We start from the raw sequence: 72,089 nt of genomic DNA on the forward strand, positions 1-72,089 counted from the left end.
CATTAATAAATAGAGTAAGTAAAGAGCTATATGACTTTTTGAGAAACAAATAATTTAGAGGACTTTCCAAGTTGTTTACTAATCAAATAATAGAGACCTAAGGATCTTGAGAATACGAGACAGATGTCAATTTCACACTTTTCCCATGCCTAACCCTCACCAAGTACTTTTAAAAGAAGAACCTAAAACCCCAAAGTGTCTGCATTCTTCCTTGAATGTATATTCCTTGTTTTCCTAAATAAATCTCTGTGCTGCTGAGAGCCATAGCCAAGTAGGACTGACGCATGGCATTTGAAAGGTGACCCTGCTCAGGGATTAGGGTGGCTCCAGGTTTAGGGTGGATCCTGCTGGATTAGGGTGGCTCCAGGTTTAGGGTGGATCCTGCTGCCTCAGGCGCCTGCTCCCTGAGTTCCCGTGGAGTTCTTGTGGGGTTTTGGGAGTATTGGTACACAGAGCCTGATGGAGGGAGTGTATTTTTCCAAGAACGTGGGTGTAGAGTGCTGGTGAGAGTTCCGGAATAAAGAGTTGCTGTTGGAATCTACAAGGCTTTTGTAGTGGCTCGGTGATTTTGTGCCCAAGCAGACTGCTGCACTGTGCCTCTACTGACACATCTTGAAATTCTTTTCTGTTATGTAAATCAAGGACCCCACTTGTCCTAAGTAGAGTTACCCCCTTCTCCAGGAATTCCTTGTTACCTTCCTCTGGTGATATCTTTTCTCTAGTAACAGAGAAGTCTTCCCTGAATCTATACTTTGAATATAGATGCATTTTTTTAATTTATATATGATAGCAGAATGCATTACAATTCTTATTATATATATAAAGCACAATTTTTCATATCTCTGGTTGTATACATAGTATATTCGTACCAATTTGTGCCTTTATACCTGTACTTTGGATAACAATGGTTATCACATTTCACCATCATTAATAACCCCATGCCCCTCCCTTCCCCTCCAACCCCTCTGCCCTATCTAGAATTCATCTATTCCTCCCAGGCTCCCCCTCCCTACTTTGAATATAGACCTACACCTAGGTCATTAGTCTGGGGCCTCTCTTTTCTTGGCCCACCACAGTGTCCAGAGACCCAGTTTGCACTCCATAAATGTGAATTGAGTAAATTAGTGATTAACAGATATCTATTATATCTCACTGTCCTAAGAATTGAGATAAATAAGAAAACCATTCACTAGCTCATAAAATTAACAGTTCACTCTAGGAGACAGAAACAGAAACCATAAATTATAATGCAATAAGAAAAACTTGATGATCATATTAACAGGATACTATTAAAGGAAGAAATTCCAAGTAATACCATTTACGGGATTTAGCATGATTTTACTGTGTTTGAGGAATGTCTTAAAGAATGTTTAAAGTTAACAAAAGGGAAGAAATAGGTGGAGGTTTCTTCTAGGTAGAGGTGATAATAATCAATAATTTTTTTTTAATGTCCAGATCTGATTGGTGAATAGGCAAACATTAGTTAGAAAGATAGTAAGCCATTAGATCATGAAAACATTTATCATGCGATGCTTAAAAACAAACAAACAAAAAAAGGATTTGTGTTCTATTATCCTTAGAATAATTGGGAATAATTAAAAGATGTAAACACAGGGATGTAATCGAATTTGTATCATATAGGTAATTCCCACAGAAATAAGAGCTCTACTAGTTCAAGTCTGAAGAAAGGGAGATTTTTAGAAATGACTCCTCTCCCCACAAATAAATCATGGTCATTTTTTAAAACCAAAATTTTGGCAGAAGAGAAAAAGGGAGTTATACATTGTTCCCCTATAAGGAACATAATTTTTTTTTTTAAATCACTGAGATTTGGGGGATCATTAATACTCATTTTAAACCAACACCTTCAGAAAGCTTCAGAAGTTGGTATGAGAAATTAACTTCATGTGGGAATAATTTGCACATGTTAAAGAAACTGATATCGGAGACCAGAAGAAAGGCCATCAATCCATGTTATGTGTCTAACCAAAAGTTAATAAGACTATTGCTTGGGAGAAGACTATGGTACAATTAATGAGATTGGATATCAGAATGTTAGTTTAATATGTTGATACCTTCTTGTGACATTATGAAAACATAAGAAAGAGAGACACACCTAGAAAAGAACTGGTCAGTTTCCAAATAGGAATGAAAAAGGAAGAGTCCAAAAATTATAAGAAGCAGCACTTTCTAAACTCCCAATAATAAAATATAAAGTTGAGAAATACTTTAAGCTACAAAGAATAAAACTCAAAAACAAGGATAAAATCAAGGGTATGGCTTTCAAATCTATTTTTAACAACTTGAAACTGACTTAGGAGTGCCTCACATGTAAAATCTTCTCAGTTTGAAGAAAAATAACTCATGAAAAGCAGAATAAGTGTCTGGTCCTAACTAAAGCGATAGGTCCCAGTCAGAGCAGCTAAGACTAGGGGGGAAAAAAAAAGAGGCAAAGGTCTTGGAAAGAATTTTTGATGCAGTTGTTGGCACATGGTACTATTGCACAACAACAAAATAAATGAGAACAAAACAAGAACAAGACAAAATACACCAATTAAGAAGAAACCAGGTCCTGGATTAATAGATTTTGTGCCTGCTTGATACTTAGGGTAACCCAGGGACCTCCCATCTTCTGTGTGCAGAAAGCTGACTGCTTAGAAATCGCTCAGCTCAGAAGGTGGCCAAGTAAGTCACTAATGCTCAGTTTCACACAGACAGAACATAAAAATCAGATTTAAGGACCCAGGAGAACACCGGGGAACTAATGAAACAAGGGAATCCTATGGAATTCCTTTAGGGAATGGAATTTAGGCCTAATCAGAAACATTCCTTACCCAGATTAGGGGGCTGTGTCTCACTCTTTCCCTTTGGAAATGGGACTATCTAGTGCAGTTTTTTTTCTTCCTGTTCTGCTGTTTCCTATTATTTGAGGAAAAAAACAGCTAATTTGTCTCTTTTTTTCCCTAATTATAGCCCTTCACCAAGTTAGGATGTACACACTACTGTGTAATTTTTACATAACCATGTGCAGTAATTATCATAGATAGTCCGAGTTGATGCCATGACTGTGTGGAATTTTGAAGATCTTCTCCTACATGTAATAATGAGTGCAGAAGTTTATGAAAGAAAGAAGGATAAACCAAATACTTGGTGATCCAAAAGAGATTATGCTAGAAATTGCGACATTTACTAAATATTTCAGGTTTTCTTTCCTTCCAAGGGCATCCTGGCTTGCTTATGGTTGTGTCAGGCCATAGGACTAGTTCTGGCTAATAAGTGCATAAAAATGATTTATAACTTCTAGACTAGTGACCTATCTGAGCATGTCTTTGTCCTGTAACTCAGCAAAGAGGAATGTGCAAGAAGGCGTTTACTTTATCGTCCTAGGTGCTAAAGTGAAGCAGTGGGTGGAATGGTAGCATGAATGTGAAGAAAACTTTGTTTATCTAAGTTACTAAGCTTTGGAGGTTCTTTGATACTATGGCATGATTTATTCTGTCAATTTAGATAGACACTGGGTCACCAGCATATACAGAGAATATAGTTCTTTCAGTGAATATATTGAAGGAAACCAGCAAATATCTACTTAAGTTAATGAATGATCATACAATTATTCTAATTTTTACTTTAATTAAAGGGTTTAATATTCTCATGTAATTGTGTTTGTTTAAAATTAGAGTTTTTAAAAGCTAACTTTAATTTTGTTTGGTAATTCCTCTTTAGAAATAGAAATTGATCAGTGAATTTTTAAAGTAATATTTGACATGATGTTGTTTGTGTCAATGATATTTTTGTCTTTATTTTTCTTCTTATCTTCATTTTTTAGTGCATCTGATTGGTGGAAACTATAATTCATCTAGAAACTTGGCTTAAAAAGAGATTGGGAAATGTGATCTTTGCTTTCCAGGTCTCCTCAGAACAGGAAAGCACACCACAATGAGACTAAGGCAGCTGCATCCACACTGCTGTGAAAAGGCACAGAGATAAAGAGCACAGTGTTGTCTGAGAACAGGGTGGCTCCAGGTGAGAGGGAAGACAAAGGGGAGAGATGAGAACCAAACCACAGGGATCACATTGTGTGCTACAGGGTTCCATGTTGATCTAGCAGGCAGTGGGGGCCCACTAAAGGACTTCATGGGGTGTAGGGGTATGATATGTTTCAGATATTTTACAAAGATTATGTTTGCATATTTAGTTCTTCCTCTCTTCCAATTATCAACTCTCTTTAACCCTGTTATCTAAGAAGAAACCTTCTGTAGAAGGAATAAAAAAGACTTGCCCTGAGTCTTCTTCAGATATAATATCCATTAAAAGTGCTACATACAATCTCAATCTGGATGTTAATGGTAGCTGTACCCTGATTCAAAATCATAGTTCAACAACTTGAGATTTTATTATTTCCTCTCATTTGTCAGAAAGTGAAGCATCTCAGCTATCTGTAGCTAACCTTTTGCAAACAAAATTGCTGTTTTATTTTGTTTAGATGCGACACTGATTCTGACACCGTAAAGACTAGTTTACAGGAAAAAATGGGTCCCAAGAGGTAGAGTCAAGGATATCCCAATAATGTGCAAATTCTGTATCATATTGTCATGTGTATGCAAGATAAACTGAATGCATTGCAAAACCTACATTTTTGGATTAACTTATTATTTATCATCCAGATATTTAAAATTCAAAGTTGTGATTTGCTTTCTATAAAAATATAAAACTTGCCAGAAACCTCTTTTACATGCCAAATCAATTTGACAATGCATTTAAAAAGCAATTGGTAGAATCTAGACTAAGCCATATGAAGATTTGTTCAGAGGAATGAAATTAAATAGGATGCCATCAACTAATTTGGTTTCTTGGCATATGGAAACTTTGGCTTGGTGCCTTTTGAATTCAAACCCAAACAAAATAAAGTACTTATTTGGTTTTTTTGCTCATAATCATATAAAGAAACAAATTTAAAAATCTAAATTATACAGCATTAGAAAATACAAACACATGTTCCTGGGTCTTGAAGAACATAAAGGACAGTGAGTTTGGGGCAAGTTAGAAAGATTGGGGATATTTGGGAGCTGAACTATGAGGGCGAAGAAAACTGAGCACATGCTGGTGACAAGTGAGCCTGTCTCCTGAAAGGAATGCTCAGTCTCTACCAACTGGTGTCTGGAGAATTCTTATTGTGAATTAACCAAATATGGCACTGCTGAATAAATTCAGAAAAGATGCATTTTCTAGTGTCAGACTTAGAGCTATACTTTGGCTCCAAAAACACAAAAATAAAAATAAAAAAGATGTGCGTTCAATTATTGGCTCTGCCTAGATTATTAGTATATAAGCTTAAACCAGCCAGTACTGAAGATATCATTCTAGACTTCTTTTTTCCCTTTACCACTCCTATTCTTTTCCTCATTCATACTTTGAGGAGGAGCTAGGAAAATTAGGAAGGATGTACTGTTGGCAGAAGCTGGCATATTGAGGATGAACAAATCATCTTTTCTTCTCACAATTAATACCCTAACTGTAGGCACATCTCCTGGATACATGACCTTTTCTCCCTTAGACTGAAATAACCAGGGCTCAGCCAGAGTAGCCTAAGATATTGCACTTCCCTTGTCTCCTCCTCTTAATGCTATCCGTGCGGCAGTGTGGGGCTCTCTGTCCCTTGAACAGTTGCTGACCCCACTGAGCTCAGCCCAGGGTAAAGATTACAAGTCCCTGTTCTGCTCCAAGTATCAGTGATTTAATCAGCCTCTTCAGGTAAAATACAAAACCACAAATTCAGTGACAGAAGGTGGTGATGGTAAGAATATACCCATTGATTTCCTCTTACAAAAATAGTTTCCTTTGGAGAGTGACTTCTTAATTACCCTTTGCCAGTGTCTAGTAGGCCAGTTCCCCATGACAGATTAAATCTACCCCATTCTGTTTCAATACCAAGTGAAAATTTCTGAGTCACTCTGATTATCTTTGTCCTTCTTTCTGCTGTGACCCTTCAGTAGCCCCTGTGGCCTTTCCTTCTGCTCTGTTCACAGGTGCTTCAACTTTCTCTTTCTATCATTTTCCATTATTCTCCCACTCCCTTGTTGTTTTTGATTTTTTTTTTTTCCTAATGGAAAAGATACAGATGTTGTCCACTAATTTCTTTGAAAGTTTGAAAGAACCTATATAGGCCAACTTACTGAATTAATTTCCTTAAATCCAATATTCTACCCTCTTTAGAAAATTGTATTATGAATATTAAAAACCTGAAGTTTGAGAGAAAAGCCCCTCTTTGTTCCCTCTCTCCACCTCATTCTGTCCCTCTTATCCATTTGTACTGACAGAGCGCAAAGCAACCTCATCTTATTTCTGGCTTTGTCCTGAGGTCACTAAACCTTCCTGGGCCTCAGTTTCCTAATTTATAAAGTGAGAAAATTGGCACTTATCTTTTCTGGCCTATCTCTTGGCAGAAGCACTCCATGAATCTATTCAGTCTCTGGAGGTGAAAGAATGTTTCGACTATAGACGTGGTTTATCTCACAAAGTCCCTAGTGGGCCACAGTGTGGAGGTTTTGATATCTACTGGCCTTGATGTGAATCTAAATATTTCTTTTATCGTAGATCGACAGTGGTAAACCAACTGTATGTGAGGTTTGGACTTATGTGAGGTTTGAATTCTTGAAATCGGGGAACTAAATGCCAAATATCTCTTGAATTGTTTCTGATTTTACTCCCCTTTCAAGCAACAGCAGACTCATAGTAAATTTCACATTATTTGACTTGCTCTCACAGTAATTTATCACATTGGGGAAAACTCCATCTCTCCTCAACAAATTAAAGCCAAATTTGATTTAATCATTTTTCCTTTAACAAAAGCTATTAGCATGGCAGGATTAAGAATAAATTGTTGGTTTTGATTATTTGTGTTGAAAAATTTATTGGATTCCTTACCAAATTACTCTTTACATTCTCCTGCCACTCTGGCCCTGATTTGTTTATTAATGATTGAGGTCACTGCCTGATTTATGAACAAAAGCATCTGTCCTACTTAGAATATACTCATGAAAATTCCTGGTATTACTGCCTTGCAATGAAAGCACTGATGGTGATTAGTGTCAAGCAAAACTCTAAATATTTATAGATTTGATTCATAAAAGTACCCAAAGTGAAATTGAGCTGTGTAAGGGCACCAGTTATATTTTTCATAATAGCTTTTATCTGATGCCCAGAATGTAGTTTGAGTGTATTGAATGTTGTAATGGAACTAATGTGGGTATTATCATTGAATAGTCATTGAACACTTGTGTGCCATGTCTTGTTGAAAATCCTACAGGTATGTTAATATATGGAATCTTCACAATAATTCTATAACACATGTATGTTTATCTTAAACCTTCCACTCCGTTGCCTCTGACCAGGATAATAATTCCAGCTATGTCATCGTAACTTGCCATGTGTCAGGGACTCTTCTGATGTTTTACAGATATCACCACACTTCAACTGTCCTGTGAGGGAGGTGCTATTCCCAGTCTTTGGAAAAGGAAGTTGAGGCACAGAAACATTCATTAATTTGAACACATGCAGTGCAGCCAGAATTGGGTGTAGCCAGTTCATCTTCTGGGCCTGTGTTCTTAGGGACTAATTTCTTGAATTCTTAAAATGCAAGTGTTTTATAATTTCCAACTGTGTGCTATCTTTAAACGTAGTTTCCCACATCTGAATGGTTATAAAATACTCTTTTCAGAAGACTGCTGTGAAGATTGTTAAACTAATACTGACACATTAAAGGATTTGGAAAAGCATGGAATAAGCACAAGAGCTTTGTGCACCTTTGGATACAGGAATGCACTGTGTACTCCCTGGTTAGCCACCCTCATGATTATTACTCTACAAGTAGCAGTCAATAAAAGCTTGACATATGAATGAATGCATGTGTCGACAATGACAAGTTCATAACAAGGCCATCACCAACCTCATCCAGGAGGTTTTGCTCATTAAAATATTATTTTGTTTTACCATTAAAGTATTTAGTTATTATGATATGAACGTCTAATGTAATTTGATTTTTGTTTCTTCCTGTGGGACTTAATAACAGATGATTGTATATGTCACAATTATTTCTCGAACTATAAGTCAGACTTCTCTGTTCCTTTTATTTGCTCATCTTTCTGTCCCCATCAACTAAGTTTAGTATAGCCAAGAGACTCAGGCCTCAAGTTTCCTTCTAAAATATAACTATAAGTCTTCTTTAGTCCTATGGCATATATAGCATAAATACCTTGGTAACTCCTCGTATGTTATTGCATAGTTATTGCCTACCTGTCTTCTGAAGCCCAGAGCATATATACAGTTTCAGTTCAGCATCAGCTCAGCACCAGTACTCGGGTGCCTAACAGTCCCTTCACAGTACACTTCCAATGCTGAGTTCTTGATCAAACATGCCTAATTTACTACCTACCACCCTTCCTACCACCCTTCCTACCAGGTGCAGGTGTCTGACACTGGCTCCTTTCACAGTCTACCCCACTTGATAAGTAGCATCTCTGCATATTTAGTTGTTCATTAAAAATGCATAGAAAATTATTATTAATATTATTGTTGTTATTATTATTATTATTTGAAACAGGGATTGGACTCAGGGGTGCTTAACCCCCAAGCCACATCCCAGCCCTTTTTTTATATTTTATATTTTTATATTTTATATATTTTTTTGTATTTTTATATTTTATATTTCATTAGAAACAGATTCTCACTGAGTTGCTTAGGACCTTGCTAAGTTGCTGAGGCCAGATTTGAATTCATAATCCTCCTGCCCCAGCTTCTCAAGTGGCTGGAATTACAGGTGTGTGCCACTGTACCTGGCAGAGAATTATTCTCAATTCCTCTTCTATCTCTCATTTTCAGATTCTGCTGAAAAAATTCTCCTAAACTCACCGTCCTATGTTTCTTAGTTCATCCTCTCCTTCCTCAAGATCCCTACTTCAAAGAAATTCTCCTGGATCACTCTCTCCAAGGCCCTACTTCTCCCATGCCTTCCTTTTCAAGTTTTCTTCTTAGCACTACACCATGGAACAATACTTTATGTATAGTCAACCCTCCATATCCACAGGTTGTGCATCCACAGACTAAGCAAGAGTGGATGGGAAATACTTGGAAATAAAGTCACATCATTACTGACATGTATTTCATACTTTAGGCCTATGATAGGTTCATTTGTAGTGAACAAGTACAGACATTTTTTTTCTTGTCATTATTCCCTAAACAATTACAGAATAAAATTACTTAGCATTTACATTTTATTAGGTATTATAAATAATCTATAGCTGATTTAAAGCATACAAGGGAGGATACACATACACTGTGGTAATTTATATAAAGGATATGTTGATTTATTTAAAGGATGTACAATGCATAGACTATATTAATTTATATAAAGGACTTGAGCATCTGAGAATTTTGGTATCTGCAGGGTGTCCTGGAATGAATCTCTTACAGATATCAAGGGATAAATAAGTATTTTTTCCTATCGTTAATCTTCTACAGCAGATTGTAAACTTTCTGAGGTCAGGGCCTTTGTCTTGTTCATTGCTGTATGTATAATAATTAGAACAGGCAATTGGTATGCATTTGCTAATTTACATAAGTTACTCAAAAGTATTAGGAAATTAATTCACTATCATATTTCCATAGTGATTGCATAAATCATCAGTAAACTAGCTAGTGAAAAAAATGCTCCTGAAGCTTTCTCACTTGCCAGTTTTCTCCTGCCTCAATTCTGATCAGTAATTCCGGTTTCCATCATGGATTTGTTATCTTCCTAATATCCAAATTCTGACTGTTTTCTGATTTCCACTCCATTCATCCATTCACCCCCTGATATCTCCGTGGCTGATAGGAAGCTTATTGGATATGGCCCAGACCCCTTTCCTGACAGGCAGCTCTTGGCAAAATTGCCAGCTCTTCTGCTTAATTTGAATGCTGGTATAGAGTGTCCGGTAAACCTTGTTCTTATTTTTTCTCCATTATTATTTTTAAACATCTTTCGGGCAGAATATACCTGTCATCCTTTATCTGCTTCGTGCCTATTGTTTTTTTGCCTGAAGTTTCTTCTCTAACCAACCTCAGCATCACTGAGAATCAAGAGTGGTTTTCTAGTGCAGCTCTTCAATACTAATATCAGGTGTGTTGACTTAGCCTGGTCCCTTACCCTAGTATCCAGGATGATTGCTTTTATCACTATTTACTACTCATATGACCTGGGGGAAGATCACATGATTTCCATTTTTCTCATCTACAAAATAATGATTAAAAAAACTTGCCTTTCAGAATTATCATAAAGATTAAATTGAAATTGTCATATTAATATTTATAAAGGTCATGGTCTATGAAGTCAAAAAGGCAAAGGTTTAATGCAGGTTTTGCTTCTTATTACCTGCGTGACCAGCTACTATTCACTCCTGTGGCTAAACTACAGATCATCCTGTGGATATTGTGTAAACCGAGTAAGAAAACACACATAGCACCAACTTCACCACTTTAGCTTTCACCCACCATGCCTGCACTGTTGCCATTTCTGACTTTCATTCTAGTCCACTGGGAGTCTCCCGGGCCAGACAACCAGCAAGATCCTTGCCATTTCTCTTGCCAGGTAGCTAGACGTTGCTCATATATCTTCATCCAACATGTTGTATCTTTTTAAAATTCGATTGCCCTGGGCTGCCTCATAACTTAGCAAGAATTTTCTTTGTCCTTAGATCCTTACTTTTGACTGCTTTCACAACACTGAACTTGTATGTCATTGTTCACTCAGTTCATTCTGAAGTTAGCTATGTTTTTTGAACTTCATGATTTTGAATATTCTCCCCACCTCTTTTCCCTAGCCACAGGAAAAGGTCAAGTATCAAGTTCTTTCATGATGCCAGTGAAGTCCAGCACACCATGTGGAAATACTTCTGTGAAGCAAAGTAGTAGCCAGGCATCCAGTAGGTATCCAGGAGGAGTATAAAATAGCTATTTCAGATTTTAATTTTGCTTAACTCATAGTTCCTTTTTGCATTGCTTCATAACATTTTAAAATTGTGCTCACATTGTTTTAGAAATAATTTTTCTCTGGCAATATAAAGAAAACTTTTGGTAAACTTACCACTTTAAATAAGACAGTTAAGACAATTATCTGAGTAATTCATGAGCTAATCCTTTAAAGCATAAGATTGCATTAATTGTATACTTGCTTTCATTGGCACAGGAAGCCAAAAAGAGCAACCCCAAGAAATCATCCCAGGATCCCTACTTTTCACACCTACTTTTTTTCAAATTAATGGGACACTAAGATTGGAACTGTTTAAAAATATGTTACTTGTCAGTTACATACTAACCTTACTATGGTTAGTCTGTAGAAATGGAACTGATAAGTATAAAATATAGTGTTCATACGTGACCACTTTACTTAAAAGCTGGAACTCCTAAAATGTGTTTATCATTCTTGAAGATGGGACTAGAAATCGTTATATTGTATTTATGTCATCAATCATTAAATTATTAATTGTTCCAATTAAACCTAAACTCAACACCCATTTTTGGGGTACAACTTGGAAAAAACAAACCTTGAAAAATCTTTTAAAGTAATATCAAAGTTGCATAAAATTTTCTCAGGATCTATGATTTTGAGATTATAATCTTATTGGTACCATTTACCAAAGGTAAGACAAGAGGATAAATCTCATATGGAATATCGTAGCCATCCTCAGTGCAGAAACTAGATTATATTACAACCTAAAAAATAGATGTGTTTTTCACTATCATCTTCAAACAACGAAATATTGGAACAAAGCAACCTAATTGATTTTTGTTTTGTGGAAAGCATTATGAACATTTAAAAAATACCATTGAATAATGCTTTTACAACTTGGTGCTTGCCTGTGATCCGAGCAACTCTGGAGGATTGCAAGGAGGATTTTAAGTTTGAGGCCAGCATGGGAAACTTTATGAGACCTTATCTCAAAATAAAAACAAAAATAGGTTGGATGCAGCTCAGTGGTAGAGCATCCCTAGGTAAAATCCCCAGATACACCAGAATACTAGCAAACAAAACATTTCTCATGGGAAATGTCAATTATATAGTGGAGAACTCTTCTGAGAAACTACTGTCATTAAATATTGCAATGATAATATCTCATTTTGCAAAGGAGATAATATGTGGAATAAAATACATACAAGTCAAATGAATAAATTAAATTCCTATAATTATAAGAATCTCCCTAAATGTCTTTTTCCTTTGACCATAGCCTTTCTAGTACCACTCCCTTTCATGAATAGATTAGCACTTGTCTTCCTAATGAGGTGTGGATTATTTTGCACTTACATCATTCCTTTCATCTGAACATCTTTAAAGTCTGTTTAATTGCTCCATTTTAGATATGGAGTATCACAACTCTAAAAGTTTCAATGACATGCCTAGGCTCACAGGGACACTCAGTGATATCAGCTGCAGAATCAAGACTGCAAATTTATTGTGTTGTCTAAACACAAGATGCTACTGTCCTTCTGCATAGGCTTGAATTCCATGTACTGTATTTAAAAGGACAAGATGAGCCACTGTGTTTGATAAACTGAGGTGCATATGTGATCCATATTCATTTACAATAATTATTTGGTTGTCAGTGAACTACGACTGTTTACATCTAGCAAAACTAGAGCTATAATGTATGTGAGGGTTAATTAAACTGGAGTCAAGCTCTATTTTATAGTGCTACAGTTCCACTACCATTTAGGATGGACAGAATGTAGGAAAATTATACATAGTATTTTGTTCTGAAGACCCTACTATGTGTACTGGAAATTTCCCGTAATCTTAAATCAATTAAAGAGGACTCAGAACCTAAATGGCAAAGAACTGAGTTTCTCTTTCTGTTCTTAGGCAAAATTTCTATATGCTCATATTATGTCATAACAGTTGCCCTTTGGTGGCAATCTATCATGACCTTAGCTAAATTTTGTTAAGAAGCTAAAATTATTGTTCAAATTTATTAAGAAATCTTTGGATATTAATTTTAAAGGACTAAAAGGAGCTTGATCAAGTGGGTAAAAAAAATAGTGATAATGAAAATAAAGGTCACAAAATTATAAAATCTTAGAAGAGTCCTGGTTTCATTGGATGTCTCTTAAATCCTAGGCCACACATGACTTTGTGTTTCCCACTTCTGTGGAGAGGTTCACAGTAGTATACAAAAGTTAGTGTGCCAACTACTTCCCTCCTGTCATTTATCACTTGCCCACACTTCAATAACTACAATGTGATGCTGGGGCAGAAAAATTGCAACCTATATTTCCCAGATTGCTTTTGTTCTGTTCTTAAGGAACAACTGGGAGATCAAATGCAATAAAGAGAGAAAAAAAAACATTGTTCTTTCTTCTTCTTGTTTCTCCTTTCTCTCTCTCTCTCTCTCTCAATCTCTCTCTCTCTCTCTCTCTCTCTCTCTCTCTCTCTCTCTCAATCTCTCTCTCTCTCTCTCTCTCAATCTCTCTCTCTCTGTAATTCTGGCTAAAATACTTTTATAATACTAATTTTCAAGACAGCAGGTCATCTCTGCTATACCCCCTCCCCTGGTATCTTCTTAATGGACTCTTGCATTGAAATGACTGTGAGTACAGAAATTCAGGTGATATGTAAAGCTGGAAACATGGGCTTTCTTTGACCATTGTTACTGTGGTTACAACTTCTGTTGAAGGGCCAACCTATCCAATATCAAATGTCAATGACCCTAGATAGGTCCCATTTCCAGGGACATTGGTTTTTCTGTTGGAATTTGTTTAAGTCAGTTCTCATCAGTCATGGAAATGGTAGCACTTGGACATCAAACCTTACCCTGGATATGGATTTGCCTTTGCTGACCACAATCTGGCTGCCATCATCACTGTCCACTCACTGTTGGAATTCCTTGCTCACATATAATGTGCTTCAGACCAAGGGATTTACTATATATCAAAGGGAAATATAACAGTAAGTTATAGATATAGAAAGTTATAGTATAGAAAAAGAGAATGACAACGTAGAAAAAAAGAATGCAAGTAATGTTATTCTTTATTCAGAAATATTTATGTCAAAGTGAGGAAGAAATATTCACAAATATTATCCTCCTCACTTGTGGTATTTATAACTCTGATTTCCAAACCTGTGAAACCTAGGTATAATTTTGGTCATTGACTCAGAATATATACTACATCCTAGAGGGCATTGCTACAGTTTTGCAAGATGGTGTCATCCATTTGGTGTTGTGACTAATACTGCAAGTGGCCAATCTGTCATTCTGTCAGGCTGGCTGCTTCAGGGTGATGGGAAACATGGAAAGACCAGTGAATTCCATGAACATGAGCCTATTTCCACACTTCATTTGCTATAAAATGAGTTTCCTGTTGAGAAGCAATGCTGGATAGAATACCCAGATGGTGAATAAAGCATTCAGTAAGTCCACAGTGATGGTTTTGGCAAAAGCATCATAGGCAGAGAAGTTAAATCTATGTCCAGCATAAGAATCTCTTCCAGTGGGAACAAAACTTTGTGCCTTCTATGATGGAGATGGTCAACTACAATCAGCCTGCCACTAGGTGAACAGCTTGGGAATCTCTACTGATGAGGAATACTTCCATAAGGGGGTCTCAGTGCTCATCTCTGCTGTTGGATGGGAGGACCTTGCAGAGATTATAGCCTGGTTGGCCTTGACAAGTGGAAGTCTTGCTTTTTCAGATATATGTAGGCTCCATTTGTGCCATGATCCTAAAGGGCAAGTACAAGGGTGATTGGGAAGATGTATGGATAGTACTCAAATAGGTTATTTTGTTTAGTTGAACATTCAGACTCAGCCTTCATATAAGACATAAATACATTTATGCTTTTTAGTCAATGAGAGAAATCTATGATCACACCTTTCTCACAGACTTCCTTGCCACCAATTTTCCAATAAGGTCTCTTCCAAGATTATCATTGTATAACCATTACTTATGAATCAGTACAGACCCATGCCTCTTGCCATCTCTTCTTCAAAGCAAAATTAACACGCAGGCATAGTACTGGATGTTCTGCTGATTAGTGGATTTTCTTTCCCACTCTCCTTTGAGTGTCTTTGAGTGGGGCTACAGTGCTATACCCATTCACTTTCAAGTAGCACCAGTATATCATATAAAACCATTTGTAAACCAGGACTGGATTTTTTTTTCATTTTCTTTTGGTTACAAGAAACTCTATAAAGTAATAGGTGTGAGTTGAGAGAGGGGAATAAATGGGACATGTGGGAACAATGAAAACCTAGACCATTTACTCGTGGAATTTTTCTGTGCATTTGAGACTTGCTTAAGTGTTAAGTGTATGACATTTCCATTTGATGATGGGGTGCTTACCCATATTCTTGGTTGGGAAAGACAACACTGAGTCAATGATGGGAAACATGGACTACACTGTAACTGATGGAAAATTTGGACTACTGTATATACTTTCAGAATATGCTCCCTTCATATCTTGGATATTTTATCCCCAGTCTGAATGTCATATCACAATGAACCCCAAACACAAAGTTAGTTCAAGACCTATCCAGAAGAACTCTGACTGAATTCCTGACCCACAGAATTGGGTAAAATAAGGTTTGTGTTTTTAAGCTACTAAGAGATAATGTGAAAACAAAGACTTTTTATTCAAATTGCTTTTGGGCATGTGCTATTGATATGGATCCCATATAACAAGCTTTATTTAAAAATTCTACACCTATGGTATCCACCAAATCCTGGCTTTTTCTATTTAGATCTACTTTCAAATAGTTTCACTCATTGCGAGAGTAAGTCAGACTATCAGCCTGCTTTAATATTTCTTTCAGAATATGCTCCCTTCACATCTAGTTTGAATAACTTAATAAGATAGCAAAATGTAATGTATCAGATAATCACACTAAAATGGAACGAAGTGATAGCAAAAGATATTCAAGGTATTATCATTTAAATAAAGCAAGAATAATAATCTGATTATTCAAAATTTGAATCATGATAACTTCTTAAGTACATAAGGAAAGATACTCAAATTCCTCTTCTTTTAGCACTATTTTTTGACAGAAATTTCAAAAGGATATTTATGTCCTCATCTTTACACAGGTGTAGACTGTTCTCCCAGTCTTCCTGAGCATTCTAAGTGTGCATTACCTATTTATATGAAGGTAACTAAAGGACACTTCTTCTCAGCAGAGCTGCAGTCAACAAGATTAACTTCATCAAAAGCATTATCATGAGGATGGCCTGTTCACATTAAAAATGACATGGAATTTCTTCATATTCAAGGTGCATAGATAGGCTCCATCTATTTTGCTGTGCAGCATTCAAATAGACATTGTATTTATTTAAAATAACTTACGTGTTTCTCCTGCAAAATTCTACCTACTTAATGATAACCACGAAATGAAAATTGAACAAGAAAATAAAACTTGCCTAAGTTCTCTCCATAGAGAGGTATTACTGTTTGTGTTTCTACCAACTTCCTCTTTAACATGTATCCTTGTGCACAGGGAGTGCTCTCACACTTTTACATGTTCTCTATGCTATTAAAAAATTGCTACCCTCACATATAAACTTACTGAGAACTGTTTTTTTTAATGAACAAATATATGCATTTTAATTATTGATAGTATTCTGTTGATTCAGTACATCACTATTTTATTAATTTATTCCTTATTGAAAAATGCTTAAATTTTTATTATTATAAATTATTTTTTGTTGAGCATTGATATAAACACAGACAAATAAACATGAATATATATATATATATATATATATACATACAAATTTGCTTTATTATCATGCTAGGATATATTTCAAGAAAAATTGTTGGTGTTTATATACATTTAAACATTAATGCATGTTAAATATATATCACAAATGTCAAATTCTTTATCAAAAACTTGTGACAATTTATATATATGTAAATGTTTTTCTTTTAAAATAGGATCTTTATTTAAACTAAAAGGACATTAGAATGAAAAGCTTTTAAATCCCTTTAAAAAACTGAACTGTTAGTTCAGCTTCCTTTATTTCAATTTATATGTTGTTTGAAGTGTGCAAAGACAATAATCTTATATACTAAATAGCTTTGATAGGTGGCAATAACTGAGATGGATTCAGTATGTTTAAGACATTTTCTATTTTTCTGTTTTTTGGCACTCTATAGGGATTAGCACAACTTGTATATATATAAATACCAAGTTTCTTTTCTTGGAGAAAGAATTATACTCTGATTTTCTGGTAAATATCTGAAGCTTATCCATCTATTCCACATCATTTAGTGATACTCAGAGGCACTCTTATCCACAGAAGTGATGAAATTGGATTTCTAAGTCCGCAATAGGTAACTTTTGAGATAAACTTCTTTCCTAAAAGACATGGAACCCTAAAAAATCCCTACAATTGTGCAGATGTATACTTACTACGAAGGAAAGACTATATATACATATATATATATATATATATATATATATACACATACATACATATATATTCATATATATGTATATATATATTTATACATATTATACATAGGTAAATATATACATATATAGAGAGAGAAGGAGGAGGAGGAGGAGGGAAGGAAGAAGAAACTCAAAACTGTCAAGGGTAAGAAACAGAAATGGAAAGGAAAAGTCACCTTTCAAGCCAACACACAATGTTTACATAATAAAATATTGAATTTACCTAAAGTTTCAATAAAGGAAATGAACATATTTTTTGAACACATGTAAAGATTATATGCTTTTTAAAATCCCAATCATCTTAATTCATGATGAAATTGCTCAAGATATTTGACCAATACCTGTTTTTGCAATTTCTATGTTTTTTTCCCCTTACTCGTATGATTTTGCAGAGGCAAAATCATGTTCCCATCAATTTGTCACCTAACCAAGAGAATATTTATTACATTTAGCTTAAAAAAATCTTTGTATACATTTTGTATTGGGAAAACTGGTCCCATATTCAGTGGTCTTGACATTGCCAAAGTCTTATTTCCCCTGCCTTCTTCTTGCCTGTCTGTCCCTTGAGAAGGCAAATAACAAACATCTTTCAGCATCCCCAAAAGAGAACTCTGGGACCAGAACTTAGGTGGTGAGATAGTATGTGCTCTGCAATCGTTATCTAGAAAAATCCTATTTATTATTTAGTTCATTGTCCTCCTTTTTTGGAAGATGGACACACCAAAAGGCACACATTTAAAAGTACTTAAGCCCAAGGATGGAAATTTGAAGTGTTTGAATGAGGAAGCAGAGAGAAATAATGAAGAAGCAAAGAAAATATTTTTGGAAATGTATGACTTTTCGTGTCTGCTTCTCTGTATTTATCATCCTCTTTCTGGTAATTTGGCCTCTTCTCCTTTCTTTGAACTTTATTTGCATCTCTCCATTTGATTCCATTTGACCTTTCAGCTCCAGAGCTCATAACAGCCTAAATACAGTCAATACCTGTAATTCTACAGTCATTTTTCTCAAGAGGAATCTCACTGGGCTGACTTCCAAAGTAGAAACTTCCTTGTCACTAAAAGAATTCAAGCAGAGACAGGTTGGTCATCAGTCACTGTAGAAGAGAGAATTCTAGTTTGGGCATGGAAGATGAACCAGATGACCCCCTAATTCCTTTCAGTTCTAAGATTTAAGTAATATATCTTTGCTTAAAACTCTCTCTCTAGAAAGTATCTTCCAAAATAAATATCTACAACATTACTCTTTCTTCAATCTCTGTCAGAAGATTTGCTACTGTCATCACTGAAAAATGATGTAGAACATTCCAGCAATTTCAATTCTTCAAAATGCCAAAATGTAGTGTTATTAATCATATGCCCAAATATACATAAATGTACATGCATTTATAGATGTTTAGTACAGGATATACTTGTGCTCTGGTATTAGATAAATTCAAAGAATAAGGTTTGTAGTGTGAAACATTTCTATTATAAGTTACTGTGACCCCATATGCAGTTCATGAGTAATAATTTAGACAATTTAGCTCTCAGTCTTTGTGTGGCTACTATCATAAATTTGAGCTAGCACTTAATCCATATGTTTTTGATACACATGGAGAGTTTGGTTAGGAAAACCTTTCTCTTGGCAACCATGTGTAATTTAATGGGCTTTATCTTCCTTTTGTGCCTGACTTTAAGCAACTATATAGTTAAAATAGGGTTAGCATACAATATTAACAACTCAAAAGAAAAAGCCTGAAACTACCTGCATTTTCAGTGAAGTCCCCTTTTAGATTGTAGGTTAGTGTAAAAGTTTAAACAAAAATAAAAAGAGACTGCTTCTGCATGTCAAGCTTCTGTTCTTTCACCCGCAATCAGCACAAATTGATTAGACGAGATCTGTTTCGTTTCAGAGAAAAGCAACTTGACTATTTGTACTCCACTCTCTGTCTCCAGGGGTGAAGAGAAGATGTCCAGCAGCATGCCGTTATCTCTGGGGGAAAGCCAGCATCCTGTTTATAGAGTCTCCATTCCCCCCCCCACCCCCCTCTCTTTCTCTCTATTACAAGACTTTGGAAACTTGCCTCTATAAAGCAATCTCATGTCTCTTTAAGAAATGGCTTGGTTTGTTCCTCACTTTCTTTATGGAGGGATAATTCAAAAACAAAACAAACAAAAACCCCCCAGAGACCTTAGAGAGGTTCAAGGTTAAACCTTTGGATTATTGTGTATATTCCTTTGTAACTGGCACCCCAAACAAGAAAACAGAATATTGCAGATTGGTGCCTTATCACTGAAGGTTAATTTTGACTAACCTGGACTTCATAAAAATTCAATCGTCCCATACTTATTATTTTGTGCCTATTTTTGTTCAACATGCTTTGGATTCATTCATGCTATTGCATATATCAGTAGCACATCATTGTCTTATACTTTTTCAATAATATCTCATATTGCAGCATATACCCTCAAGTTTTTAAGCATGCTCCTTTAGATGGATGTTTGGGTTGTCCTAATCATTGGCTATGCTGAACAAAGCTATTATGGACATTCTTGGACAATATTTTTGTCATATTATTGTTAAATTTACTGTAACAGGCCTAAATTTAGAAGTAGCATTGATCATTTATAGGCTAGCTGTATACTTATAAGAAACTGTCCAAAGGTTCTTTCAAGTGATTTACTGTTCTTAACTCTCACCAGCAATGCAAGAGAGTTCCAATAGTTCTGCACTCTTGCCAACTTTTGATATTGTCAGCCTTATATGTTATGTCTTCTAATGAGTATAAAATGCTATCTCACTATGATTTTAATTACTACTTCCCTGGCATCAAATAGATGTGATCACTGATATATTTTTACTTAAAATTTTTATTGGCCAAAATTGTACATCTTTTGGGAGTACAGTGTGATGCTTTAGTACATTTTACATTGTGTATGTTCAACTCAAGAAACTTAGGTTATTCACCACCACCAATTTGCATTCAAATTGCCTTTGTGATGAGGATATTCAACATTTTCTTTTCACGCTATGTTGGAATTTTTGATACAATATTGTTAGCCACAATCCCCCTTTTGTATAACAGAACACCAGAATTTAATCCTCCTATCTGGCTATGATTTTGTACTCATTAGTCAATCTCTCCCCATCCTCTTCTCTCCTCTACTCTCTGAATTCCATTTTATTTGCTTATTGGTTATTCACCTATATTTTAAAATAAAGTGTCTGTTCAAGTCTTTTGCCCATTTTTAGTTGTTATTATTTTTTTGATTTAAAGCATTCTCTATATATTCTTGATGAGGTCTTTGTCATAAAAAGCTTTCATGAACTTTTCCCTCCCAAACTGATCTATTTAATCATTTCCTTAATGGTATCCATCATGGTTAATTTTATGTATCAATTTTCTATGCCATGGTACTTATTTAATCAAATATTGACCTAATTATTTGCATTTGTGTATATAAATGCACACTGTTATATATCTGTGTGGTATTTTGTAATTGTGGTTAACATCCACAATCATTTTATTTTAAGTAGAGAAGATTACTCTTGATGATGTGGGTAGGTCTCATCCAATCAGTTAAAAACCTTAAAAGCAAAAGATGATGTTTCCCAAGGAAGAAGAAATTTTGCCTCAAGACTGCAACATTGAAGTCCTTCCTGATTTTCTACTTCACTAGTCTCTCCCACAAAATTGAAAAATTTCTAAAATGTTATAGTTAGTTTTTTTGACCTAATACATTTTTGTTTATTCCATAGTTGAAAAATGATTTTCATATTTTTCTTATAATGCTTATGTTTCTAGCTTATCAGTGTTTGTTGCCTTTAATTATGCACCTAACCTGCTATATTTATTGCTAAGTATTAATATTTTCATATTCCCTTTTCAATGGTTTTTTTTTTTTTAAATTCCTAACTGTTCATTTCTAGCATTAGGAAATAGAATTCAGTTATTGTATAATGGCTTTGCATTTTGGAACTTTACTAAATTACCTATAATTATTATGAAAAAAAAATCATGCTTAGTGCCTTAATACAATACAGATTTATTCTCTTTTAATTCTGGGGTCAATAGGTCTACAATGGGTTCTCAGGGTTATATGCCTCCTGAACATTCTGTGAGATGATGTCTTATTTTTCCCTGTTTTTTTTTTTTAATCTTTTCTAACTTCTGGAAACTAATTTTATTCATTAGTCTACATTCTTTGGAAGCTATATTCTCCATCATCAATACAAGTTTAGCATCTTCTAATCTCTTTCTCTTTATTCCTCTTGTTTCTTGGGTTACAGCAACTTCTGTAAGACATCAGTCTTCAATCTCTCAGAAATCCATGGGATTATCTAACCTGGACAACAGATGGTAATCTCCTTCTTTTAGGAAACTTTCTTTGTCATATCTACAAAGTTCTTTTTGTCATGAAAATTAACACAGTCACAGGCTTCAAGAATGAGGATGTAGACATCTTCTGTAGAGGGGACATTATGTTCTTTATCGCATTTGTTTAGTTCTAGTTATTTTACTTTAATACTACTATAGCAACACCAGTTTTATTATACTGGCGTTTGCATGGTATATCTGTCCTGACTCTTTTTTATATTCTGAACCTATTTTGTTTTTGTATTTCAAATGTGTCTTTTATAAATAACATACAGGTGGTTATTCCTTTAAAAAAAAAAAAGTCTGATCTAACAGTCTCTGCCATTTAGTTCAATTGTCCTTTCCTTTTATATTTATTTTATTTATTGACGTAGTTGGATTTTAGTCAAAACCATTAACATTTATTTTGTATTACTTGTGTCTGTTCTTTGTTCCTCCATTCATCACTTTCTGCCTTTATTTTAATAAATCAAGTACTTTTTTTGCAATTTGTTTTTCTCCTGTATTGATTTTTTATTATACTTCTGTTGCTTTTAGCAATTTCTCTAGAGATTTGAATATATGCCTTAACTTATCTTAGTCAGTATTTAAAAATATATTTTTATTATTTTGCAAATAAGGTAGGAACTTTATATCCAAATCACTTCCCTTTATCCCCTTCCTTTCCTTCTTTCACTCCATTTTTATATATTTCACATTGGTAAATATTGCTATTGTTTTTTACTTGAGACGTCAATAGTCTTTTAAACAAAAGTCCTATATTTGCCATGTGTTTTACTCTTTCAGTTCTAATTTCTTGCTGATTATAATGTCTAAAATCATATCTTGCAGCATGAAAATCTTCCTTTGACTTTGCTTTTAGGGCAATTCTGCCGAACCTTCTCTCAGCATCTTTCTAGATGTTTCAAAACATTTCCATTACCCCTGTATACTTTTTGGATATTTTTCTTGGATATATGATTTTAATTTTTTTTCTTGTCTTTTTGCTCCTTTAATACATTGCTCACTATCTACTGGCCTTGTTTCTGAGGATTTTAGCCATTAGTCACATATCTTGTTTCTTCTTTCTTCTTTAGATATTTTGTTCTTTGATTTTCAGAATTTGGACTAGGTAATATGTACATATAGTTTTCTTTAAATTTATTGTTTTGGAGTTCATTGTGCTGTTTTGAATCTAGGATTGATGTCTTTAATTAATGTTGGAAAATCCTCAGTTGTTTCTTTTTCTGCCCCATTTTCTTTCTCTTTTTCCATCTTAGATTCCAATTACTAAATAGTTACACCATCTAATATTTTAATATTGACCCACAGATCTTAAACACTCAGTATTGATTTTTTCATTTACTTTTTTTGCATTACAATTTGGGCAAATTATATTGACTTGTATTCAATTCCCTGATTATTTCTATAGATGTTTATAGTATTATGTTTGGTGCACTATGTGTGTGTGTGTATATATATATATACATAAACACATTAATCTAGTCCATTTCTAATGTTGTCTTATATACTTCCACTTTTAATTCCCTTCTCTCATCTCAAATTCTCAGGCTGTTCATGAAAGTTTTCCACCTTGTCCCAAAGATTCTCTAACATATTTAAATACAATAATAGGATTTTAATACTTTATTTCATGATTCCAACATCTATGATAATTTCTGGGTCTACATCTATTATGTCCTTTTTAAACTGTAGGTGACAATTTCTTGAGTCTTTCAAAGTATTATAATTTTTAATTATATGCAACATTAGATACTAAATTAAATACTTATTTCCCAGAAATAAGGTAATTTCCTTCTTCTAGGATATTGAAATGTCCAGTGGTTATTACTAATCAGGTAATGAAGAGGGGTTTGGGATGCAGTTTTACTTTAGTGCAAATCATTGTACTGGCTTCAAACATTTAAAAGACTCCAGAGATTTCTTGATTTTTCAGTTTTACTCCTAGCTTTCAAATTGTGGGTGATCTTTCACTCTTTTATGGCCCAGCTGCTTATTTCATCGGTCTCTGGTGAGTTTCCTTTTCGCCTCAGTTCCACCCTTGGTTTTGTATGTTAGAAATATTCTACTCCACTGTCTTGCACTAATTTTGGGAAGATCTCTGCATTGTACTGTATAGAGGTTTTGAGTCTCTTGAAGGAATGTGTTAGGTCTCCTACCCTTTATAGGTTCTTTTACAGTCATGATTACACTATATGAAAGTTCTGGTTGCATCTCAATGGGATTTTATTCAGTTTTCCTACACAATCTTACCACTGACTTACACTAAGAGAAGGTCCTATAAACCACAGTGAGAAATCTCTCTCAGAATCTCTGACTTGCCACAGCCTTTGGCATTTACGTGTGTGTATTTGCTGAAGCATCATGCCCAAGAGTTGGCTTGGAAATGCAGATTTTTCTATGCCTTCCAGTGATTCTAATCCATCACACCAGCCCACCAGTGCTCATTGCAAGTTTGTTAAAAGTTTGCCTGATTCAGCTGTTCCAAATCCTCTGCCATTCCAACTGCATGGAAAGCAGCTATGATTCTCTTCCAGAAACTCATCACTTTCTGGAATTTAGTATTTTTGTTCCTTTTCTTATTGGTTTAAAATCTCTGAGTTTGTAGTTTAACTAGATCATTCTTAAGATGGAAAATATTATACCTTGCAACTTTCTCTATCCTAGCCAAATTGGAAGACTGTCTTTGTCTTTTTTATTGTCATTAAAAAAAAAAACAGAGTAGTTATTTGAGACCATGATAATTACAGTGTAATTTTATTTCTTCTATTCATTTCCCAGTTGTAGATGTTGAAAGATCTAAAGCAAAATAAAAGTTAGGTGATTGGATGTGCCATCATGATTTTTGCACATCTCGTGGGGAATGTTCAGCATGTGAAGGTATTTCTATATGGTGACTCCAAGCAAACACAACTCAAAAATAATAAATCCTCCTAATGAACATAGAACAATTCCTAAGGAAACAAAGTAAAAGACGAGTATAAGGCTCTTGACCCTAGAGATTCTTGTACATTGTCATACTTTGTTGCCCATGCTATAATACACAGTACAAGAAGTAAGCTGTTCTTGCTTGAATGACAGCAACTGCTTTTCCATAAATAGTTTTGCTAGTAGAATAAAATGTCATGACAACTCCAGGATAGCCCTCTCAGAGGAACATCTTCTCTTTATGTGAAATAAAAGGAAACGGAAAACAGGTTGAAAGTAGAAGTTAATAACATCAGAGATTTGCGATTTTAATGCACAAACTAAAGAGACAACAGAGCACTAATGTTACAGCTTTACAACTTACAAAACAGAAAGAGGGGTTTGTTCACTGCGTTGGCATGCAGGGAACAAGGGGGTTTGATGTTTATCCAGCTAAGCAGGATACAGAAGGGATTTCCACCTGCACAAGTTTGTAGAACATGGCAAATGCTTAGAGGCATGGTTTCAAGGAGAATGGAGATGATCTACTTGGGAAAAAAAGGAGTTAAAATTTCCAGTACCAAATGGCTTTCTCCAATCAACGAGGAAAAGCTGTGTATGTAGCCTGTGCTAATAGAATGTGGCTCAAGCAAGAGAATATGCTAGAATCAAATGAGATGCTTGCAGACCTTTAACTGTAACAGTGCTAGCAAGGCCTCGATAATACTTAACACATAAAACAAATTATCACAATATCCTTAAGATTACCACACAAGTAATAGTGCTATATAAAAACCCATAAAAACAAAATGTATGACTACAATAACCATATTAAAACAACTATAGTTTTCTCTTAAACAATCATATAACCCATGCTTGGAGGATATTATACAATTTAGTGATTAAGCTCAAGGAGCAATGACTTCTACTCATCTGAAGCTAGAGAAGCAAACAAAAAGCCAATTTTTTTCCCTTTATCATAGGTACGGATAGTAATGACATCAACTGGGGAGTGCCAGGAGTTGGTGCCAGGTGTGGGGAGTTAGTGGGCAGGATGAAAGGAAACAAACTCTGTGATTATGTTTTTTTTAAAGATAAGAAAGAGCAATTCCTTTGATTAAACACACACACACACAGTAGAATTGTTTAAAAGTATGAAGTAAACCATTTCATTTTTAAGGACGTGTACACTGAAGACTGCCTATTTACAAACTGTAACACACTGTTTCATTTACTGAGTATTTCATGTCTTTCTTTTTTACCTTTTTCTGATTTGCTATTAATGTAGAAAAATTTGAACTCTTGAGATAAAGATATTTCTGTGCTTTTGGCATAAAATATAAGCAAAAAAAATACATATGGTAGCCATTTGTAAGCACAGTTTAAAGATATTGCATAATAAGTGCACAAATTTGCTTTCATAGATGACGTTGGAATTTTTTGGGAAGCCATTAATAATGTACTTCTTTTCCTACTCAAATTTAGAACCATTTTGAAATAAATACACAAATCAGAGAGATGAAAGGCAAATAGCTTTGTTATTGATGAAAACTGATTGAGGACAGGGAATATGTTTTAACAAATAGGTTAGCTAATAGTTTAACATTTTTTTTCAGACAGATGTACTGCCAGTCATGGCATGACTGGATGGTTGCAGATCTCTGTCCCCTATAGTGTAGAATATCAGAAAATACCTGCATCCCATAAGTGGCTACTTTCAAGGAGGCTGATAACAAGGGATTGAGTTGAATAGTTTATTTCTTCAAACACCACTATTAGGTAAGTCATTCCTCCTCCCTGAGTATCCATGAGGGTGGGGGAGAAACTACGAGTGTATGTCTTGCAGAAGTCCCTTTTCATGGAAATTGGAAGCTACTATGCACATAGATCATTTAATACTCACAACAACCTTATAAATAAGAAAATTTCACCCTGAATTATACCAAAAAAAAAGAACAAAAACTCAAATGAGTTGCTTATACTTAAAAAAAAATAGTTTTCAATGTGTCTTCAGAGAGACTGGCATGTTTCTATGGCACTAATCTCAGTTTCAAAAAAATTCTTGATTCTCAATTTTAAAAGAGTCATTTTATTTCTACTTTCAGAATATACCTTTTGTTTTTTGAGTTTATTCATTCCATGCCCTTTGTCAAATTGAAATATTATATGAAAATCACAGAAGTGGGGATATTCACCTATTGTCTAATGTCAATGAGCAAAGAATCTTTGTCCATTAGGATGACTTCATCCAAGGTCATGACACAAGTGATGGATTAGAAAACATGCCTTCCGTGCAGGTGCTATTACTGTTTTGAGGCCTCATAACCAGTTACACCTTCCCAAGGCACATTGAACTCTGAAGGCCGCTCCATTAGGGCCCTGGCCATTTATAAAACTACTAGAATAAAAGAGCAAAACATGTGGATCCTATGAGCATCTTTCAAAAGAAAGCAAAGAAGAGGAGTATCTAGGCTTATGTACTTCATTCTTTATTCAATTTTTCACCACAAAGTAAGTTCTATCTCCTTCTCCCGGGTAAATAGGCAAAAAGCCATGAGAGGACAGGAGGTTAACATTAGAAGACTTCTTCAACAAGAAAGGAACCATCAAGTTGTGACAGAAAATCTCTACATAAAGGAAGGTTTTGTTTGTTCACAAGTTTTAAGTTTGAATTCATTGCCTTCTATAACCCAAATTTCTCCTAATTTTCCATATTTATGTTCTAAGGATTTATTTGTAAACTTAAGATTGTGGATCTTGTTTTTCTTTAAACATTCCTTGTGCTTTCTCACACGTGTGACTGACTCTCACTAAAAAATTGATTGTGTACCTCGCAGGTTCCAGGCATTAGTTAAGGTAATAGGGATGCAGTAAGCAAAGCTTACAAAATTCTTATCACTGGTCACTGTGAGCTTGCATACTAGTGGGAGATAGATAATAAGCTATATATCAATATATTCTGGAAAAAGTATTTTAGAAAGTGATGTATGCTATAAAAGTAAAGTGGGATAATAAAACCAAAACCACTAAAGACAATGGAGATAGAAGAAGACATTGTTACCAGAATGGTGATGGTAAGTTTCATGGAAAACTTGACATCTATATTAGTTTTCTGAGGCTTCTGTAAAAAAAAAAAAAAGAGAGAGAATTACCACAAACCAGGTGGCTAAAAACTACAGAAATTTATTCTTTCACAGTCTGGAGGGGAGAATCTTCCTTGCCTCTTAGAGCTGCTACTGGCTCCCAGAATTCCTTGGCATCTAACTGCATAACTCCATCCTCTGTCTCCTTTTCATATGGTCTTTTTCTGAGGATGTCTCTCCAATATGTACCTGTTATAAATATATTGTCACCAGATTTAGGACATACTCAGATAATCCATGGAGTTCTTGTCTCAAGATCATTAACTTAATTAAATCTGCAAAGATTCCTTTTCTTAACAATACACCTTTACAGGTTCTTGGAGTTAAGATGTAGATATGTATTTGTGGAGAGATCCCATTCAACCCATTACAACGTCTGAGAAAAGATTTGAAACAGGTGAGAGGGTTGGTCATCAGGTTATTTGGAAGGAAAATGATCCAGAAGACAGGGTCAAAACTTTAAGACGGGAATGTGCCTGGCATGTCCAAGGAGCAACAAGTGTAGGTATGGCTAAAGTATAGGAAGAACCCAGGAGTGGGCCGCTAGTAAGATAGGAAAAAATGAAATCTACAAAGGCTTGAAACTCAAGGGAAGAAAATGTCAGAAGGAATTATCAGAAGGAATAATCGGGAATGTTCAGGTCACCCTAAAGTATAAAATTACAATAGTTTCATTCCTAACTACAACAAGAAACATTTGCTCCTAGTACCATTATTTATGGTTTGTCACTGTGTGACAGCAAAGTGACATGTAAATGATGTCTTTGGAAAGGTGGGCCACATGGGAAGGTTCTCAATCCATAACAATGCAATCACTGTCTGCCAAGCCAAGAAGAGCAAACTTATCTGTGTCTACTAATGCTGAAGAATCAAGAAAGATGAAGTGTGACCAAATTGAAGGTCATGTTATAGTTGTCAAAATAAAAATGGAGTTTCTTGTGTCAAACCCTAACCAAAAGTAAATAAATAAATAAAATAAAATGAATAAATAAATAAACAAATAAATAAATAAAACTGGGAAATTACAAAAGAGGGGATCTTGTGCTAAGGCTCAATAATAAGAACTATTCATAGAAGACTCTGACAGAACCCACAAGCTTGCACAAAGACCACCCCAACCTCACAGGAAGACTTCTGAAAAGACATCTGTCTTGCAACTGTTAGTTCTGCCTTGGGCTGGTATCATTCTTATTGTTGCTCCTCAAAACTTGTTATTAATCCTTATGGACAAGGATTATTGTATTATTGCCTTTTCAAACATCCCATTGCTTCAACTTCTGTATGTACTCAAAGACCACCGTGGCACACATATTCCCATTATAATTCTATGCCATTCCCAGATAAATTCATTCATCTTTAGAGAATATTCAACTAAATATTATTTAGGGAAATATGTGTAACTTTAATAAAATAAGTTTTCTTAATTGGAGAGAATTCAAATCTTACTCATTCTATAAAGCAAAATTCATTGACATGTCTACAAAAGCATCTCTGATGTTACAACTTCCACTTAAATGGATTTAAAATATTTTAGCCTTTATTTTCACCTTTATTTTGCAGTTACCTGTGAGCTCGGTTTATTTCCCTTACCAGATTGCATATTTATTAAGAATTGAGCTTATTTTAGACTCATTTTATACTGCCATAGAGTTTAACATACTACCAAGTAAATACTAAGTGTGCCTTGATAAATACTCACTGAAGAAACGAAGGAACCTAATAATAGTTGTGTCACCAGAATTTCTATTGAAAAGAGAGCTCTGTCTTCTTTAGGATCAAATCATTGTTAAAATAAAATATTCTTCATTTTTAAATTTTCCCACCATGGGACCTTGCTGAGAACTCTACTGCAACTTTATATTCAGTGGAAGGCTGTAGGAAAAAACTGAAAAAAGAAGTTATTCAGACATTTAAGATAGAAAAGAGAGCAGCTACTTCCTTTTCATCCTACCTCTTGAGTCTTGCTCTTACTGTAGTCATAGCACCAAGTTTGTTGTTACCATTTTTTAGTTTCAGAGAGAAAAGATAGCACATTGCCTGGAATGTCAAGGTTGCCTTGAAGTATAAAATTACAATAGTTTTCTTCCTAACTCTAACAGGAAACATTTATGGTTTGTCATTGTGTGAAAGGCGAGTGGGATGCGAATGAAGTGACGGGAAGGGTGGTCCACATGGAATGGCTCTGAACCTATCACAATGCAGTCACTGTCTGCCCAGCCCAGAGGGTTATCTCTGCTAGATCTATTGCTCAATTCCTGGGATGTCCCTAAAGGGAGAGACCAGGCATTTCCCGGATTCTTGTTAATCATAAAATATAAAGTCTTTTTGACCCCTATCTTCAATAGACTTTAATAAAATAACTAAATCCTGTTAATTTTGCTGATTTTTCTACTCTATCAGAATAGAAGCATTTGTTGATAGAAGCAGCCGATTTTATTCCTTTGCCCATGTTTGCTCTGCTATCTCCAAGCTAAACTTTAAAGATAATATGTAGATCTGGCACATACCTTTTCTCTTGTGTTGATAGTAACTGCTATCTAAACAGTGTCATGAGTCAAAGCCCTTCTACCTTGGGCATGGCAGGTGAATAATGTCCCTTTGTATTCAGATGCTAGCACTTTATTTATATAGCGCACTGGATTGTGGGCTGGCTGTCCGCTTGGCATCACTGCTCCCACACCTAAGATCTCTGCCCCAAAGAGGTGATGCTGGGCTCATTCTTTTCAGAATCCCCTTCCTTTATTGTGCTAAAGTTCAGGTTTGACAAAAACAAGGCAGAGAAGAGGAGAGACAGTGTTTTCTCATGATTGCATCTACCAGATGTGGTTGCTGCTCAGTCTCTTTCAGCCAGACAGCATAGATTCTCAGACTCCTTTATAAGCTCTTGTTCTTCCAAGGTTGTTGCAGTTGATCAGACTTCACTGTGAGCTACAGTGTCTCCACCCATGGAAGCACTGCAGTTGCAAGTCTTGAGTGATTGTGTCTTCCCTTCTCTCTGTGCAGCTTGTCAGACCTTGTCTCACCTCCAGTAGCCCCCACATTTATGTCATTCCCACTTTTTATGTTAAACTCCTTCCCCCTTCCAAAACACCTTTTTTTCCTCTCTTTATAAAAACATGTATTGTAGACTGATACATTTATTTCATAAACTTCTTCTTTTTTTTTTTTTTTTTTTTTTTTAGTAGTAGCTAAGAGCCTATGTTAGGCTAGGTTCTGGGGCTGCAGAGCTTAAACCAAAGTCCTGCCCTCAAAATGCTGAATATCGGCTGAGAAGACTGAAAAGTGAGCACAGGGTGCCATGGGAATACATAGCAAGCTTGTCCATGCAGACTGGGGAGGTCAGGAAGCATCCTTAGGTAGAGGCTAACTCTAGGCTAAAATCAAGCAAGCACCCTGACTACTCAGTATTTCCAAGGCAGAAACTTGTTGAAATATTCAAAATCAAAACATTCTGAGTTATCTTTCCGAATACAATTTGCTTTGTGTGAATTAAATGTAAACATATTTGCCAATACAGTAATAGCATTTTCCCTAAAATTATTCTGACCATAGAAATGCTTGAGTGTTTAATTCTTATCTTTACCTGAACGGTATTGGAGAATTCCTCCACAAAATAGCTAAATGTTTCTCTTTGCCTTATTTCAATCATTTCAATTTCCATCTTTGAAGCTGAACAAGGCAGCTTCAAAGTTCACTCTGTGACTGAGCTCCACCCAGGAGTGTTACCATCAGCATAAAGATACACACTACACTCAGCACACTGCCATGTCAGCTCATTTATAAAGATCATAAATAACAATGGTCCAAGGATTGATCCCTGAGGAACCCCCATAATGACATCCATTAAATCTGACATGACACTGTTTAATAACACAAGTGGTGTGTGCCCTCTTAAGTAGCAAGCACACCAATTAATTAAGGATGATGCCATACCTAGTCCATTCCATTTATCCAGCAAAGAAGTATGTGCTACCAATTAGACAATAAAATGATGTTTGAAGCAACACTGTGCTATTTATCTGGGAGAACATCTTTTGACTTGAGCCACAACCCTGATAAGACTGTGCTACACACACCCTTTGCTGTGACTATAAGAAAATAATACTTTACAATGAAAGGAGAGGCAGGATTTTAACTTGAACATGACCCCTAGACATCATAACCAGGATCTTTTCAGTGAAGGCATGCTTAGACATAATTGCAGTAGATGGGGCTTTGAAGTAATAATCTTGCATGCCCACTTAAATAGTTAATAGGACAATCTAGTGCACGGGTACTTCACTAGAAGTAATTTTCTCATCTCTCCACCAACGAGGGAAATCTAAAACATTGTCCAATGCCAGCTTTGTTGGTCAATTTATTTTTAGTTGAGGAGCTGTAAATAATTGTTGGTAAATGAACAAAGGGAATAAACAACAGAAATAACATCGGCAGTATATAGTACTGGGGAAAAAAGGAGGCAGAAAGAAGAGATAACCTTTCTCGTGTAGTTATACATGGGGAGGTGGCAATAGAATAAAGGTCCTCCTATCTTAGAAGTTGTGGGAAAGGAAGAGAGAAAGGGAGGAATATGTTTGACATCTCTGGCCTCCAAGATGATGGAGATGAAAACACTGCATGATTGCACTTAATGGTGTTGAATCAGTTATGAGCATGATGAGAGATTTAGCATGAATCATGTAATGTTCCTTTAGTGGGAAGAAAGTAGAAGAGTAAAGGGACAGGAAAGAACAAAAAGGAAAGAGAAATAAGGAAAGTAAAGATGGAAGGAGAGATGAGTGAGCTTGGCATTTTCATCCTCAAAACTAGTTAACAGTTGGGTGCGGTAGTACACACCTGTAATCCCAGTGACTTGGGAGGCTGAGGCAGGAGGATTACAAGTGCAAAGCCCATCTCAGCAACTTAATGAGACCCTGAAGCAACTTAGAGAGATCCTGTCTCTAAATAAAATATATATTAAAAAAAAATAAAAAGCTGGGGATGTGGCTTAGTGTTTAAATAACCCTGGGTTCAATTCCTAGTACTAAATAAATAAACAAATAAATCTAGTTAACTATTTTTATTATCACAGTAAAATTTTTTGTTTGTTTGTTTTAAAGAGCCTATATATGATGTGATGTGTCTGGTAAATAGGAATTTGTTTTTTAAGACATTATGAGATTTCTTCATACAATTTAGGAAAACAAAATTACAAAAAACACATAAGCAAAGTCTTTATCCACTTGCTTTTCCTTAGTTAACTGCCCAGAAATAGGGTCAGACTGGAGAATAAGAAGACTCTGGCTGAAACATGGTCAAAATGTTCTCCCTCTTGCAGAAAAGGCCAACTAAACGAATGACTCTTAGCCCCACAGGTCAATTGGAGCCTGGTCAGAGTAAATCCCTTTTCTAATATCAGAAACCCTCCCATCCTTAGATGCAGCTGCAGCATCCTCTTCAGTGGAGTAGGAGGCTCTGGTGAGTGCTTGACATTTGGAAGCTGCTTATTTCCTCCCAAACTTCAGCCTTTACAAATAGAAAAGTCATAAGTTTTCTATAATTACTATCTGGGGCACGTGTGAGTGGTTATGGTAGAACAGCCTTCTGCCGGCCTGGGTGGATATTATGGGGGTTTTAAAAACAAGGACGCTTGAGTGAGAGCACTTTCCATATTAGGATTTCAAAAAGTTTAAAATTTTAATTGTATAATTATGGGCCTCACCCACAATTAAGAGAGCACCCAATTATCAAACCACGCTAGAAAATTAAGGCTAGCTACCTTAATGCCACTTAAAGGAAAATCGAGGTGCCTGGAGATTGAGAGATTGCCGTGAGATGTCTCAGTGAACTGCTCTGAAATTCAGGCCCCTGGTGATGGACTACTTGTAAAAAATCTGAACTTACAGAAAAACTAAATGTCCAGGACATAGTTACATATTTTAAGTCAGTGCTGCTCGAAGCTTTGTCCATAGACTGTAGCATCTGCAAAATATTTGGCTCCACCCCAGAGGAACTAAATCAGATTCCCTGGGAATGGAGCCCAGAAATCTGTGTTTTGACAAGTCAACTTCTAGGAGATTCTGATGCTCACACAATGTTGAGAGGCTGTGAATCTCTTTGAACATATTATTTATTTACTTCCCTTTTTCTAACTCCAGTTTTTTTTTTTTTTTTTTTTGGTGTGGTTTACAAGTTTATATAATTATTTAATTAATCACATTCGAAGTTTCACAAAGACTGAATTTGAGAATTTTATGGAAATATCATCAGCATGGTCTCTTTCAGCAAGGGATTTGTATCTGTTTCTGGTATGTTTTCCGGCTTGTTATTTGTTGTGGATTATGATTGTTATTTTATATGGCCATTTGACTGGCTCAGAGTATGTCCAGAAAGCTAGAAACCTGAATAATACATGTATTTGCATTTATTTATTTATTGCTTTTCTCTGTCCCACCCTCGACTTTATATTCATTAGTTATGCTGTACCCTTTGGTGTCTTCAGAAATAAGTTGATTCATGCCCTACTCCTGCCATTATCCTAATAAGCCACTAAAATACTTGGCAAACCTCCTCCTTCCAGTATCTTCATTATCTACTGCCAACCCACTCCTTCTCTCTTTGATTTGAAAGAATTGGATGAGATCTTCCCAGTGATAGCCTCATTTTCTTTGTAGTCTGCTCAAGCATAACATTCTTAGGTATGGGGTGGCATCCCATCCCGTCCTCACCAACAGAGGAACCCATAATCCACCATTTTGCCACTATTGCATCTTTAAATACACCTCTCTTGCAAAACCTCAGTAGCATTTCCTTGTCTTTTTCTTTACCTCTCCTCATATGCTAGTGTCTTTCTAATTTTTTTTTTAAATTATTCTTTCCCCCAGTTTTCCTGAACCAATCTGATGCCCTCAGTAGTTTTAGAAGAAATGAAAAGATCGCCCTGAGGCTTTGGTGGTGGGTGACCATCCTGTGGGAGGCCTCTGACCTTCCTTTGCCATTGTCAGGATTGCTGTGCTGCAGTAAGTCCCTCTGCAGAGATTTCCTTTAGTAGGTTTTCAAAGATTCATTCAGTAGACTGAAATTGTCCCTGCTCAATAGAGATTGATTGTGAACACTGATTCCCAGAGGCTCATACAGGACAGAGACGCCCCTGCTGGGGAAAGCGCTGTCCTGCTGGGGGAAGGCGTGTTTGCTGCTCTGATATCTGATCGGTTCCCTTTTCCTTTTTTGATTTCACAGAGGCAAATCTCTAGACCTGTAAGACTGCTTTTCAATTTCTCTGTCTATGGGACCTTTATGGGTTGTTTCACCTTTGCCAGTTTTGCATGTATCAGAGTTAATATTTCACTCCCTTGTTTCCCATTCATTTTTTCATAGGATCTCTAGTCTTTTTCTCTTATCCCTCAATTTATAAGGAAAAGATTGAATGGTAAATATTTACATTCTCTTTCTCTTGTACTATTTAAGGAAATTGGTTCTTGAGGGAGTTCCAATGTTTTGCTGAGCAGATGGATGAGACTTTGTGTGGGCAAAGTCAGCAGAAGGTTGGATTATTTTATAGGGGAAAAGATGGGGAGAGGTAGATGAATCTGGACTCAGCCTAAATGGACAGGGCCAGAGAGTATGTGAAGTGGCCCAATAGGGAGCAGTAGGGGAAATGAAAGGGAGATTTTGGTGAGAGAGTGAGAAGGAGCATCTGAAAACAGAGAGAGAGGGGAGAGAGAGAGAGAGAGAGAGAGAGAGAGAGAGAGAGAGAGAGAGAGGGAGGGAGGGAGGGAGGGAGGGAGGGAGGGAGAGAGAGAGAGAGAGAGAGAGAGAGAGAGAGAGAGAGAGAGAGAGATATGAACTTTGAGGAAAATGGCTATGGAAAATTGGAAATCCTACAATTGGAGATAAAATGAATGTTCCCTAATCTGTTCTAAGGAAACTTCACTAAACAACTTAAGTTGTCCTTTCATGCTTTGAACTTAGGTAAGATCATCTCCATACAGGAATATTAAGACTTTCATTAACTATATTTGAGTTTGAAATTTCTCTTTTCATGAGAGAAGAACACATGAAATTAACAATATAATACACATTACACAAATTGAATGAAGGATCCAAGATGGATTTACATGTTATTTATAGTGATTTTTTTTGTGCTTTATGTTCCTAAGGTCTTTCCCAGAAAATTGCATGTTTTTAGGACATGCAAGAGTTTTAGATTGAGAAACCTATTGTACATATATAAAAATTGTAATATTGCAAGCACACCTACTAGCCAAAGAATTGCAAGTTTATGACTCTTGCACAATATAACATCTGTGATGTCTACATAAATGTGGAGACACTGGAGTTGTGCAACGTTGGTTACACAGAAGTTGATATTCAAGTGGGCAGCCTGTGAATGTCTTAATATTGATGAGGGTTGTGATTTTACAATCTGACAATTGCTCTTGTGGAAAAATACTACTGAAATGATTCCAGTAAAATACAGTGGATGCATTAGATTGTGGAAATAGGGTAGATGAGTAGAAATTAACTTTGATTTTTTTCTTTAATGGATTCACCATTAAGGTAAAATCATGTATTTCAAAATATCTGAACTATAGATATTAAATTTTAAATATCAACTTAAATTTAGTACTTAATCAATGATGCTGAAATATAAAAAAATCTACCACTTCTTTGGTCAATTTTGGAAAATAATGATGCACAGTATTTCCAGAATATAGCTGGTAATGGATTTCCATTGTAGACCTACAGGGTTAAAAATCACGTGATTTAAAATTAGTCTTGACTTGTTCCTAATAGTTTGATACTTGCTTCCATTGAACTACTAGCTCTTGAGAGTTATTTATCCTTATGGAGGGCTATTAAAATTAATTCTCTTTCAATTGAACCCAGTGTCAAAGGGACTCTTTATGATACTTCTTTTGTAATCCTCTTACATTTTCCTCCAGCATTTGTAGCCAGTTTAGCCCTGGTAGCAGCCAACAGCAGAACATGCTGCCATATTAGTCACGACCCATCACTAATTGATGATTCCAAGGACTCGGTTTAAGGCCCGGAGTCATTTAGATAAAAAGGAAAACAATTACATCATATGGATTGCTTAAACATTATTAGAATCATATTTACTGTGTGCTAAAGAGCATTTTATTTTTGCAGGTCTGAAAGTTGTCTGATTTGGGCTCTGCCTCCTCAGCTCACTAAATAACCTTGTCAAAGTCATTTAACCTCTTAGTGTTTGTTTTCTCATCTGTAAAATGAGGATAATTATCCTTACCTATCTCATAGGGATGGTGTTCTGATTAACTAATTAAAGATTAGAAACTACTACAAAAATGCTCAGTATTATTAAGGAAAACTGAAGCATTTTCAGTGCCTTTGGGTAAGAGTGCTACTGAGCTGCTTCGACTTCCAACAAGTGTTTGATAGCCTGATAAGCTGCCAGCTCCTTCCCTGAGGACAGATGACTGGCCCTGGGACCTTGCCCTTCATTGCTGTTTTGTTAGCTGAATTGCACTAAGTCGGCCTACATCACAGAGAATGCTGGGATCAATGACACATTTCCTAACTCTGACACATTTGAAGAGCTGACAAGTGATAGCAAGATGTGCCACTTCAAGCTGAGGAAACCATTTTTAACTACCTATTCAGAATGCAAAAAATCCCTGTGGGATGTAGTTATTATAATTGCAGCTTGTAATATATCCTTATACAAAATGAATTCAGCTACAGATTTTCTTTACAGGTTTAGAGATATTTGTTTACATCTTGAAATTTTTACCTTTTGCCTGGCAGACTCGTGGTTTCTGGCAGATTCATCAACAGCCAGGTAAGGGGTTCTCTTAGTAAACTGTTCACACAGGCATTTGTAGAAAAATAGGTCTAATTGTCTCTTTTGCACCTCTCTGAATGCTGAATCCCTAGGCAGTGAGTGGAGCAGGAGAAACAATCCTCAGGCTTCACCAGCTACTTTTGAGGTAAATAAGTTCCTGGATTTTGTACACTCCCTATGGATCTAGTTGGTCCACCCAATAATCCCGTATCTCCAGCCAGCTCTCTGTGTGTGCACCTAAGTTGTCTTAGTACACGAAATCTATTGTTTTACTCTTCTGCGCAAACATTTAAGGTCTTCAAGAATTAAATAAAGTCTTCAAGAATAAAAAGTTTTTGAGAAAAAAGTTTTTCTCAAGTGTTCCCTTTAATTTTGGGGATAGAGGTGAAGCTGCTCAGAATGACAGACTACATCCACCTTCCTCCACCCCTGCCCACAATTCCAGAATCACTGATCCTAGCACCTTCGACTGGGAAAACAGCTCCACACAACTGACAATATATTTTATCTGGAATGTTCCTTCCTCCTGAGTTAAATGTCATTAGTCCACCAGTATTTTGTCCTAATATCAGCTTTTCTGTAAAACATTATTGTCATCATCATCAGTTTAAAAAATTACCTTTTATAGCAAACTCCATTGTACATTTTTAGTAGAATTTCACTCTGTATCTTCTGTTTTCTTTTGAGGGTAGGGAATGGAACACCCTCTTGTGTCTCAGCCTCCCCTTATATTAATTGATGAAGTCAGGTTAGTAAGGTACCTAATAAATGCATTTGTTATCAGGATCAAATTAAATAAATTAATGCTAATGAAAATGCTTTGCAATACATCAAATGAAATGCAGAGTATTGTTATTATAGTATTTATTATTTTGTATTGTAGTTGGCTGTATAAATGTTTTCTTCTCCTACTGTGTTCTGTGTAGTCATGTTGGGAAAGGAAACAGCTTTGTATTAAACTTTGCATAACCCAGTATATATAAGCATGCCTTGGATAAAGTAGTTGCTTAATAAATATTGCTTGAATAAATGAGAGGAAGCAAGTAATCAAGATACAGATTCAATGTTTATTTTCATTTGAATAGAGATTCTCCCCCACTCAACCCTCTTTTATTTCCTGTATCCATTCACCAAACACAATGTGCAAGGCCATATTTTTTACAAAAAGAACATGTGGAGTATCTTTAAAACATGTTCAATATGCATGTACTAATATATAAAAACAAATGCTATCATTATGTACAACTATAAGGCACCAATGAAAATTGTGAGAAAAAAATTAAAGATACACACTATCTTGCTAAGTACCCAGAATAAAGAATGACTTTAATTTTTTTTTTTTTACACTGTTTCACTCTTGGGATTGTAATGGCAATTGCTTGTGTGATTTCCTTACTTTCAGGATATAATTAACTTATAAAAATTACTTGATCAAAAAAAAACCTGTTCATATTGATGGAAAAATAAATATTCATTCATTCATCATCAAATTTAATTGACTGAACATGTCTTAACAATGCAGCGAATAAGATTGTTTAATGTCTTATGAGAATTGTTGAACTTGTTCCAATTACTAGTGGGCTTAAAAAAAAATTCTCAAATTATCAGACAGGTTAAGGGAGAAAAGTGACATCCAAATAAAAACTTTCTTCATTTCTCTTGGTTCTGTTTACAAGACTGTACTCAATCATAGCATTCAATGCTTTAAAATTTAGTGATAACAAACGGAAAAATAATTAGAAACTCCATATATGAAGATGATTGCTATTTTTTTTACTGCTTTGCTTTTTTATTTGCAGTATTAAATTATTTCCATTGTCAACAAATGAATTGTATTTTTAACATCAATTTTCACAGAAGACTTAAACAATGGTGGTTTATGTAAGATAACATGAAATTGATATAAAAATTCAGAAAATAGGTTTGGCACAAGGGAAAAAGTTACTTGAAAAAATGTATGTCTAAAAACTTAAAGAATTATATATTCTATAATCCAAAATGCTACTGAGTTCACCATTTGTAGGGCTACTGACAAAGCATTTTTTTCAAGATGGGAGAGTAATTTAAACTTTTCATTAAAAGCCTTTTCAATCTCCACTGAATAAAGCCAGCTGTTCTTTTCACTTCCTCTTCTATAGCAGCACATCATAAACACTTAGACCAGAGCTCTGGATGACACCAAAAGTGCTTACCCACCACAGCCTCCTTCCCAGAAGTCTGACAAGAGGATAAGAGCTGGCAAGAGTTTTAAAAAGAGATATTCAGAGCTAGGCCAATCACTGGATCTGGAGGAGGTCACCGCCCATTTGCAATGCAACGTGGTTTCTAGGTGAAGAGAAAAATCATTCAGTAGAGTTGCTGCTCTGGGATGATTCTAGGAACATCTAGAACCTCCCAGAACAGGAAACTAAATCTAGAATCCAGGATTACCTCCCCCAGAGAGGGCAGTAATAGCCAATTTGCTGCCTGACTTTATTTCCCCTCCAACTTTTGGCAATTTCTTCCTTCTCTTTTCTCTGGTCTTTTCCCTCCTGCACTTTCTAGTGAACAATTCAAGAATCCACCGCTCTTCCCTTTGGTATACTCGTCCTTTGTAAGCCTGCAAGTATGATCCCTGAGGACACGACTCCAAAATTTTTCATTTCTCTTGGGGTCAAGCCTTGTGTATCTTTCCTTGGCGTGTTCTTGATGTAACCCTTTCAACTCCCTGCTGTTAGATATAATCACCCTGAAGCACATCTCTGATAATGTCACTTCCCAGCTCAAAATCTCAAGGTCTTCTCTTTGCTTAGAGAAAAAAAAAATCTAAACTCCATCAAAGGGGACTCAGATGCTTCACAATTTGTCTTGTACTTTTTTCCCTCTGATTTTATTTATTTTTTTTCTTTTATGTTTTCTCATATCTTAGGTTGGTGATGTCAAATAAAAATATAATATGAGCTGGATATGTGAGTTTAAATTATTCAGTAGCCACATTGTTAAAAGACTAAAAAATAAAGCGGGAAATATTTAATAATACATTACATTTTATATTATTTATATATTTATATGTGTATAAAATTATGATATTCATATCTTATATATTTGTATTTGTTTATATTTAAGTTTAAATATAAACATTATACTTAAATATAAATATCTTAGCAAGTAAATAAATGATCTAAATCATAGTCAATAAAAAATTATTAATTAGATACTTCTATACTTCCAAGATGACCCTCAATGATGTCTTTCAAGATGTGTAACCTTTGCGTGATTTCCTCCCACACTGTATTTGGATTGCTCGGCATGGCCAACGGAATATGGCAGATGGCATATCACTTCTTGGGCTAGGTTATAAAATCCTGTGGCTTCTGATCTTTCCTTCTTGCACTATTCTGGGGAAGTCAGCTGCCAAATGTTAAGGACACATAGATTGGCCTCTGGAGAGGACCATGGAGAGAGGAACTGAGGTCTTCAGCTCATAGCTAATTGATGCCACAATGGAGCAAGCTGTCTAGCCACAGCCAATCCTTAGAAGACAACAGCTCTGGCACACATCTTTACTGGAAATCCATAAGACAATCAGGGTTAGAACACTCCAGTAAACCTGCTTCTCTATCCCTGGTTTCCAGAAACTATGTAGGTATGTTTGTTGTCCTAAGATACAAAATTTTCGAAATGCTTTGTTTAGTGACAATTTTAAACTAAGGCAGAAGAGTGCTATTGTAACAGACACCTAAAATGTGGGGATATCTTTGGAACCAGGCAGTGCATAGAAGTTAGAAGATCTTTTAAAAAAAAATCTTGTAAATACTGTTTTCAGAAACATAATACCTTTTGAAAAGCTGTGAATGAAGAATTAGGGGACATCAGGGAAAGCCCTAGTATCTAATGACAGAATTTTAGCAAGTTATTACCTTCAGTAACAGGAAGAGTAGAAAATGTTCCCAATAAACTGGAGATCCAGCTGAGCTTTTTTGGCTAAATAGTAAAGAGACTAACTTGTTTCTTCTTGCTACTTAAAATAATATGAGAGAGGAGAGAAACTGTAGGAATGACTATTTTTAACAGAAAGAAACCAGAACTTGATGGCTTTGAAACTCCTCAGCCTTCCTCCATGGAGAAAGATATTAAAATTAAGAAATATTTTATAAGCAAAAATCAAATCCAGGACACTGCCTAGAAAACATGGTTGAAAGTGAAGTCGTGGATATGACTGTAACATCCCCTAATAGGATCTTAGAAATATCTTTGGTATTTCTTGAACTGCACAGTTCATTTTGACAAAACCCTTCCTGTGAAAGGTTTACTTGTAGGCCTCAAAGAACTTCTCAACTATGCAGTAATTTCAACTTTTAAACACTAAAGAGCATTTTTCCTTAGTCATCTCAAGAAAAGCCCAGCATAAGAAGGACTTCTTTTAACTAAAATGGTGGATATGTCTTCGTCTAACAGAGTAAAACATAATAGTAGTCATAGGAGATCTACCAAGTTTTTTAAAAAAATTCTATTCATAGAAGCACTATCTATATGGAAAGGTACAGAGACAGTACAAAAAAAAAAAAAAAACAGAGACAATTTAGCTTCCAGAATTCTATATGCAGGAAGGAGATTGAGAAAATTATACAGCTAAAAACAAAGGCAACTTTCTTGAAAAAGGGAAGATGAGTCAGAGGGTGGAACCAACCATCCAGAGAATAGAGCTTCAAGACATGAAGAATTATTCCTATGAAGAAATGGAACTGTGTCAAGGTATTTCCATCATTTTCCTGGCTCCATTTCAGAAATGTTGTGGACTAGTGGCTCCTTTGTGTTTCTTATTCTCCTTTTATATCAGTTGTGCTGGTAGCAATTGTTTTATGCCTGTATGGATAATATATAATTTGTGCCTTTAGTTCAAGTCTTTGGATAAATCTATTCAAGGAGCCTCATCTGCACCTACACCTAACTAGTTGACAAGGTCCTAGTCTTATTACAGTCAAGATGATACTGTAATAGAATGAGATTTTTTAGAAACGCTAGGAGACAAGAAGCATATTTTGCGTATGGGAAGAAATAAAACAATATAAGGCCAAAGTGTAGAATTTTATTTAACCTATGATCATAGTTTTGATATTGCTTCCAAGAAGTGGAATAAAATTATTCTTCTCTTTGATATTGACTGTAGTTAGTAAAGAATTTCTAATAAATAGTATTAAACAAAAATGATGAGTTGGATGATGGAGACTACATCATAAAAGATTTTGTGTTTTTTTGTTGGCCTTCTCTCTCTTAGATCACTCATTCTAGGGGCAAACCAGAAGCATATCATCAGGACTCTTCTCTATTGGAGATGGTGATAAGGCAATGAACAGAGGCCCTGACCAACAGGCAATAAGAATCTGAGGTGTCCTTCCAATATTAAGGTGTATCAGCCAGGGATAGGATCTTCCAGCCTCACTCAAACCTTGAAATGTCTGCAGTCTTGACTGACACTTCTGTTGAACCTCAGTAGAGATTTTGAATTAATCTCCAATTTCTGAACCACAGAAACTGTAGTAGTTTAGTACTTTAAACTGGTACTCTGGAAGTTTAGTAGTTCAAAAGAGTTTAACTAAACTCTTTTAATTTTTAATCAGGGTAATTTTTAATGAAGCAGTGATTATAAACCCATTTCATAATCTTTTTTAAAATACTAAGTCTTTTAAATCTAGTGTATATTAAATGTGCTTATGACACATTTAAATTTTAATTAACCTTCATTTCAAGTGTTCAATATCCATATTTGACTGGTGGCCACCATATTAGCATAGCCCAAGAGAAAAAAATTTTGATGTGTCTACATGAATTTAATAATTCCAGAATTTTTGCACTTTCAGCTGCTTGCCTACTTTGTTTTCTTTGCCTAGAATGTCCTTTTTCCCTCTATCTGGTTGCAATCCCTTCATCCTTCACAATCTTACCCTATTATTGACTTTTCTGGGACACCTTCTACTCTCAGCAATCCAGAATCAATTATCACTTTTTCACCTCTGTTTTAGTACTCCTCTTATAATGGGTACATGTGTGCTTTTGCTCTAGAATATGAGACTATCAAGGGCAAGACTATGTATATTAAAAAAAATGTTTGTATGTGTTTTGCTAACTGCTAAAAACTTAGTGTTCAATAAAGGTTCATCAAATACATAAATGCTTGACACTGGACAGCTACTTGGCAGTAATATGGGGAAGGAAATTCTTGTGTTGCAACAAAAATTGATCTGCAAGATTCCAAACAATTGTCAGTACCCTTTAAAATGTGTCACAGATATAGTCCCTACCTGAGAGCCTCCAAAATCACTTCTGTCCCCCAAATAATTATATGCAGATTTGTGTGCAGAACATAAATGACCAAGTGAAGAGAGGCGTCATTACAACCTGAGTGGTGTTTTGGTGAAAGAAGACTTGTTGCACAACTTCATTTCTCTATGCTGAACAAATGCCCCAAGTGCTAGCACAGAGACTGAGCTCCAGGTGTTCCTGTGAGCTGAAACTCAAGTGTCTAGAGAGACACTTGAGGCAGAAATCAAACAGCACCAGCACCCTAGACCTAGAAAAACTTCTTTCTTTCTTTCTTTTTTTTTTTTTCATTGATGAGAAAAAGCATTTTTGTTTTCTGTTAGTGAACATTCTTCAAATGCAAGGATAAGTTTATAAGAACAAGATAAAGAGAAAGGATGCAATGGTTCAGATAGAAGACTATTAAGAAGTGAACATTATAAGAATATTGTCAGGGAACTGTCTATCAGGGAATAGATTCCCTTTTCTTTTTCAGTCTCGCAGGCACAGAAAAGCAGACTGAGGGAGAGATATGAGTCTCACCCTGCTGGATTATTGTCCTACCAGTAGCATGAGTATATTTCCACTTCAGCTGTGAGCTTCCTGTTAACATTGTGTGATGACCCAGATACTGAACTCCGTCTCTTGGCTTTTACCCCTTTCTGAAACAGACAATGCACTTTCAACTCTGGGATGATAGTGCAGCCTTGGGGATCATCAAATAGATTGCTTTTCTTGGCAATTTTTACTAATAAAGTACAGCTTTCAGATTTCCTTTTATTTTTTGTTGCCTCAAAGGAAGAATGCCAGCAGCAGCATATCATGTTCTTGTCATGTTAGTGAATTGTAGAAATATTAGCATCCTGGATGAGAAAGCCACAGAAGCCGGGGGCCAAAAGCTCAGTGATCCATTTGGTTTACAATATATACCTTTAGGCAGGGCTCTTGTGTTGTGATTGTTTAAAAGAAAAAAGGAAATGTGCAGAACAGAGAGAAAAGTGAAAAGTGACTTTCTTGTGTGTAAAATCAGGGTGGGTAGTCTGTCCTTCAGAATCAGTTTCTTTTGTCTGTAGCTGCCCCTGAACTTGTTGCCCAATTACTCACAGAGGAAGCCAGCACAGATTCGAGTGGGTACCCCCACAGGAAAGTGAACTCAGAGCTATTTCCGTACCACCTCCTATTAATTTGTATAAGGGAAATTACTGTGGACTAATGGAGCACCCTCTTTCCATTTGTGGCTTCTCTGTCTGTTTTCAACAGGGAAAGTGTTAAGACAGGAAATTTGCCTTATGAAAACCACCTAAAACTTTTCAAAGCACTCTTGACTTCTAGTACTTAGAAAAAAGCAAAGTCTCTTTTCCTTAAATGCCTAAATTAGATTGTTTCAAAGGATGTTATGAATTGTGTTATTTTTCTCTGGAAAACTTTACCATCAAGGTAATACTGAATGCAGTCATTCCCTGTGGATGCTAGGACGTGATAGAGATAAGAATAATCTCGCTTAGTTGCTTATAATTTCAATAATGAAACCACTCAAGTTTCATATCATTCAGATACAGATTTATAATTGTACAAGTCGTCTTACTATCTAAATTTATGTGAGGCAAGAAAATTAACATTCTTGCATGTTGTATGATGTTAAAGACCATAGATTAAGAATTTCTAGGTTCAGTTACATGATCATGTGATTGTGAACAATTTATCAAAATCTATTTATAAAACTCATCTACATATTAGATATCTTCACACTTAATCTGCTTCTTTTAAGGATTAACTTGATGTTGTTCTTTGCTAACTGGGAAGAATGATTAAAAAATAAGATTATTTATGTTATTGTTTATCCAGACTTTTGAAATAATCAAGATTATAAAAACTTTCTCTTCAGTTTCACAGATATCTTGTTTTTTATCTTTTTAATTTATTTTTTAGTTATAGGTGGACATGATATCTTTATTTTATTTTTATGTGGTGCTGAGGATCGAACCCAGTGCCTCACACATGCTAGGCGAGATTGCAAGGTGAGTGCTCTACCTCTGAGCCACAACCCCAGTCCTCACAGATATCTTTAAAGTACCCTTTGTTTTTCCTTTCACAGTATTTTTTCCCTTCATTTATCATATTGTTCATTTAGACTAGAGAGTTTGTTTGGAAGATGAAATGGAACCATCTATTTGGCATATTGGCTAATCCTGAATCTAAAATGTGATTAAGCCAGACTGGAAGGTTTATCAGGCTCCTCCATATTCTCTGCTAGATTCGATTTGGGGTAATTTTAAGGTACCAGATGATTGTAACTTTACATGTCCTCTAGGTCCTCATAGACATCGATTGTTATTAAGTTAGATGTTGGAGATTGTGGCATTGGTGAAGATGATAGGAATCTCAACAAACCAAAGAGTTCCAGGCTATAGCATGACATTTAGTATTGAAGATCTTAAAGCTATTGCTCTAAGGCCTGGAAGGGGTTGATGATATCCTGTAAAGATCCAGAAATAAGAACAGAACATCCTGGGTAGTTACTTCCCCTTCAGAGAGGATGGCTGGATATATTATCACACTTTTTGAAAATACATGAAACCATGCTTACACCTGTATACATACTAAATATGGGTCAATTTATATATAAGAGAATCAAAGGAGATGCACTGTCATATGATTACAAAGCTAAACCTAGACCTAGGAAGCTGATTTTTATATGCCCTAGGTTTATTGAAATGTACAAAAATAGTTTTTATCTCTGCCTTGATTTCCTTACCAAAAATGAGGGATAAGCCTGTTCTATTTTAAATATCTTGATTTCACCATGTTCTATAAATCTGAATTCCTCCCCTCTTCCTCTCTTTAGAAAAATTGTTGCTATCTGTATACCCCTATCATCTTCCCATATCTGAAAAAAAGTAGGGAAAAGAGACATTTGGAGAGGTCCATTCCAAGCTTGCACTGGGCTCTGCCCTGAGGTGGAGAAAGAGATGTTAGATGTATCACAGATGAACTGAGAAGCAGGATTTTTTGAACTTCGTGATTTTAAAGCTAGCAGTTCTCTGGGCACTGAAAACTGAGGGTTGACATCCTTAATTATACTCCTATTCCAGCTCAGATACGGAAAAGCCCATTATGTTTACTGCACTATATTTAAAGGATTCAAAAACCTTTGTACAAATATATAAAGAATCACTTTAAAATACAAGGGAGAGGATTAAGATAGCAAAGTTTACAAATGATTAAAATGATTAAAAAGAAATACACACACATTTGTGTGTATCTCTAGGCATATGTGTGGGTGTGTATATATATGTATACATATAAAAATGTTTTTAATCTTACATGTTTTTAAGAAGAGACAAGGGAACCTCCTGCTTTTCCTCCCTGTTGATCTCTTCTTTGTGACTACTGGGCACAGAAAAATAATTTTCAAATAATTTCCTGTAGTATTTACTGCATCCAGATGAACTGTGATTTGAGCTCTTACCAACCAGTTTGGCTTCCAGGTTTTATAAATGTTTCTCACTCATTTTCATTTCATATCTTTAGAATCATTTTAAAGCTCTTGTTGGTGGGTAAGTAATGATGAAAGGTGGCAGGCAAGTGACCTCTTGTATATTTCTAGAGAAGTAATTAGTGAGTTAGATCCCCCAGAGACATGGGTGATATATTACAGCCTGTAGGTGGTTTGGCATGGCAGATATTACTCCACCCACACAACTCTAATCAACTTATGTATTTTAAAGCAGAGGTAAGACAAGAGCAGCAGATGGGAGAAAATGTGTTTATAAACAATACGTATGTGTTTTCTGAATTGACACAGAGAATCTATAGGCATTCATTACACGTTAATGTCACACTGACAACTAATGGTGAAAGCAGATAAATATCAGTAAGCCCTTTAATGTATATTTCAACAAACACTGATAAAGAACTCTTGAGCTTCGATTTCACAACAAGAAAAAAAAAAATAATGCAAACTGGGCATACTCACTTTTCGCCTTCCCCTAAGGGGTAGCCAGGCTCCACATTATCTCTAGAGACATTTACTGTGGCATAAGTGAGACCAGAAAATTGGACAGCAGAGAAGCACATTGGAATGGTAAAAGTAGCAGTGCTTGTATCTATGCAAATGTTCCATTTCCTGTTGACAATGTCAAGCTAAATATTTAATTGATCTTATTAAACATGTTCAGGTATTTTTACATCACAGGTTGTGAATTTAAAATGAGAAAATATTGATTATGAGAAGGCTCTAGAATAAAAATTCTCCTAACCCTGTCATGAGCTCTCATAAATATCTGGGTGGAAACCATTTAGAATTTCTGTATCTACAGTTCTCAGGCCTATTTCCAAATTGTTAATCAGGAGTGATGGACACCATGCCCGGCCCAGGTAAGGAGCAGATATTGCAAGCTCTTATTTCAAAGAGCTTATTTCTATTTCTTAATCCTGAAACATGAATAAATGGAGCACTAATCCCATCTTCCACTGTTTCTTCCTATCACCTTTCTGGACTCTAAAGAGTGAAAACAAATACCTAGCTTGCATTGTGCCAGTACCCAGTCAAAGTCTGCCTTATATCTCTAATAGATGAGAGCTCACTTGGCTCTTTGACTCAGATGTGGTGTCAAAATCCTCATCAATGCAGATTTCTAAGAAGCCACTCTTAATAGTTCAAAATTAGCTTCTGAGACAAAACCAACATCCTCATTCCCATTTCCACTCTAAATGACCAGGCTGACTTTCCAGCTCTTTGTAGACTGATCCCCGAACCTGTTCATATAAGAAAAGCTCATCTCTATATTCCTTTTTAGACCCTTTCTTGACCTTTTGATAATAGGAAGCAGCTCCTGTTTCTCTTTCCAGTAGAGGATAGATTAGCCTTCAGGCTATCATCTATACTTTGTGCATTATCCTTCTCCTAAGACCATATCACCAGTACCCCAAAACTGGCACATATAAAATGGAAAAGCAGAGAAAGGCTAGCTTTAAAACCCAACGTAGACTCTCCTGCTTTAATTTTTGTTTGCCCTCATGGCTAGAATTATTAAAACTGCCTATAGATCTCATTTCAGCAAAACCATTTCCATCATCCACCCTATGCCTCAGAACTCCAAGATTCTGCTCTCATTTCAAAGACAAAATTAACACACAAAAATTATCCAGGTTTTATGGGGTAGGGATACCATGGTGAAAATTGATGGAAAAAGAATAATGGAGGCCTCAGCTTAGTTTACATTCTTCCATTGTTACTTTATCCAGTAGCCATTTGGCATCTGTGATATGTCAGCGTGGAGACCCTAACAAATATAAAGCAGTGAGCAGAAGAGTGAAAGAGTTTCTGGTCTAAATGAAAGAGAGAACTTAATCAAATAATGCATAGATATTTAAGTATAAGATGGAAGGTGTCCTATGAAAGAAAAGTAGAAGGGTTTGAGAAAACAAGCCAGAGGCTGATTTAATTTGGCAGAATTTCAGGCTTTCTGAAGATGTCAGGTTTAAGCTAAACTCTGAAGCCTGAGTAGGATTTAGTAAGAAGGAAGGAAGAGTGTGGGAAGTAAGAGAGGTTCCCAGGCAAAGGGAGGCAAGTCCTGTGGCAACAAAGATGTGGAACTTCTGAATAATTAGTTGTGAACAAAGCAGAATAAGGGAAGATATGGGTAAGTTGTGAAAGATATTGCTATAGAGCTACATGGAGCCTTGGCAGATAATAGGGGCTAGTGGATCATGCCAATGGATACAGCTTAAATGTTTTAAATAAGGGTATCACACAGCATTTTCTATTTGTTTGATTGAGATCATCCCAGATTTGGAGACTAAGTTGGGAAAGGGGCAGAAAGGATAATGTTAGATAAGTTGAGAGGCTACTGCACCTATTCAGGTGTGACATGATAATAGCTTGCACTAAAGTGATGCTGATGGAGATGAGGAGAAGCAGATGAATGTGACAGATATTTAAAAGAAAAAAATCAACCATATCATAGATGGTTGGGGTAGAACACTCAACTGGAAAGGTAGAAGTCAATGATGATTTTTAAAATACTGGTGTTCCCACCTGGAATTTTTTCCCTGCTATTCATAGAAATGGGAAAAATAAGGGAAATTTAAAAAAAAAACCAGGTTTTGAGAATTTAGGGCATAGATTTGTGTAAATCATGTGTCACTTTCCCAGAGTTGACAAATAGTTAAATGTGCGGGATCATTTTGGGGTAGAAATGCAAATATAAGATTCATTGACATGAATCAACTCATTTTCTGGTTACACCTTGAAAATTTATTCAGCTCAATTAAGACATTTTCCTGTTTAATTTATTGATAGGTCCAGTCTTTCTGTTACATATGGCTTCTGCTGACCTGCTCCATCTGAATATTGAACCTGGGGGTACTCTACCACTGAGCTACAACCCTAGCTCTTTTTAAATTTTTAATTTTGAGATAAGGTCTTGCTTAATTTCCCAGGCTGGCTTCCAACATGGATCCTCTTGATTCAGCCTCCCATGTAGCTTGGATTATAGGCATGTGCTACCAGACTCAGCTTACAGACAGTTTTTATATTTTGTAGAGATGAATTGATTTGTAAATTATTAGATCAGCACGGAAGTGGTGGTGGTGGGTTTGTTGATATGTATTCAGCAAATACTATATGCCAAGTACTGGAATAGGTACTCTACATTCCTAATCTCATTTACTCAATGTCACACCTAGGAAAAATACAACATTACACAAGTGGGAAAAAAATGAAGGAATTGAAGAATGTAGCTAAGAGGCTTCATCAGTTAAGAGTGTGATTCTAAGGATATTTGCTCTTTCTACTGTAGAACATTTTTTTTCTTACAGATTTCAAAAACTAAATGATTGAATGATAGTGTATAAGATATCCAAATGCAATTATATTCCATTTTAGAATGTAATTTAATCTTGAATTATATTTTTAATAAATTCACTACTTTAAAACATTTGTTACAGTGTCATTTTAAAAAAATATTTATCCACTAAACTTTTATTGAACACTTACTATGTACTAACAAATATTTGTTAGGACTGTGAGGCTCTAAATAAAAGCATTTGACTGTTCTTATCCTAGACTTATGCCTTATCTAGCAGGAAGGACAGAGAAATATTGTAGTAATTTTTATCTGCAGTAACCTATGCAACATACATTGGCAATTCTTTTACATGATTTTCTCAATTAATCCTTCTTATGTGATAATAAGCTTAGTAGATGTTCTGTCTCCATGTTATAGATGAGAAAAAGAAGGTCCAAAGTTATATAACCAGCAAATGGCACAGCTTGGTGTTTATTAAGTTTTTTTGAGGTTCTTATCTCAAATTTGTGGTTTGTATATTATTCCATCTGACTTTTGGACTAAAAGTTGAACTCTTAGTTTGACTAAGAGGGTTGTACTCGTTTCCTATATCATGTCTAATAGGAACACAAAGCACAGATTAGTCATGCTACTGGAAATTTCTGGAAATACTTAGAAAATAATGACTTTTATTTAAAGTGATTTTAAACTTAATTTTAAAATGGAAGTTAAATGTATACATTTATAAAATGTTAACAAATACATTACACCTTTTTTTCATGGGATTGGGAGTTGGAAACCCCTATAAGGAAATGGTATATTTTTAAAAGTCATTATTAATGCAGAATCTAAGGAAAACTTAATATATTGCCTTCCATATGAGGACAGCAGTTTGCTTTATAGGCTCTGTGCCATGTTCTATTTTAATTCAACTTTGCAGATTTTAAACTATTCCATATTTGTTTTCCCTTGAAACTAGATATTGCCAAAACATACTTCAAACTTTTAAATGATTTTTCCTTCTGTTTACTGGGGGTAAATCTTACACACAAAAAAAAGCATTTCCCTTCAGTAGCCTATATTCTGAAGTTTAAGCATCAGTTTCTTTTGGCTGGGTGAGGTGGAGACCGTGTCTTAACGCAGGCTGATCACCTCGCTATAGTGAATTTCTATTTCTGAAGCAGAAAAGAAAATGTTCGCAAAGGAGGCCAAAGTTCTTATAATAGTTTACTACCTAGCTTTAGTATTTTAAGAGTTAGACATTAACACTTTGTAAAGTCAAGAGTGTTCATACTGTTTTATCAGAGTCTGAAGACAAGGGAGCTTTCTAGTTGCTCTTCACTGTTTTGAGAGCTACATCAACTTGTATTCTATACCTTTCTCAACTAAAGCTTGTAAATATTTCCTGACAGTGGATAGATGGACAGATGGACGGCAAATTTCACATTAGAAAAGGGAACTGTGGCCCTTTGTCATTCATTCCAGACACTATGCAAAGGCTAGGAGTATAAAACCATGAATGTGGAGCAGTCTGTGTTTTTCCCGAACCTTTCCATCTACTGAGGGAAGGGCAGATGCACAAACCCTCTAATCCTGGAAATAAAACCATCACACAGAATGGCCCAGCTTTGCAGGAGGAAAAGAAAGGCAAATAGAATTTACGAGTAAAGGGATAAAGAGGAGAGGGAAGAAAGAAGGAGGTGAAATAAAAAGGGAGGGAGACAGGAAAGGAGGTTGAAAGACAAAAAGGAGAGAGAGAGGATGAGATAAATCTCAAGAAGCACAAGGTATGACCATTATCATTCTCTTAAAAAAAAGCATTTATTATGCTCATTTCTGATCCTGTCTGCTAGTATACCTACATATGAGTGCCTTCAAAGTGCGTACACAGAAGTTACATTAGTAGGTTTTAATATATCTATGTATTTAATTTAACTGCTACCAGGTTGTGTCCAAAATGACTGAATAAGTTTACAGCCCCAAAAGTAACAAATGCACTTCATATTTCCTCATTCTCACCAACATTTGCTATTAGTATTATTGTTATTATTTTAACTTTACAGTCTTATTTCTTATGTGGTTGAGTAGCTTTTCAAATAATATGATCATTTTTTTTTCTTTTTTTTTTGAGATGATCATTTTTTAAAAATTTTCTTGTATCAGTTTCCTACTCATGACTCTTGCTGAAAGTTTGTGGTTGGTACATTCTTGCCTTTTTATTACAGTTATTAAGGCACATTAATTTTATAAAATAATGAGTTTTATTGTGACAGTTTCATACATGAATATAATGTATTTGATCAATAAATTCTTGATTAGTCATTGTCTTGATTAGTTATGAAGTTATTTTATTATTTGATTTTATTTTCATAGTTTCTCCTGAGTCTTTTTACTCTACCTCTGGTAGATTTAATTTTATAATTTTGATTGTATATTTTATAATGCTATTACCTTCCCAAATTCACATGTTGAATTCTAATTCCCAATATGGTAAGGTTGAGAGGTCTTGCATTTGGGAGGTGATTAGGTCATTTGGGCTCACCTCTCATGAATTAAATTAGAGCCCTTATTAAAGAATCCTGAGAAGCCTTGTTTATCCCTTCCACCATGAACAGAAGCAGCAGGAAGCCACTGTCTTTAAAGCAGACTTTCTTTCTCTAGACACCAAAGCTGCTGGTTCCTTAATCTTAGGCTTCCCAGCCTCTGTAATTGTGAACTATATATATCTTTAGTTTATAAATTATCTAATCTAGGGTATTTTGTTATAGCAGCTCAGGAGGACAATGACAATCCCTAAATATTTAATTTTTTATCCTTATGGATTCTCTTTTCTTTTGTCTTTAGAATCACATCCTGTAATTCTCTGCATGAATCTAACTATTCTAGAAACTGACATCATTGGAGGAATCTAAACCTCCATTACAAAAGGAAACTGTGCCCTTTGTCATTCATTCCAGACACTATGCAAAGGCTATGTGTATAAAACTCTAGCGATTTGAATGTTCCCTTCTCTTGCTAGATGTTCAAGGTGGTTTACTGCCTTGTGTTCTTGATAGTCTTTGGTGCTGAATTCACTGTGATATCATAATCTACAGAAATCCTGTAGGGCTAAACTAGAAATACTTTGCTCTATAGAAGATGTTACATCTGCTTCTTTTCATGATTATCACATAATTATCACAGAATACAAAAATGTTGGACACACATTTAAATTCTTTCACAGTTTGGATATTTTTTTACCAAAGCTCAATTTATTCTGATTCTTTTAAGTAAAAGTCAAGTCTTTGGAGATAGTCCAAAAATTTCTGGTAAATTGAGAAAAGGTATTGTTTGCTACCTAAAAGCCGTGAATACAGAACACAACTAAAGCACACTATCATCCAAGTATTTCAGTGACTATTAAGAATTAGCTCTTGTAGAAACTAGGTATGAATTCTACTAATTAAAAAGATTTGCTTGATCTTAGGGGTAGTGTTTTCAAATTCTGTGCTGATTTTTAAAAATTCTAATTTGGTGATGCTTTCTGTCATTTTGCCAGTGTATTTGAAAAATCAAGATTTATATCAAAACAAGATATTGAATATTGAATTCCTACATTCATTTACTAGTGTTTAAGAAATTGGAGCTCAGAGTTAAAACTTCAAATTCAAAATATTAAGAATGTTTCAAAGGCCCACGGCAATCAAAAGCCAAAGGAGGATTGTAAGTGCATGCTTTATTCTTGTCACATTTGAGATGCTTATAATGTCAGGTGTGACGCATATATTTTGGAGGATTGGCTTTGTCTGAGGTTGGAAGATGGTTTTATTTATTTAATTTTTTTAAAAAAATTTTGGGGGGTACCAAGAGTTGAACTAAGGGGCACTCGGCAACTAAGCCACATCCCCAGCCCCATTTTGTATTTTATTCAAATACAGGGTCTCATTGAGTTGCTTAGCGCCTCAAATTGCTGAGGCTGGCTTTGAACTTTCCATCCTCCTGCCTCAGCCCAGAGCCACTGGGATTACAGGCCAGTGCCACCTCACCTGACCAGAAGATGGTTTTATTTTTAGAGTGTTGAGGTCCATGTGACACTAATTGGGAAATCATCAAAAAGTGCTTTATACTTGAGCATAAATTTAAAAAGAAGAAACCATACTTTGATAACACTCTTAAGTTTGGCAATATAGATGGTAATGCTTGACTATCTGTGGAAAGAAAGGTTAAACAAATTTTAAAAGCTTTTGTTTTATAACCAGGTAGAGAAAACATGCTGAAAGGGAGAAATTAGCCTGAGCTCACGACCTTTAGGTAGGACCTTTGATTATTTGTTTTGCTCAGTGACTCTAGCGATTTGAATGTTCCTTTGTCTTGTTTTACTTTGTTTATCTCCAATAGATTGTAGCAGGCTATATTGTTTATCCTAACCCAGATCTCGTCTTTAATACTGACTTCACTTAAAGAAACTTGTAAGAACCAAGGATCATTGAAGAAGAGGTCATTCCCAATTTGGGGCGGGAGTTTTCAAGATGAACATTTAAGTGAGATAGATAAAAATCACTTATGTCTATCAATATATCAATATAATCATTTATTTGACACCCAGTGTTGTAGGTGCAAACATGCAAACACTCAAACACACACACACACACACACAGGTCTAGGAAAGGGTGCCAAATCATTCAAGAAGTAGAATGAAGAACTTTCACTTGTTTAAAACCTAAAATATCTTCCTAAGATTGGGTTGATATCCACCTGAGATGTAAAAGTTATTTCCCTTGTTAAATTGATACTCAAAAAACGTGAAATTGTGGACAGGTGGGAGAAGAGGACCTCTCATTAGCCTAAGTTTGGGCTTAAGCCTCGCTCCCCCAAACACTGACCCTTGCCTCACCCAGTTAAGTGAAAGCATCCAGTGATGTTTCAGAGTTGTTTGGTACAATGCCCTGTACTTGAAGATCAGACAGGCTGTTGTTAGAGTGCCTTTCTTCTTAGTGGAGAACTTTGGAGTATGAGGGAAGCTCAACTCTATCTGGGCACATCCTTGACTATTTCTGGCTTCATAGATTTGTTCCTGTATGCTGCTGCTTCTTCTATTGAAAGAGGTCCTCTAAATCCTATGCACACCCTGGCACCTTTGTGTCATTGTAGCAACCAGCACCCTGAATTCCCAAGTAGATTGGATTTAAAAGATCAAGTTAGGAGGCAAAAAAAAAATGTCATAATAACATACTTTGCATGTTATAATCGGGTACTGAGTTCACTAAACTTGTAAAAAGGTTGTATTAAAAATAAGAGAAACTAAATAGAAATTAGCTCAAATAGGAAACAGTTCATCTCAAGGAAAAGATTATCTCATCATAAGAGCTAATTGTACTCTGTGAAGTGATACAAATACTTAGAAGTTGAATAAGGGGAATGTTAATTTTGGAGAAAATGAGACATATTTCTGGACATGTAATTTGAATAAGGTCAAAATCAAAAGGGCCCATCGGAAAGGAATGCCATAAAACTAATCAATAAGGCAAAGAACCACAAGAAAAAAGCAGTATTTCATGAATGGGAATGCCAAGCCAGTTAAATATATTTTTGTATAACTGAGACCTAAGGAAAGATGTAAAGACAAAACAAACAAAACAGAACAAAATACAAGAAACCCAGGCTCTCAGGGAGGAAGTGATGTTTATTTAGCTGAGAGCAAAATGAATTATTTCCTCCAAAAAGAGAGGAAGGTAGTAGTATAGAAAGTGCAATGCATTCTCCTTAGGGAAAAATGATATGTGAAAAGTCTTTACCATCACACTAGAGCAGATAATTAGGCAATAACAACTATTAAATTTGACAGAGCATTAGTTTAAATGCATTACCAGAATTCTTAAGAAGCCACAAATAATGCAATCTTTTAGAATACTTTTGATAACTCATTGAGGACAGCATCTCACCAGAGAACTGAAGGATGCTAATAGATTTCCATGTTTGAGAAACACACACACACACACACACACACACACGTGCATGCGTACACGCACACACATACAGACACACACACACACACACACACACACACACACACACACATACACACAAGTCCTGGGGAAGAAAATGTTTGGGAAAAGCTGAAACCTTTGAAGTACTTATTCTGTTTTATAAGCAATTATTATAATGTGCACATAGACATTAACCTACCAATCATCAAAAGACCTTTCCAAAGTAGACAGCAAGTATCATTTCAGTGCCTCCTATTTTGATTTATAGGTATTAAAACAGAAACAAAAAGAAGTCACCTTGAAAGCTGGTGAAAAGACCAAGCCTAGGATTTAAGTAATTGACAATTACCAAACATTTAGTAATGCATAATTTAGTAATACCAGAGTCAACTTAGAATACTGTCCTTATCACCTTGCTATAAAACCTCTAAATGGATTACTGCTGCATTTTTATAAAGCATGAAATATTGTGACACTGAATAATAATTTTATACAATAATCACATAATGCTTATCACTTATTTCCCAATTTCCATGTTTTTCGGGTCTCATTTTATTTTGCTACTGTACATATGAGTTATTGCTGCTTGGAATAAAGAATTTTTAACACAATTGCCATGCCCATGTGCATTGCCCCAGAAGTTCCAAACTCTTTGTTCCTGAAAATTAGTTGCCTCTCAGGAGAATCCCTGACAGGCTTGTCACCATCAACCACTCCATCATGTGGTCATGGGGATGGTCTAGGTAAGTATCAGACAGATAATATCAAAATAGATATTAGCCCAAGGGTTAGGCCTATTAAGGACCTTCACTCTTTCTGATACTGAGGGTTCAATGGAGCAGGCTTCTGTGGTCATCTATTGTTTTCCTTTAATACTGGTGCTCGTACTGTAATTTAATTCATGGTTGGTTAAAGAAATGGGTAAGTACAGGGTCTCTTAAATACTGTTTCTGACATTCTTCATGGATGAGTTTGAGGTGCTTGTTATGATTCCACATTGGTTTCCTTTGCAGCATTTATAATCTTGCTTTACAATTTCCTAGGTATAAGTGTGCTGTTCTCATGACCTGGTAACTTCTAGTTCTGGCCTAGACATACGCTTTGCTAATAATTGTATTTTCAGTGCTTTGCACATATACATGTGCAGTAAATGCTTTCTGAATGAATACATGCATTTGTTACCATTCACCTCTGTTATTAACTACTTCTCAACAAAAAGCAAAGATAATGCACATGTCCATGTACTTAAAATTTTTAAATACTATGTTAGATATGCAACTATTAACAGTTAGGGATTAATGACTGCATCTTAGTGATGTTTATGATTTTTTTTTAATTCTATCTCTCAAATCTGCAACTAAACTTTTTCTTGTGAGTGGCTCTGTAATTTAGTTCCTTTTTCCTTTCTTTCTTTCTCTCTTTCCTTCTTTTTCTTTCTTTCTTTCTTATTGAGGATTGAACCAAGTGATGCTTTACCATTGAGCTACATCTCCAGTCCTTTTTGTCATTTTTAATTTGAGACAGAGTTTTGCCAAGTTGCACAGGATGGCCTTGAACTTTTGATCCTCCTGCCTCAGCCCCTGCAGTCACTGGGCATTATAGGTATGCACCACCCTGCCAGGTTCTTTCTGTGATTTTTGGTATGAGCATGAGGTTTTGAGTTCATAAGGAATCCAGCATGATTTACTAAAAGGAGAACTGTGGCTTTGTAGTTAGAAAACCAGTGTTCTTGTCTCCCATTTGCTTCAAAGAAATAAATCAGTCTCTCTGAGCTGAACTTGGCATCAATAAAGTGGTAAGATTAGGTGATGTCTAAAATAACTCAATCCTACTAACTATAGTATCAACTACTCCACAACAAATAAAAGGAATAAACATTTATCAAATGCAGAGTGATGGCAGTGTACTGAGATAGAGAATGTTCAAAGAAAGAGAGTCCTTACTAGAGTCAAAATACTCAGTATAGCAATGCTATCCAATAGAACTTTCTATGATGATGGAAATGCTCTATCATCTGTACCATTCAATGCAATATGCAGTAAGTGCATGTGACCATGTGGCACTTGAAAGTCCTTGTGGAGCCAGTACAATTGAGGAATTTAATTTAATTTTTAATCATTTTAAATTTAATATACACATATGGCTAACAGATACTGTACTGGACATTGCAGGTCCAGAGTGACAGGTACCTGCATAAATGGGACTGTAATGAGTTTGAATCAGAAGTATGATAGGGAACAGAAGATTAAAGAAACTTCCTAGTATCTTATTACTTATATCAAATTTATGAACAGGTAAAATAGATTTAAAAAGTGGCACACTATGGTTAATTGAATTTAGTTGAGCACTCATGCATATGTAAGAATCTGATCTTTTAAGTCGTATAAAAAGGATCTTAGGTAACAAATTCTACCAATATTCCCGAATCTTCCCCTAATACAGTTTTTAACTAAAAATTAAAAAAATATATTGAGAAACAAAACACAATCATAATGTTTTGTGTAACTAATTAATTAGATTTGAAGTGAATGATATATGATATATGATCCCACATACTGTTAATGAAGAAATGACAAAAAGCAATTGTAAAGGACATAATGAAAATCAGGGTCCACTATAGACTCTGGTTTGAGAAATTGGCATTAAAATGGATTGAGTGAGTTTTTTTTTACTATATTAAAATTCTCACTATAAAATATTTTGGCAAAACGTAGAGTGAAAAAAGTCATGTTTAGAAATATTGTAGAAAGAAAAAGGAGACAGATAATCACAGCAAGGACTCAAATCAATCAAAGCTATTTTGGCAGAACTTCCTCAAAGTGAAGTCATGTTTGGAATGATGTGCTGTGTTTTAGTCAGCTTTTTCATCACTGTGACCAAAAGACTTGACAAGAACAATTAGAGGAGGAAAAGCTTATTTGGGAGCTCATGGTTTCAGAGGTCTAAGTCCATGGATAGTTGACTCCACTGTTCTGAGACCATGGTGGGGCAGAACATCATGGCGGAAGTGTGTGGTGAAGGAAAGTTGCTCAGGACATGGCACCAGGAAGCAGAGAGAGACTCCATCTTTCACCAAGGACAAAGTGTAAACCCTGAAAGTATGACCCCATGACCCACCTCCTTCAGTCATACACGACGTGTGCCTACAGTTACCGAGTTAATCAGGGGATAAATGTACTGATTAGGTTAGGGCTTTTAGAACCCAATCATTTTTCCATTATTATTATTTAGTTTATATACAACAGGGGAATGCATTACAATTCATATTACACATATACAGCACAAATTTTTCTTTGGTGTATACAAAGTATATTCACACCATTTGTGTCTTCATACATGTACTTTGGATAATTATGTCCACCACATTCCACCATCATTTCTAACCTCTAAAATGTCTTGCCTTGTATCACACATGAGCTTTTGGGGAACACCTTATATCTTAAACATAACATCCTGTACATACTTCAGATCACCTTATTGTTTTGTTGAAAGGGTACCAATAAAATTGAGGAGGTTAGATGAAGGGCAATAAGACTTAAAATTTCAGAGGTTAGAGTATATTATTCATGAAGAATGATTATCCAGACTTAGAAATTGTGGCTGCCAAAAAACTGGCATAGTGTAGGTGTATACATAGCATAGTGGCTACACCTATAATCCCAGTGGATTTGGGGCTAAATGCTGTGGCACAGGCACAGGACCTGTATTCTTAACTACCCAGGATGCTAAGGAAGGAGGAGCACAAGTTTGAGGAGAGTCTGGGAAATTTAGTGAGACTCTGTCAAAAAATAAAATAAAAATTTCTCAGTGTATATCACAGTGGTAGAGCAGTTAGCATGTGTGAGTTACCTAAAAATAAAAATGAATAAATAAGTAAAATGAAAAGCAAAGGGTTTCTTAGGTACTGAAAGAATAGGCTAGATTGAATCAATGACAACCCGAAACTGAAAAGGGAAAAAGTGTAATTAGCAAACATTTCCAGTAGAAAGGTCAACCAGACAAATTGAAAAGCTAACTAAAGGGGGTTGTTTCTATAGATTTTTCAAAATAGATTAACTTAAATATTTAATCCTTCCATTGGTGAAACTTTATCAAAGAATCCAGCACCATGGTATTGATAAAAACAAACTGATTAGGTTAGGGCTTTCAGAAACCAATAATTTCACCTTTAACATGTCTTCCTTTGTCTCACACATGAGCTTTTGGGGAACACCTTATATCGTAACCATAACATGCTATACACACTTCAGATCACCGTATTGTTTTATTATTACCTCCCTGAATCTTGGCCTCCAGAACTGAAATGAGTTTAAGGAGAGCTGCTTTTGGGGTTGGGGTGGGGGATGTTTTGATGTTCAATGAAATAATTCATGGAAACTGCTTAGGATAGTGTGTGAGAATTCTTCCTTATAAGCAGGGGCATCATTTCAGCCAACTGTAATATATATATCCACACTCACCGGTCAGAACAATTCCTTCTGATTTTTATTGAGCATTACAACTGGAGTCATGTTATTGCAAAAGTTAGCTAAACACTCTTTTTCCATTATCTAGGAACATTCTTGACCCCTTTTACACCTTTACTGAAACGCTGATTGCTACAGATGGTATCTCATGCGTATGAGAAAAATGCTTTTCTTTTATTCGTCTTCATTTTTGTTTTTGGAAATGCTTTACCATTTGAGAATCAAATGCCCTTCTTTGTAGGTTCTTTATAGGTTCTATGTATAAAATAACTAAAGGTTTAATTTAGTTCTGTCCTACACATTTGAAAGCCAAATATAGAGTTAACATAACATAGTAGAAGGAAAATTGACATTGAAGTTGGAAAGACTTATATTTGAATTCTCTTTTGGCCACTAATACAACTAGAGTCAAAGATTCACCTCCCTGAATCTTGGCCTCCAGAACTAAAATAAGTTTAAGGAGAGCTGCTTCAGGGGAGATGTTTTGATGTTCCATGAAATAATTCATGGAAACTGCCTAGGATAATGTCTGAGAATTCTTTTCTTCCTTATAAGCATTGGCGTCATTTCAGTCAACTGTAATATACGTATCCACTCTGGTCAGAACAATTCCTTCTGATATTTATTAAGGACTACCCTGAAAGAAGGTTCACCTAGGTACCAGCTGTATAAATATAGGAAGGAAGCTGCATTTTCTGCCTGCCAACCATGAGAGGTATTCTAAACAGGCATAAAACAGTGCTTTGGGTAAAGACAAAATTAGAAGGGAATGATCAGGATAACATCTATGCAATATAGAATAAGATATTTCATCATCATGTTAGTACGTCCTTTTCCTTTTGTTGTTTTAAGAGTTTTTTTCATTTACTTCTTTTACATATTTAGTTATCATATACTTACTGCATTACAGTTTCTAGAACCATGACAAGTAGACCCAGCAAGGTTTGCCCTCACTGAGTTTATCATCAGGTCTAAAGTGAGCTGGTGAGCTGGACTCATAAATATGTCACATGGAGTGTGTGGATGAGGGCTAAATGGTGTGGCATAGGCACAGGACCTGTATCCTAAATATTTAGAACAATTAGAGCCTCTAGAAAAAAAAAATCAGAAGGGTGAAAATTTCCACCACCAACAACGTACAGACTAGAGAGTGTTTATGTGCAAAAAGAGTGGGGATACGGGTAGGTCTTTTTTGGGGGAACACCTGGTTCCAGAATGAAGATTGGCCTCAGGCTTCTTTGATTAGTAGCAGACACCAGCCTTCCTTTATTTTCCTCATCAGTTACCCTCCTTGTTGAGAACTAGTTTTTTAAATTGCAATACCAAGTAAATGTTTGTTTCATAAATTAATACATGAGAATGCTTAAAATCAAATGTTCTTATTTTTATTCTGAATTTTACATTTAAATAATTCTGATTTAACCATTGATTGTTGAGGAAATTCAGAGTCATGTGACTGCAAAAATTAGCTAACCACTCTTTCTCCAATTGTCTGGCAACATTCTTGACCTCTTCTGCAGCTTGACTGAAACGCTGATTGCTAAAGATGGTATCTTATGCTTCTGAGAAAAATGCTTTTCTTTTCTTCTTCTTCTTTCCTTTTTGCCATTTCAGAATCAAATGCCCTTCTTTGTCTTTGCCCATTTAGACATAAAAGCAGATAGTGCCAACAGCCACTAGAATTTCCCAGAGCTGTTAAGGCCACATAAGCACTTAGCTGAATTTATTTGAAAATGGCTGTATTTAAAAAAACCCCAAATATAAGCTAAATGACCTATAGACCAAAACTGTAAAGTAAAATAATGGGTGGTGATTTAAAATGTATTGGTACAGATAAGAAGAATTCTGTCACACTTAAAAAATGATAAGAGGATTGAAATTGTATTTAAAAAAAAATGATCAAGGGAATTGAAATTATATCTGAAGAGAACATAGACCAAACACAGAAATACTACCCATCAGATTCCGCGTTAATTAAAAATTATATGCTACATGTTTTTTTTAATTGCTAATTGATTTTATTGTTTGTTCCATGAATGAATAAGTAGATGAAAAATATTTAAATTAAAATGCTCATATGTTTAATTCTGAATTGCACACTTCAAGTAATTCACATTCAATAATCAATCTGGTATTGATGAGGAAATTCAGAGGCATGAATTTAGATTGATTTCTCCTAGTTTCTAAGAGAAATCTGTAACAATGTGAATGAGGTAACCTGTGATCCTAGACAAGTTCCCAGTGCCTGGCTGTGACACTCACATCTTGCTCTATTCCTTTCTCTTTAGCACTTTCTAATTAACTAGCATATGAAAGAGTTAATGCTTTTTTTTTTTTAATTTTATTTTTGGTTTCCCTAAGAATTTGAACTCAACTCTGGCTTTCTTGGCTTGGACTGTCTGGCAGGAAAGCACTCCAAAATTTTAAACACTTTGTAATTTGTTTAGTATCATTTGTTAAATATTTGGGAAAAGCCAGTCACAGATTATACCATGGCAGACAATGAAGAACGAGATGTGTTATAATTCTAGGTTTAAGTGATGTCTTTTTCTTTTAGCTGTGATTACTTGTCAGGTCTTCAGAAACTCCTCAAATAAAGAGACTTCAGGGATAATTTAATAACCCAAATTCAAAAGGTCCTTAAATAATGAATGGTTTAAAATGAATTTAGAGGCACAATAAAAAAATTGGGTTTGAAGAGACTCAGGTCCCAGCCTCATGTTTTGACTGATAGACTGTCTCTCTGGGTGAGTCATTTAACTCCCTGATTCTTTTGTTGTCCATCTGTCACAGGATGAATGACCTGCTTTATTTCTTGGTAAAGGGAATAAATAAACATTTCCTAGGTTTTTCAAAGGATGGTTTGATCCAAATGTTGAATGCCACTGAAAACAAGTGCAATAAGACAAAAGAGGGAAGCTTTGTCTTCATGACAGCTGGAAAATACAAAACATTGAAATATTGTTTGTCCTGCAGGCAGTGTTAAATATTGTAACTGATTTTCGTTCACTGAATGGATGCTTTTACTAGCTTTGTGTAGACAAACCATTTTATTTTATTTCATATCTTTTTTAGTGAGTTGCGTTTTTGTTCACTGAAATTGCTACCAGATCATCAGAGGAATGTTGGCTTCTGAGACCTTTTACCTGTCGTGGTGATGTGTTTGCACTGGACCAATGAACAGGCTCAAGTCTCAACTGATCCCTATTGTGATTGAGAAGTTTCTGAGACAGCTGGTCAGGATTACTGGAGGCACAATATGTGACTGAAGAACAGATGTCTTCTTCGTTTGAAGTTAACTGGTCTGTTTAGGTCTCAACCTTTGACCTTATTCTTATGAGTACTCAGAATGACTCAAATTAACTGGCCCCATTTTCTTCCTCTGATAGCCACCAGGGAATACTCTTTAGAGAAGAAATAAAATGTAACAGGTGTTATGATCTCTACATAGGGGCCATTAATTGTCTCCAATCCACTTTTCTTAAGTTGCAAGAGCATAAAATATAGTGAGATATCGGAGTATTGGGTCGTCATCCATTGTTTTTCATTTTGGTTTGACTGGATAGGATCACTGTCTTTCAAACTTTCTATAGCTGGATGATAAGTCACTATTATTTGATTTGTCTTCTGTAATTTTGGATATTATTTTTTGGATATTATTAGTAAGCTAAATTAAAATGGCAAAAACTTTTGAGATACTTATAAGAGATAAAGATACTCTACCTATGAGGAAATTAAGTCCCCCTTTCGCCCCAAAGACATAGTGAAATGCTGTTGAAAAATGCTTTTCTCCTAATTCTAAAACTGGGATATGAGGAAATAAGGAAACTTACTTGGTAAGGCACAATACCATTATTTTCTGATATTATATATTTTTTTGGAATTGTGAAAGAATAAATTAGGTACCATACTGTATATTCCTTGCTGCTAAAGTGGTTTGCAGTTGTTCATGCTTTTATCACTAAAATTATAATCCAAGTCTGCAGTACCCCCCACCTCATATATTATTTGAAATACAATTTCAAAATTATATTTTGATTGAAAAAGATAAGGCTGACAAAGAGATGTTATGACAGTACTTAAAAAAATGTCATTGTCTTGCTAGCCTCTCTCAGGTGTAAGTAGTTAAGTTCACAAGAGGATAAAAGGTGAAGAATTTTGATCATGCTGGTGGTTTTCATTCCAGTGTTTTCTCTGTCTTCTCCTTTGGTCTATAGCAAGAAAGAAAATTCAGTTTGCCTACTATGTAAAGTGTTTGGTAAATGATGCTGAAGTCCATTCCAAGAGGGAGGAATTCATCTGCTTTACTTTCAAATATTGTCTGATAAAATGTATTCAAACATATTGCTTATAGCATCTGTTTAAATTTAACGAGAAAACAACCATCATCAATATTGAGCTTTATTCCCAGTTGACATTGTCCTAAACCAGGTATATCATTTTGCTTAAAAGCTAGCTGTTTAATATGAAAGTCATTGTATGCTTTCCTATTTACATATTAATATGATTTATTTTTGAAAATATGTATTATCCAGGCTTTTAGTTCATGGAACTTTCTTAGATTCCTACCACCTACTTTATAATAGTCACTTTTGTCCTCCTGAGCTACCTTTCAGGAAGTTAGCTAGATGAATTTATGCCTCTTCTTAGATCTAATTCAACTCTAATTAGTGCTTTTAATCATCTCATATTTCAAAGTTTGAGAAAATAATCTTTGTGGTTGGCTATCCTGAAAAACTGAACATTATAATACATACTTTCGTCAAAACTAAGTTTTTAAATGTAATAATGATTAGTCCTTATTTAGTAAAAAAAGATAACAGAAAAAATTAATATAACTACTATTTAAAGCATCATTATTCATTTAATTATGTTATGGGCCTACATACTTTGCATGCTTATGTTCTGTCACTCTTTTGAATAAAATACTGTAGATATTTCAAAAAATAAGAAAAATAAAGAAGTGAAGGTGGTTAAACTTAACATACGTACAAATTTATTGAGGGAAATTAATGTCCAAAGATTGGTCAAAACAGAATTCAAGCCCTGACTCTTACACTTCCTAGATGTGTGAACTTGAATAAGTTACTCAAGTTCTACAAATTTGGATGATATTTCCTCCCAGATAGAGTTATTGTAAAGACTAAATAAAGTCATAAGGAGAGCTTAGTGGAATCATCATCACCATTCCTGCTTACTTTCATGTAGCTCTTCTTCCATTGAAGTGTATTTTTAATACAAGTTACCCATTCCCCATGTATGGCTGAATCAGAAAACTGTGATCATATTATTGCAAGTGTAAAGTAACAAATGTACACTGAACTTAAGCACATCTCATAGGTATGGAAAATGCCAAGGAAACTTGCAAGCCATTATAAAAATGTGGTCCCATTCAAAGATTGTCATGTTAAAGACTCTGCTAAGCCTTATAACTCTAGTAGAGCTAGCTGTAGGTCTCTTTTTCTCCTGTCCCCATTTGTGTCTCTTTCTGTGAGTGTGTTTGTGTGTGAGAGTGTAAGTAGAAGGAAAGAGATTGGAGGATAGGCAATGATCTCTCTAACCTTGTTTACCTCACTTTTTTTTTCTCCCATGGGGAAATTAGGCTAAATAGAGAAAAATAAGCTTAGATAAAAGCCAAAAGGCCAGAGTACTACTAATTGGGTAAATAAACAGTATGCTGTAAAACCTTGTTAATTTGATATCAGGATCATCCAGAATAGCATGAAATTTGAAGTAACTGCGATTCCCCAGCCTTATTAGATAAGATTTCTCCTATTAAGATCAGTCATTTAATCCAGAGTACAAAAATATGGATAATTTGAGGTGGAAATTGGGTCCCAAGGGTACCTTGGTTGCTAAATTGGTTAGATAACTTGAAGTGAATGTCACTTAACAGAGTTAACCACAGAGAAAGAATGATCTGTAAACCACCCTGATTAGTTGTCAACAGCGGAAGAGGGAGCAGCTAGACTATAAAGGAAGTAACCTCTGTGGATGACTTCCTCATATTGACAAGTAATCTGGGCAATTTACTGTTTTCCTTTGAAAGTTCATACATGCTTAGCTCTTGTGCAGGTTTAATGAGATACAGGCATCTGATGCTCAAACTCCTTTGCCTCAGAATTGCCCTTCTAGTCTAATTAACTGGGTTTTATGGTATTTTTATTTGTTTTTTAGTCTCCTTTCTGGCTTAATTAAAAGAGACAGTATGATAAAATGGCTATTTTCCTTGTGTATGCACATTCTTTGATGCTTGCAAGTTTAACTTGGGCTTCTGGATAAGAGCATCACACATTGAGTTGGAACATGCATTAGGTTCCAGGTATCAAAGTTAGCTTTAGTTTGACTTTGTGAGATTCTAAAAGCAGCTGTGCTTTGTTGCACTTGCTCAGATCTCAACAGTGATTTAGTTCTGAGGATTATATATTTGTCTCTTATGTGTCAAAAGTCCTATCCCTTGTGACTTTACAACTCTGTTTTTGTATTTAATGTAAAAGCATGATAGCTTCGCATTGATGATTGTCAGCAGTTGCTATTTATCATCTGTCAAAAGTTTTTCTCATAGGAAGGCAGAAAATCAAATGGATTATGACTGTTTTTTTAGTTGCTTCAAGGAATCTTACATGACACAAGGCAAAAAAAAAAAAAGGTAAAATGACTCTTTGACAAGTAACTTAGCATTCAGATAAATCTGTGATTTTATGCACATAACAGAACTGCCATTCACCCTGACAAAATAGCATATTTAAAATTGTTATGTCAGTTTGCTTGCTTGACCTCTAGGTCACTTTACCACCTGGCCTCGTGGTTACATAGTTTTATAGTTACTTACATTTCTTGTGAGTGGTTTGATGACACCTCTGAAGACTATGAAAGGGAAGAAATGATCATTGGATTTTCACTGGTTCAGCTTGCCATTTGCTTGTTCAGATTATCATAAATATTGGTAACCTATCAAAACTGAGGAGGCCAACCTCATTGAAAATAGACCAGTGTAATTTTAGTAATTGATTTTTTAAAAAACTTGTTGCACAGGTATACATAACTTGATATATTTGGAGATAGAAATAATGATAGAATTGGACCTGAGTGGAATCAACCACATAGACATTTTGGAATAAGAAACATGCTGCCCTTATATAGCCTTATAAAATGTTAATTGTGTTTTTGAATATACATGGTTACCAAAAGACATGGAATTTATAGAACCTCAGGTTACTTGAAATATTTTTTTTTTGTTTCCAGGTTTTATTTCAGGGAGGAATATAGAAACATATTCCAGGGGAGAATTTCTCAACATGAGCAACAATGACATTTGTTGGTGGAGGAGGGATTGTCCTGCAGATTGTATGCTTCTCTGCAAAAGACCTAGGACATTAGATGCTAGATGTCCCCCAGGTGTGAAAATCAAAAATGTGTACTGGAGGCAAAATTTCTTCTGGTTGAGAACCACTGTTCTAGAGGTAGGGAAACAGGATTTCATTCATTTCTTTGTAAGAGATTTGAATGGGATTTTTCTTGTCTCAGAAATGCAGCCAGAACCCTAGACCGAGCAAATGGCTCCAAGTAGTTCATGTTCTAAGTTTAAGGGGTTACCACAAGTTGGATCAAATCATTGCCCTGGAGAATGGTTTAAAACTGATCCTTCCCTAAACCCATTTGCATGCTCAAGAAATCAATGTAAAAATAAGACTGAGAACAGAGGGAATTTTTGTGGGTTTTTTTTTCTTTTATTTTTGTTTCCTTTTTTTATTTTCCCAAGAATTCAGTGTTTATGACAAAATGCTAGACCTTCTTTTCTCCTGAGAGTGGAAAAGATGACTTTATTCTCCTTAAAGTCAAAGGAAAATTTCTAAAACAAAACAAAAAGCATTCCTACAGTGTGTTGGCTGCAGTTAGGAGTCTAACATTCCTTCCTCAGCTCTATGTTGAGTTGTAAACACCAGTTCCCACCCTGTATTCTCCAGGGCACTGGAGAACATTGTGGTGTTCTGGCACAGCACTCTGGAAACTTAGACAAGATACGATGGCACAGCATAATATTCAGTCTCCTCCTTTATCCTTGAGAAGAAAAAAAAAGATATGCTGGTTAGGTATTCTATGCAGAATCTATTTTGGATATCAAAATTCTCTAATTCAGGTCTAATATCAATGGCTTAAAGATCAATAATACTTAAAGGTAAAACAATATTGTGTGTTTTGCAAAATATAATGGTACTTCTCACCCACCCTGTTATTCCACAGCCTTCTGTGGTTCTACAAGAAGGGGTATGTGATAAGCTGTATCCTAGATAGCTGCTTACCAAGTCACTCAGTTCCTGCATTGGCAAACAGACAGATACCTGGATCTTAATGATAGAGGGAGCCAGAGTGAAATCACCACAATGGGAGCTTCAAATGGGTCCAGAATAAACCAGAGTGAATCCAGGAACATCTCTCCACCAACGTGTGATGGGGCCAGGCAAGCAAGGAGACCTCTCTTCTATTGCCTCTTCCTTTCTCCAACATGGAAGTTATAAAAAAAAAAAAACAAAAAAACAAAAAAACAAAAACAAACAAACAAACAAAAAAACCCTAATAATCATACTTGAGCCCCCAAGCTCAAATTGTTTTCTCTACAAATGAAAAGCAGTTTATATTGTCTATAATTGTGCAATCAGAAGAACATTATATATTTTTTTATTGTTAGTTGTTCAAAACATTGCATAGTTCTTGATATATCATATTTCACATTTTGATTCAAGTGGGTTATGAACTCCCATTTTACCCCATATACAGCTTGCAGAATCACATCAGTTACACTTCCATTGATTTACATATTGCCATACTCATGTCTGTTGTATTCTGCTGCCTTTCCTATCCTCTACTATCCCCCCTCCCCTTCCTTTCCCTCCCCTCTTCTCTCTCTACCCCCACTACTGTAATTCATTTCTCCCCCTTGTATTATTTTTCCCTTTCCCCTCACTTCCTCTTGTATGTAATTTTGTATAACCCTGAGGGTCTCCTTCCATTTCCATGCAATTTCCCTTCTCTCTCCCTTTCCCTCCCACCTCTCATCCTTGTTTAATGTTGGTCTTCTTCTCGTGCTCTTCTTCCCTAGTCTGTTCTTAGTTACTCTCCTTATATCAAAGAAGACATTTGGCATTTGTTTTTTAGGGCTTGGCTAGCTTCACTTAGCATAATCTGCTCTAATGCCATCCATTTCCCTCCAAATTCTATGATTTTGTCATTTTTTAATGCAGAGTAATACTCCATTGTGTATAAATGCCACATTTTTTTTTATCCATTCGTCTATTGAAGGGCATCTAGGTTGGTTCCACAGTCTTGTTATTGTGAATTGTGCTGCTATGAACATCGATGTTATATTGATAAATCTGAAGCTTATGGTGCTTTCTCTTTTTAGAAGTTATTATTTGAGGCATACCTCCTACATTCATGACCATTGACATTAGACTCAATAGTTACTTCTCTTAGTCCTCTGAATTCAAGCATCATTAGATATTTAACCTCACTCATGAGAACATTTCTTGAACCAGCCATTGGTTAATTATTTCAGTATAATATCCTTTTCTGACTTCTTTAATATTAATTTTTGCTAAGAAAAAATCTCTTTCCAAGATATATCTCTTTAAGACATCCACATCATCTGGATGTTGCCTTTCTAATTTTCCTCCTTCTTTAATCTGCCATTTTCCAAATTCTCTTTCCCTCTCTTTATACTGATATTTGCATTTCAAATACCCAGAGCTCCATCTGGCCAGAGCAGAAACCTCTTTGGAAAAGTGCAACAAACTAAGAGTGTAAAGGCCAGAGCCCTCTTAGAGAACATATAATTTGGAACTGTAGTACACTGATAATGTTTATCCAATCACGGTGTCCTTCTGCTGAGGATTCGTGGCCCTGAAAAGGGATGAATAATACTTATATGTGATACTCAGACACACTCTCTGTTTCTGGGCCACTACTATTGGGAATGTGCATACTTCTTTTTATATCTTTTGGCAGCCATTTCTGTCTCAAGTCATCAGAGTTGATTTCTGCAACCTTGGAATGGGGAATTAGTGTTTCAAATATTTCCTTTCCAAAAATAAAGGCCAATATTTCCTGAGTACTTACTATGTACAGATTGCTCAAAATTTGTGTGTATCTGTGAACTTTTAGGTGTAACATACATGTAGTCAGAGATGAAACACAATTGTATAGCTTGATGAGCTATTACAAAATGAGCCTAGCCATATTCACTGCCACCCTTATGGTGACCTGTGCTAGCACTAGCACATAATTCCTTTGCTTGCCTCCAAATGTAATTTTTTTCTGGACTTCAAATGCATATTTTTTGCCTCCTTTAGAACTTTATATAAAGGAAGTCACAGTGTACCTACTCTTCTTTATTTGTTTTCTTTAACTCTCCATTAAAGGTTGTGCATCCTTAATCTGAAATTCTTCAAAATCAAAACGTTTTGGAATCTGTCATGTTAACTATGTAAATGAATGAGAAAGTTCTTTATAAATAATTTTGATTATCTACAAAATAAATGAAAAAAGTAAAAAAGCATGTATATACTATCTTACTATTGGTGCAAAAGTTGGGGAAATATATGTATATGTATTTGTGTGTGTGAGACTTTTTTTTTCCCGGATGGAGTCTATAGGAACATAATAACATGCACGAAATTGATACTAACTATTATTGATGAATGAGTAAATACCAGAAAAAAAATGGGATGGAAATTTATCACTGAATATTTACCCTCCCTCCTGTTTTATTTAAATTTAAAATAGAGTGCAAATGCTTTGTTTATCAAAAAGTATAATAAATATATTTTAAAATTTTGCTCGGAGGATAGTAGTTGTTCTGCCTTTTTTGTTTTCTAGGGCTATGACACAACTATGATTTATGC

This window comes from Ictidomys tridecemlineatus, chromosome 11 (genome assembly GCF_052094955.1).
Source record: "Ictidomys tridecemlineatus isolate mIctTri1 chromosome 11, mIctTri1.hap1, whole genome shotgun sequence".
Taxonomy (NCBI): Eukaryota; Metazoa; Chordata; class Mammalia; order Rodentia; family Sciuridae; genus Ictidomys; species Ictidomys tridecemlineatus.